We start from the raw sequence: 51,315 nt of genomic DNA, 5'->3' as shown, positions 1-51,315 counted from the left end.
GTAGCCATAATTAATGCCCCCACCCACCAGTAGCCATAATTAATGTCCCCACCCACCAGTAGCCATAATTAATGTCCCCCCCCTCACCGGTAGCCATAATTAATGTCCCCCCCTCACCGGTAGCCATCATTAATGTTCCCCCCTCACCAGTAGCCATAATTAATGTCCCCCCCTCACCAGTAGCCATAATTAAATGTACCCACCCCCAGCAGTAGCTATAATCAATGTCCCCACCCCCAGCAGTAGCCATGATTAATGTCCCCCCCACCAATAGCCATAATCAATGTCCCCCCAGCAGTAGCCGTGATTAATGTCCCCCATAGGTAATTTCCTCCCCAAATAGCCATTTCCTAACTTTCACCTATGCCCCCCCCCCCCCCAAATAGAAACAGGGCCCCATAGATTTAAGCAAAATGAAAAATAAAACTCTTACCTAGTTATTCCGCTCCTCTTTGCGCTCTCCCTCTCTTCTAAAGATCGGCGCAGGCGACGGCTGATGACGCGTCTGCCAGGTCAGGTGCCGGGTCATAGACCTCAGCAGACCCGGCGCAGGCAGGCGCGTCATTAAGCCTGTGCCGGCGTCGATGGATGAGGTGGGTGGGAAGGTGGGCGGATCGGGAGCCCGTTCAAATTTTAAATTGTGACAGCTCCGGGCCCTCCTGATCCAGCGCACGGACCAGATGCATAACAGTCCGTGCGCTGTAAGGGAAAGGCCCGCGGCTCTCACAATTTAAAAGATCTGCCCGCGGTGCTGCGCCGAGTTATCAGCGCAGCACAGGGGTCAGGTGCGGGCCTCGGTACCACGATCGGTACGCCACTGTTTGAGGCTGCCGGCAGCCAACGCTGTGAAAACACCCGCGATCGGTTCTAGCACCGATCGCGGGTGTTACAGGTAAGCCTTTGCTGCAATATGCAGCAAAGAATTACCGGCTATGGAAAGGGCTCAGCCCGTGAGCCCTCTCCATGAAGCGCGACACGACCACCGCCGTGAATACACGGCGGGCGGGCGGGATTACCGGCGTATAAGACGACCCCAGAGAAGACAGCAGATTTTTCTGTCTTCAAAAGTCGTCTTATACGCTGGAATATACGGTAGTCCAGTACTGTATTGCAGTATATAGCAATATAACTGATATCTGATGATATCTCAACCTGCCATCTGCTGGCTATTTGAGATCATTACACATGGCAAGCCTAAGAGTCTCAATGAGACTGTAATCTGCCATGTAATGGTAAGTTAGGTGCTGTGGTTGACCGCAGCACTTAACAGGTTAACTGCCACAATCTGTGCCAGGGCCAACTATAGCAGTTACAGGCGGGCGTCAGCTGTAATATACAGCCTACACCTGCTGTGTATGGAGAAGGCTCATCTTGTGGACTCTCTCCATGCAACCTTCGTAGCACAAGGATGTTATAGTTTGTCCTGGTGCGCGGAGGTGTTAAAGGAAATCTACCATCAAACTCCATCGTGATAAATCAGGGACACTTACTCATAGATCCAGGCACCGTGATTGTGGTAATCCCATTATATTTGTTATCCATGGCCTACTTCCTTCCAAAATATACTTTAAAATGATGCTTTATCTTAGTCTGATGTTTTTTTTGTTGTTGTATCTTTGTGTCTAATGTTTTGGAGCATTTACTAAATTTGGGACTTTTTCAAGCAGTGCACAGAAATTTTCTGGTGGAGCTGTAAACCCGGTTTGTGCCTAATTTTCTATGTATTTTTCCTGCATCCAGAAGTATGATTTGGAGAGACTAGCATATAATTACAGGTTACAAAATTTGGGATTATTCAGTTTAGAAAAAAAGATGATTGAGGGGAGACCTAATACAATGTACAAATACCTGAACGGACAGTACAAGGATCTCTACAAAGATCTTTTTATACCTAGGCCTGTGACCAGGACAAGGGGGCATCCTCTGCGCCTAGAGGAGAGGCGATTCTAACATCAACATAGACAGGGGGAATCCTCTACACCTAGAGGAGAGGAGGTTCTACCATCACCATAGACAGGGGGCATCCTCTACACCTAGAGGAGAGGAGGTTCTACCATCACCATAGACAGGGCACATCCTCTACACCTAGAGGAGAGGAGGTTCTACCATCACCATAGACAGGGGGCATCCTCTACGCCTAGAGGAGAGGCGGTTCTAACATCAACATAGACAGGGGGCATCCTCTACGCCTAGAGGAGAGGCGGTTCTACCATCACCATAGACAGGGGGCATCCTCTACACCTAGAGGAGAGGCGGTTCTACCATCACCATAGACAGGGGGCATTGTCTACACCTAGAGGAGAGGCAGTTCTACCATCACCATAGACAGAGGGCATCCTCTACACCTAGAGGAGAGGCGGTTCTACCATCACCATAGACAGAGGGCATCCTCTACACCTAGAGGAGAGGCGGTTCTAACATCAACATAGACAGGGGGCATCCTCTACACCTAGAGGAGAGGAGGTTCTACCATCACCATAGACAGGGGGAATCCTCTACACCTAGAGGAGAGGTGATTCTACCATCATCATAGACAGGGGGCATCCTCTACACCTATAGGAGAGGTGATTCTACCATCACCATAGACAGGGGGCAGCCTCTACACCTAGAGGAGAGGCGGTTCTACCATCACCATAGACAGGGGGCATCCTCTACACCTAGAGGAGAGGTGGTTCTACCATCACCATAGACAGGGGGCATCCTCTATATACCTAGAGGAGAGGAGGTTCTACCATCACCATAGACAGGGGGCATCCTCTATACCTAGAGGAGAGGCAGTTCTACCATCACCATAGACATGGGACATCCTCTACACCTAGAGGAGAGGCAGTTCTACCATCACCATAGACAGGGGACATCCTCTACACCTAGAGGAGAGGAGGTTCTACCATCACCATAGACATATACTGTAAGAGCAGTGAGACTATGGAACTCTCTGCTGCAGGAGGTTGTTATGGCAGACTCTATGTACATGTTCAGGAGAGGCCTGGATGACTTTCTGAAGAGCAAAACACATGCGTAAAATTGTGTTTTGTAAATACAAATGTTAACAGTAATGAAATAAGGCAAATTCACCTCTCCTCAGCTGTTGTAATTAGTTTCAAAATGCATTAAACATTCAAAATTACATTTTAAAAAAATGCAAAAATTTAAGAATTTTGACAAAAGAGGTTACTGTGCAAACTGTTAAATAGTTAAATCATCTGAAATAATTCCAATTTGCATGTTAAAATCAGGTCCATGAAAAAAAAACTTCCAACAAAAAAAATTGACAATTTGCCTAGCTGAAACTATGATACATGTGCCCCATACAGAATCAAAGAAAAGTAAAGGAACACAGAATTAAAGGGGTTTTCCCATAAAAGAAAACTTCAAATCCCTTTACTTCACAATTTTACTCAGTTTTATTGACGTTTTAGCTCCTATCACTCAGTCAGGGGTGTAACTACAGTGGTAGCAGCAATAGCAGCTGCTATGGGGCCCAGTGTGTCAGGGGGCCCAGTCATCCTACCTGACACACTAAAAGAGTGGAGGATGTGCACCATTCTATACATATTATGCTGTACATCATCTTTTCTTTATTATGTAAATGAGGCTGGTCACATTGTCAGAGGCAGTGATGTCACTCCTGTTACCCCTCCCCTCTCCTCCCCCTGCTCATGTCTGTGTGTAATGTATAGTAAAGCATTGCTAGTGTGTGTGCTGCATCTGCTGACATGCTGCATCCTCCTAATACACGGAGACACAGACATCAGCTACACAAGTTCTGCTATAACATGGCTGCCTGGGGCTGTTGTATCTCTCCTGTATACACACACAGGCTGCAGGGGGCGCCAGCACCAGGAAGCACATCATTATACAGCCTCACATCATTATACAGGCTGTCAGTCAAGCACTGGGGGTGTGTCTGTACCTCCCACTCATGAATAGAGTGGACAGCTTGAATATGCTAATGCTTCATTGGACATTTCACAGGTCATTTGCATACAGCTTTAGGACCTCATTGCTTAGGTTTACAGGCATGTAGAGGGACAATGAAGGGATAGAGGCAATGCTCTCTAATGGCAGTTTATGAAAATCTATTTAGATTAGGGGGTTAATTTGCCTGACGGGTTCTCTTTAAGCGTTTAGCAGATCATTAAAAATCTGATTTATGGAAGCATTATCAAATGTTGTAAAAGGTTTGTTGAGGTCTAAATGAAAGTGGTGAAGCTTTGAGTGTCCTGTAAATTTGTACATAACCCCCTATTAAACTGTAAAACTTGTTAATTGTTTACAATTTTTTTCATTTAGTCTCACACAACCTCTTGGATGATTGGCAGGATTAGCTGCTGCCATTTTAATGATACATGCAATGCTATTATAAGAGAATGGACAACGGTGGAAAGGTATAGAATAGACACAGACGTTGGACCCTAAAGTTAACCTCCCCCCCTTACCTAAATCACCCATCCTACCCTAAGCGGCAGTCCTTGTCTTAGCTTTGATGGACAGATGCCTCCTCCAATCACTTTCTAACTTAACTGTTTGCAGCCCAGAACAAGGTCAACAGGTGTGGTCGAAAATAAGTGAGACAGCAAGGAGTGGAATAGAGCAGAGTTCAGACTACTGCAGGACTGAATTAAACTAGATACAAAATTTTGTCACCAGGAGACCCATTTTTAGCACTCCCTCAGTCCCCACAGAGCATAGTACATACTCTGCCTAAGTGTTTTTGTATAAAAAAATAGGTTTTACAGAAAAAAAGATATGTTATATTGTACCTTTCATTAGCATCTGCTGTGTGACTAGGCAGTTGCCTTTTGGGAGGGGCTGGAAAGGAGCAGTTCCCCCCCACCCTTGGGAAATTGCTTCTACATGTGACCTTTTCAAATATATGAAAACACCCATCACTTGGCTTAGCGACGCCCCCTGCTCCTCTACAGCCAATCCCGAGTGTGGGGAGTTATTCATATATTTGAAAAGGTCACATGTTTCCCAAGGGTGGGGGGGGGGAACTGCTCCTTTCCAGCCCCTCCCATTAGGCAACTGCCTAGTAACACAGCAGATGCTAATGAAAGGTACAATATAACATATCTTTTTTTCTGTAAAACCTATTTTTTATACAAACACACTTTGGCAGTGTATGTACTATGCTCTGTGGGGACTGGGGGAGTGCTAAAATGGGTCTCCTGGTGACAGCTTCCCTTTAATTTTGATTCACTGCCTGAAAAATGCCAGATTCATACTAAAATCAACAAACCATAAAATAGATTTGCTCTTCTCAACAAGGATGTATTCTGTATTAACTTTTAATTGGAACTAAGTAGTCATGTGACTACTAATTCGTTTCTATTGATTACCTGGCACCCGATACTAACCTTTTAAACAAACTTTGCAAAAAAGTAAATAGAAGAAACTTTATAATAGATGTTATCAGAGCAAAGTGTTACGGCTATGAATAGAAGGAATGTGCTTTGTTAGGACCAGCCCTGAAAGATGCAAGAGGGCAAAAACAAAAGTTCAGTGTGGTGCAGGAGCGTTCAGAGGTGTCCATATACCATTATACTACTGGTAGTCTACTTTCTTCTACTTTGTCATGCAAGAAATAGTTAGGGACCAGCACCAGTCTACATTAGTAGAACATGACACAACATTTGAATGGAGGAAATAATAACAGTGTTTATGAAGTGAAGCTAAAAAACCTAGGACTTGCTCATATCACGGGCCATGAACGATGGTCTGTTATTTGCAGCCCACAGGACATCGATGTGCGAGGTCTGTTCACATGCCAAGACAAAGGAAAAGGACTGGTGGAGCTGCAGAATAGGACCTTTCCCAAATTTTCCGGCTTAGTGCAGTCACCAGTGACCGTGTAAACAACAGCCATTTACACAAGCCCATAGAATTAAATGGGGACATGTGCTAGCTGTTGAAGACTTACAAAATACACATACATGTGCCTAAGGTCTTATGTTAAAGAAATCTACCATCAAATTCAAGCAATATACACAAGGGGCACCCACCCCTGCTCCCTCAGCATTGAGAATGCAGCAGGAAATTCTCACTGCTCAAATGCCAAGGAAGCAGGGGAGAGGGGGAGTCAGTATAACAGTCTGTAAATCCAGATCACCAAGATAGTCTCTTGGGTTTATTAGCATAATTTTAAAAGTTGATTTTAAAGGGAAAGAGGTCATGGAAAACAAATATAAGATTACCACTTGTGAGAGGTGTTGTGTGGGAAAACCGCTATCTGTCTTACAGGCAGATGAAATGCATGTGGTAAAAGCCCTGGGTTTGTCTGCAGTAACCCAAGGCTTAATGCAGACATGATAAGCAGGAATAGTCTGTTTTGTCTGTGTTGGTCTAGCTAACACAGACACATTTGTAATGTCTGTACTGGGCCTGCTTATTATGGAGTAGGGGTAGGCTGGTAGTGGGACTCCTACTCCATCCAGGGTTCGGTATAGTCCACAGGTGCGGGTCATAGACCTCGTTAGAGCCCGATTTAGTCTGCAGGCCAGAAGCAGTAGGAGAGGCACTACCTGGAGAGCTGAAAGCGAGATTGTATTCTGACAGCAAAAGGTAACTGAGGGCCTCCTGTCTTGCTGCTGGCCAAGAGCGGGTGCCAGGCAGCCTGGTACCCGGATAGCTAGGGTCCTCAAATGTGTTAGACAGCGCCTAGCCGGGCAGGAATTACTTTTGTAACGTTTTTGCATGTGCCCAAGCCAAGGCTGAATTTGTGTTCTGTTTTGCAAGTGTGAATAAAACACTTAAGTTGGACTTTAAACCGGCGTGTGTCCCTGCTTCCTGCACTGCTACCAGTCAACTACCAGAGCAATTCCCCATACACTGTATAATTAGCATAATAGTTGATAGTTTGATTTTATTACCGGTGTCACAGTGCTTGAATCAGTAACTGCTCCGTTTTACAATTCTTGATTCTTTGATGGTGGATTTTCTTTAATATTTCCCACAAAGTTCATGTTTTTGTTTTTTTTAAGACTGTTTGATCAGGTTTAACAAGAATTACATTTGTACCTTGCATGCTGCAACATTTTTAATAAACTGGGTCCAAAAACAATCCAAAGTCAGATTCTTTAGGATGGCAATTGTTAGGGTACAGCTATATCAATCCCTTCAGTTATCAATGTTTGACCATCCATCAACAAAACCCATGGAGGGAGTCAAAAGTCCCAGGAAAATCCTATCTCAGAATCAAAAAAGGTAAAGTACCCCTGCAAGTAATGAGTGAAGCAAGGGTGGGGGCACTACCTTTTATGCCATGTCTGGACCATAGCCACCAGCACGAAAATTACTTACTAATTGGATTAAGGAACAGGATGGTCATTTCTCATATCAAGGGACAGCATTGACACAGAAATTGATTGTCTTTTTCACATTCAAGTGGGAGGTTTATTAAAGACTATAAAAATCATTAAAAATGTTCTATAAATACAACACATTCCTAGTCATCTGTACCAGATACAGACACTGGTTCCTTCTTCAGTTGCCATCTCCCTGGTATTTTAATTTTAGTCCAATAAAGATTTGACCTAATGCCAATAATAAGTCCATGTTAGGAATAGGTGTGACTTTCTATGGAGCTGCAACAAGGGCATTTTCCTTTGTTTTTGCACTTTGGTGGGATTTTAGAAGTGTAATAGAAAACAGCGGCTGCATGTCTAGTCACGTGGCAAGCGTGGCGTCATGGCTGCTGTGTGTCTTCGTCTTTACAACAACAGGTCATAATGCTAATATATAGCACATTTATAAAAATGGGATATGGTCTTTACAATCAAAATACAGTACAGACGGTCCCCTACTTAAGGACACCCGACTTACAGACGACCCATAGTTAAAGACGGACCCCTCTGCCCACTGTGACCTCTGGTGAAGTCTCTGGATGCTTTACTATAGTCCCAGACTGCAATGATCAGCTGTAAGGTGTCTGTAATGAAGCGTTATTGATAATCCTTCCCATTACAGCAAAAAATTTTGAAACTCCAAATTGTCACTGGTACAAAAAAAAAAAAGTCTAGAACTACAATTTTAAAATATATAGTTTCGACTTGCATACAAATTCAACTTTAGAACAAACCTATGGACCCTATCTTGTACGTAACCCGGGGACTGCCTGTATATTGAACCTAAGGAGCTCCTTGTACCTGACTTGGGTTTTTTCTGATGTCAAAATGTATAATATAAGATGTACAGTACATTTTCCATTATAAATAATACCTGTGCAAAAGATCACATTTTTAGTCTTGAACCTGACAGTCATGAACTCTTCTATATTAGCCTTCTCCATCAGCAGCCAAACGGAAGTCTACACCAAATGACCAGTGTGACCTACTATGGTGGGTGACCTGTCTTACCTTGTTATTCATACTACAGTGTGGTTTCTATACCCATCACACATGGCCTAAGCAAGCAATCCCTACTCCAGTGCCAACCACTGATTGACTCATATATAGTGCCCTGCCTTTTTTTTTTCTTTTTTTTAAAGGACACCTGTCATGTCACCACTACCTGATGCAACAGCTCACAAGGATCCCATCCCTTCCTTTATCTAGTTATTCCATACATTAATCATTATAAAATCATCATTTCTTTATTATGTAAATGAGGCTGGTCACATGGTCAGAGGAAGTGATGTCACCCGTTACCCCTCGCCTCTCCTCCTCCTGCTCATGTCTGTGTGTAATGTATAGTAAATCATTGCTAGTGTCTGTGCTGCATCTGTTGACATGCTCTGTCCTCCCATACACATGTGAGATACACAGACATCAGCTACACAGGTACCTGACATGTCCTTCCATAACATGGCTGCAGCCTGGAGCTCCTATACACACAGGGGGCGCCAGCACCAGCAAGCACATCATTATACAGCCTCACACCCATTATACAGGCTGTCAGTCATGCACTGGGGGGTGTGGCTGTGCCTCCCACTCATGAATAAGCTGGACATCTTGAATATCCTAATGACTCATTGGACATGTCACAGGTCATTTGCATACAGCTTTAGAAAATATATATGAAAATATATTTAGTTTAGGGGGGGTTATTTTGCCTGACGGGTTCTCTTTAATGACCAAGGGTTGTAGGACATTTTGGCATTGACACTCCAAACCAAAAGATTTCACTTTGCCCAAGTTATACTGAATTATACGTGAATATGGATAGTGAATGTGGTCACACAACAATCCCAAAAATTGAAATCCTACTTGATCTCTGCACTGTGGTCTCTCAGTAGCAACCCAACTTTTATTACTCTGCATTGAAGCATAATCAAAGTGCAATTTTTCGGCATGTGACAAGTGTTATATGCAAAAAGGTTATGCCACCCTTATTTAAAGAAAGACTGAAGCATATATAATAAATAGTAAATCACTTTAATTTTTATCTGAAATGAACATGGATTCCGTGACTGCTAAGGTGGACGTATACAGTAAACTATAGTCAGTTAAACCGCCTTCTGTATAGAGGCTTTTCCAATACGCCAAAAGATGATCGGAAGGGATATAAGGATTCACAGTTTTAATTTTTCATCTAAAGAGAAGGCACCAGGCGAGGAGACTTGTCCTATTCATCTAACAAGAGGAAAGCCACCAGGGAAGTGGCCAATTCTATTCAACTAAGAAAAGGTAAGCCACAAGGGTAGGTTACCAAACCTATATCTACATGGAGTTAAGTAGCAAAGGTAGGTGGCCAATCCAAGTACTCCAAGTAGAGGTAAGCCACCACTGTTATAAATTGATGGATGGCGTTTAGGAAAACTTGCCAAGTGCCTTCAATAGTTTTTCAGCCAACAGCTACCTGAAGACTCATCCAATTTACATGGAAGAGAGTGTTCAATAACCATATCTATTCTTTTTTATTACAATACAAAAATATAAAACAGTCCCTCCTATTTTTATCTGTACCAGGCACCAAGTTTTCCAATGACTTTGTTTGTCGGAGCCTCTTTTATGGCTTTACATACTCTGCAATAATGCGTTTGCCAGTTAGTATCTGCAAAGGGATGAAGCCTGGACCTCCATGAAAAATACTGTTGGTAAGCCTTCTCATCTTTGTCCAACTTTAGGATATGTTTAGCAAGCTGTTCAGCTGTGGAGAAGTCTTCTACATGTATAAAAGAGTCTTTAGGAATGAAACGCTCATAGTTTTGACGGGAGGGACCAAGAACAATTGGCACACATCCGGATGATAATGCATTCTTCCATAGTTTCTCTGTAATATAGTCTTCATGGATAGAGTTTTCAAAAGCAAAATAGAACTTATACTGGGACAATATTTTTGCATGCTCAGTTCTTGGCAGACCTAGATGCTGCCTTCCATAGACGTCCACAGATAGAAACTTCTTGATCTCCTCATAATAGCGCACTCTTTTAGAACTGGGGTTCCAGTTACTCACTATCCAGGCAACCAACTTGGTCTTTTGTGGCATAGTGAAATTGTCTCCTGGTTGATTCGGCTCTAGCCAACCATAAGGGGAGAAAATATCCGAGTCAGCTCTGTAGGACATTGTGAGGTTGATGAGATTGTCCATGAAATGTAAGTTTGGGCTGTGTGATGGAGACTCCAAGTTGAACCATACCCAATACTGGTTTGGTGATTTTGGTAACGGAGGTAACTGTTTCTTGGAATAACACACATCTCTGTGATGCATAACAACTGCAGCTGCAGAAGAATACAACGATCTGTTAGCTGTGTAATAACATCCAGAAAGATCGTTATAAGGTGGACATTTATTCAGTGGAAATACACCACCAAATGGCCAAGTCCAAACAAGGATAATCCTCGTTTCATTAACTGGCTCCTGATGGACACTTACACTTGAATAAGAATAAGAAAATTCTTCACTTAACACTGAGCGATTTGCATAGTTATACACAAAAAATAAAGCAAATGCCAGGCCAAACTGGGCAATAAATACAAAAATATAATTCCTGTACGTCTGGGCCTTCCCGTGGTGCTCCATTTGTTTAATGAGAAGCAACAGAACAGCTTGCAACTGGAGAGAAGAACCTTTTCACAAGTTTCATACCTATTAGAGAAAATAACAGAATATATTAATGTCAAATAGTTAACCCCTCTAAGGAGCACAAAAGATAACAAACAATAAAAGTTCGCTATTAAGAGAGACGATTTTGCTAACCACCCTGCCGAGAACAATGGGTGGTTGGGTTCCCATGTTGATCTCTTCCATACCAATGGAGCATTGTTACTTTGCCAAGTAGATACAGCTTTTTGACTACTACAGACAGGGTAGGGGGTAGAGGCTCCTGCTGCAGCCAGTTGTTCTACACCGCTGTGCACCCACTCTGCCAGAATCCACTCTAAGCTTACTATGCTCTTTTTTTTTTCTTAATAACGACTTTAAAAATTATGAAAATGAGCCTGAGGGTCCTTAGGCTCCATTAGCACCTATTGAGCCAAGAGCCCCTCAGTCTCATTTGCATAATTTTATAAGCTTTTTTTTTTGTAAAAAGGGAGAAGCATAAGAAACTAAAAAGAAGAACAGTCTCCATGTCAGTGTGCTGGGTTAACGATCCTTCATCCTGGTGGTAGATTTCCGTTACACAATTTTGTGCATGTAATGGTTTTGGCATGTAATCAGCTTTATTTGGTTGCCCACATATTTTTTGATTCATAGAGGTTTTTCAGTAGCTTTTTTTCAATATTTTTGTCTGGGGGAAAATTATGAAAATATGCCTTTTACATGTCTCATTCTTTAAAAACTTAATTTAGTATGAATTTGCAAATGTAGTCAGAAAATGCATATATTGAGGGACATTTATCACTCCTATTGCTTTTCTTTTTTTCCAACTTTTTAGGTACCATAATTAGCTGCCCCAAGGAATTAATGCAGTAGCCATAAACCCCGGATAGTAGCCCGGATGTTTGAACAATATGTGCAACTTTTGAGCTCTGAAATTGTCCCATTCTTGCCCCTCATAAGTCGCAAAACAGAGCATGCTAGACCTAGACATACTTTTGCAGCAACAATTTGGGACTAAAGAGTCGCACACAAAAACAAAATGTAGCAAAAAAAAAAAAAAGGGACTACACAGGCAACTCATCACATGGGGAAAAAGGGGAAAAAAAACTTGTATACATTGCAATAAGTAGACCAAGTTCAGGAAACTTGAAAAAGTGGCACCCGAGAAACTATGATACATGTGCCCCCCAGGCTTACTTTTGCAGCTACTATTTGGGACAACAAAAAAAGTATCGCAAAAATAAAAAATATATGTGCCCCATTCAATAGTTTCCAAACACAAGAGACATTCACCAAGTGAAGCAGCAGTATCAGAAAAGGTGGCCACATACTAATCTGAACACAGGTAAAACGCAAGACAATTTATGCGTTTGCTTGTGTTTGTGACTCTACAATATATTGTAGTTAAAGTGTCTCCAGACTTTTCCAAAGTCCACATGATTTCCGATATTTATGGGACTAAAAAGGGTAGGAGATTTGTAATCCTTTATCCCGTATCACTTTGCCCGTTAACGCTTTGTAATCCAATCAATTGCTCAATAAACCTAATGGATTCAGTAACCTCTTTTGTTGGATTTTAAGTTCCAACTAAACATTGTACCGGGGAGGTACGATTATACGCATTTATATCAAGTACATACAAAAATATTTAAAAAAAAAAAAAAAAAAAAAACACAGACTCAAAGGGAACCTCAAAAGGGATCCATAACCATTAACTGTTTACACAGACATCAGCAATGTATCTGGTCAGCTCCAAAGCATAGAGTAGTCATCTTACTTGCGCACTCATTGTGGCAGCAGGGACATTTACTATAGTGTCACGTATAACACTACATTTACAGGTTTATACTGACTATTCAAATTCATAAACATTTCCATCCTACCTTGGGTCCCAATCAGAAAAGTGAGAACTTCTTGCGTTGAAGGTGGCAACTCGTCCCACAAATGATAATTACTTCCAAAAGAAGAGAGATTTACCCTTTCCCAAAAAATCTCCACTCATCTGGTAAACCATCCACCCCCAGCAGAAGTAAATTCTACCAATATTATGGAGGACATCTGCTCCTCCATTTATGCTTGTTCCCCATCTAATGGCCTATGTTGGTCACGTCTTTGTATGAATTAATAACTCAACAAGTCAGCCCAAGGTCCATAGCTCTGAGCTGGAATACATCTCCCAAAGATAGTACAATGATAAGAATTTATTATCATAAAAGTAAGCCTGGCTCCCAACAACGGTAATAAAAGCCAGTGTTGTATACTTCCACAGGATTAAAGTCCAATCGCGATAATGTAGTGGAGGGGAGATGTACACTACTTCAGAAGTAGAAGTAGATTCCTCCTGCTTCCCTCTGCCCTAATCTGTAATCTAATAATCTTTGAACCTAACCTAACTTGTTAAAAACTTTATTTTAGTAATATGTAAATTAACTGCAGGGGCTACTGGGGCTTGGAGTAGCCTTAGCTCCCAGCACACAGCCAGGCTAGTACACGCCCCAGTAGCCTCCACAGTTACTATAATAAAGTTTTTTTTTTAACAAGTTAGGTTCCAGGATTAAATTACAGATTAGGGCAGACGCAGGAGGAATCTACCATCAGATCTACTTCGGATTGTAAATTTCTCATGGTTTCCTATAAAGCTGAGCCGCACATCTTAAGTGACAACCGAATCTGTAACATGCCCCTATAATGAAAAATAAATAAATAAAATTATATATATTTTGCAGACTTTTTTGCTATGACAATTGACGTTTAGATTTGGAGGTCTCCCATTTTACTTGATCATCTTTGAGATGTCTCTGCACCATGATTGGTGTCCACTTGTGATCAAATTTAAGAGGTTGTTCACAACCCCATCTATATATAGGGTCTCACAATTCACAGTGCACATCAGTGCAAAATATAAGGATATGGAGAAGGGTACAAAAAGATTTCTGCTGCTCTAAAAGTACCCAAGACCATGGTGGCCTTCATAATTCTTACAGTAGGAACTCTTCCTTTTTTTAGCTTTTGGTGGTCAATTATCTAAGCTTTATACTGCATGGGGCTGTTCTGACCACCTTCAGGAGGAAATGTTCCTTTAAATCCATAGTGGTGCCTTAAAATACATTGTTTGGGAAGGGAAACAACTAAACTGAAATGCAAGTGGTTGTGTGTAAACTATTGGCCTTCGAGTTGACCCAATTCCTTTTCATCCTCTATCACAGTGGGATGTCTATAGGGTCCTGCGAGTTCACTACTTAACTTTTTGGTGATGCCAGTTACACGCGTCTTCATTCTAGAACCACCTACATTATCACAAGGGATCGGCAGGGTCAATAATATAATACACATGGCTGACCAGCTTTCATACTTTATATTAATACACTAGCGATTTTAAATCTTAGGGTTAGCTGGAAGTAGAAGACAAGAGTTCTTTTCATTCGTTACATCCTTTTATCCACGAGAGCTTAACTAATCAGAAGGAATGACTAATCTATGAAATATAGTGCCGGATTACACATAATGGGCACAGCTACAAAGTACAGTACGAATAGAGTGACTGTGACTTATCACCAAGTTATTTGACCATCCAGGTGAGAAGACTGTGAAATCCTTGGCTGAACGTTATGAGTGGTCGTTGTGTAATAGCGATGTATATAATAAGGTATTGTGCATGAATACTTGTTCAATGTATATGGTGCATTATGACTAGAGATGAGCGAGCACTAAAATGCTCGGGTACTTGTTATTCGAGACAAACTTTTCCCGATGCTCGAGTGCTCGTCTCGAATAACGAGCCCCATTGAAGTCAATGGGAGACTCGAGCATTTTTCAAGGGGACCAAGGCTCTGCACAGGGAAGCTTGGCCAAACACCTGGGAACCTCAGAAAAGGATGGAAACACCACGGAAATGGACAGGAAACAGCAGGGGCAGCATGCATGGATGCCTCTGAGGCTGCTTAATCACACCATTATGCCAAAATTATGGGCAACAGCATGGCCATGACAGAGTGACCGAATGAGGCTAGATAGCATCTAAAACATGCAATAATTGACCCTGACACTATAGGGGACGGCATGCAGAGGCAGCGGCAGGCTAGAGAGTCTCATGGCGACATACCCTAAATGGACTCAGGTTTCACCAAAGGAGGTGAAATGATTTCCTATGTGAACAAAAGGTTGACGGTATATTTAGTCGATAACACAGCATGGTGGCGACATAGTGACCAAGTTCCATAACGTATCTGGTGAAACACCCGAAAAATGAGCCTGACACAGCTCTTTTGATAAGGGGACGACATGTGGAGGCAGCCATGGAGACGACTTCCATGATTAAGAGCGACCGTATGGGGCATTCATATTGCGCTGCTATGATTGCAACTTCAGGTCTCCAGCATGGCGGCGACAGATGGGCCGAGTTCCACTATGTATCTGGTGAAACACCTGAAAATTCTGCCTGACACAGCTCGTTTGATAAGGGGACGATGTATGGAGGCAGTGAACTAGTAGTAGATTAAAGGTGCTGCAGTTAAAACTATGTTAGTTGGATCTTGAGATGGAGCTGGCGCTCCGCTGCCAGACGAGCTTTCGCCAATCCAAGCCCCTGTCTCTAGGCTACTCCCCAAACAGCACTTCTAAGAACCTTTTGTATAAGATCAAGTGTAGTAGCGTTCTTATAAGTTTAGGATATGGCGGGTGAAGGGAATGTAAACAGATGCGCAAGAAGCGCTGAAATAATATCGGTAAATGATAAAAGTTTGCCAGTATATTTTGTGGATTACACAGCAGGGTGGCGACAAAGCTAACAAGTTTGATGTGGAATCCATGAAAACAACCCAAAATTCTGCCTGACACAGTTCGTTTGATAAGGAGACAATGTATGGAGGCAGCTATATGGACAACTTTTGGAGGCAGCTATGGCGATGACGTGTGGAGGCTGCTATGGAGACAATTTAATTTGGATAGTGCCTGTATGTGGCAGTCCAAAAAAGTTTTCAAACCAGAGGAGCAGGTAGGTGGTCCTCCAGAAAAATTAAATACATAGGAGTACTATAGCTAGAGCCAGTTGGCCCTGGCAAAAAATAGCCAGTTTCCTATGCTTTAGTGTACAAAGAGGAGGAGAAGGAGGACAATGAGGAGGAGGAGTGCATACATTATTCAGGTTGAGCTTCTTTCACCTGGTGGAGAATGAAAATCCGGAGAAATCCAGGCTTTATTTATCTTGATAAGCGTCAGCCTGTCAGCGCTATAAGTCGACAGGCGTGTACGCTTATCGGTGAAGATGCCACCAGCTCCACTGAAAACCCGCTCGGACAACACGCTAGCGGCAGGGCAGGCAAGAACCTCCAAGGCGTACAGCGCCAGTTCGTGCCACATGTCCAGCTTTGAAACCCAGTAGTTGTCGGGAGCTGTGTGATCATTTAGGACGATGGTATGGTCAGCTACGTACTCCCTCACCATCTTTCTGTAAAGATCAGCCCTACTCTGCCGAGACTGGGGACAGGTGACAGTGTCTTGCTGGGGTGACATAAAGCTGGCAAAAGCCTTGTAAAGCGTACCCTTGCCAGTGCTGGACAAGCTGCCTGCTCGCCTACTCTCCCTCGCTACTTGTCCCGCAGAACTACGCACTCTGCCGCTAGCGCTGTCAGAAGGGAAATACTGTTTCAGCTTGTGCACCAGGGCCTGCTGGTATTCATGCATTCTCACACTCCTTTCCTCTCCAGGGAAGAGAGTAGAAAGATTTTGCTTATACCGTGGGTCCAGGAGAGTGAATACCCAGTAATCGGTGCTGGAATAAATTCTTTGAACGCGAGGGTCACGGGATAGGCAGCCTAGCATGAAATCTGCCATATGTGCCAGAGTCCCAACGCGCAAGAATTCACTCCCCTCACTGGCCTGACTGCCCATTTCCTCCTCCTCCAACTCCTCTTCTTCTGCCCATACACGCTGAACAGTGAAGGACTGAACAATGGTCCCCTCTTCTGTCTCGCCAACATTCTCCTCATCTTCCTCCTCATCCACCTCCTCCGATATGCACTGAGAAACAGACCTGAGGGTGCTTTGGCTATCAACAAGGGAATCTTCTTCCCCCGTCTCTTGTGACGAGCGCAAAGCTTCCGACCTCATGCTGACCAGAGAGTTTTTCAACAGGCCAAGCAGCGGGATGGTGAGGCTGATGATGGCGGCATCGCCACTGACCATCTGTGTTGACTCCTCAAAGTTACTCAGCACCTGACAGATATCAGACATCCACCTCCACTCCTCATTGTAGACTTGAGGAAGCTGACTGACCTGACTACCAGTTCTGGTGGAAGTTGACATCTGGCAGTCTACAATCGCTCTGCGCTGCTGGTAAACTCTGGATAACATGGTTAATGTTGAATTCCACCTCGTGGGCACATCGCACAACAGTCGGTGAGCGGGCAGTTGGAGGCGGCGCTGCGCTGCCCTGAGAGTGGCAGCATCTGTGCTGGACTTCCTGAAATGCGCACAGATGCGTGAGCAAATCAGACAGATTGGGGTATGTCTTGAGGAAACGCTGAACTATGAGATTTAACACATGGGCCAGGCATGGCACATGTGTCAGTCTGCCGAGTTGCAAAGCCGCCACCAGGTTACGGCCGTTGTCACACACAACCATGCCTGGCTTCAGGTTCAGCGGTGCCAGCCACAGATCAGTCTGCGCCGTGATGCCCTGTAATAACTCTTGGGCGGTGTGCCTTTTATCGCCTAGGCTCAGCAGTTTGAGCACCGCCTGCTGTCGCTTAGCGATGGCACTGCTGCTGTGCCTAGAGCTACCGACTGATGGCGCCATGCCCACGGATGGTAATTCGGAGGAGGAGGAGGCATAGTAGGCCTGAAACACCTGGACCGAGGTAGGCCCCGCAATCCTCGGCGTCGGCAGTATATGAGTAGCCCCAGGGTCAGACTCGGTCCCAGCCTCCACCAAGTTAACCCAATGTGCCGTCAGCGATATATAGTGGCCCTGCCCGGCAGCACTCGTCCACGTGTCCGTGGTCAGGTGGACCTTGTCAGAAACGGCGTTGGTCAGGGCACGGATGATGTTGTCTGACACGTGCTTGTGCAGGGCTGGGACGGCACATCGGGAAAAGTAGTGGCGGCTGGGGACCGAATACCGAGGGGCGGCCGCCGCCATGAGGTTTCGAAAGGCCTCGGTCTCTACCAGCCTATAGGGCAGCATCTCCAGGCTAAGCAACTTGGAGATGTGGACGTTGAGGGCTTGGGCGTGTGGGTGGGTTGCGCTATACTTCCTTTTGCGCTCCAGCGTCTGGGGTATGGAGAGCTGAACGCTGGTGGATGCTGTGGAGGATCGTGGAGGCGAAGATGGGGTTTTCGCACGGGAGGTGTTTGGGCCGTGGTCCTGGGCAGGGGGCTGACTAGCAGATGACACAGGGGAAGGAGCAGTGGTGTGCCTGGCCGGAGGTGAACGGGCTTGGTGCCATTGAGTGGGGTGTTTAGCATTCATATGCCTGCGCATACTGGTGGTAGTTAAGCTAGTAGTGGTGGAACCCCTGCTGATCCTGGTTTGGCAAAGATAGCACACCACAGTCCGTCGGTCATCCGGTGTTTCTTTAAAGAACCTCCAGACTTCTGAAAATCTAGCCCTCGCCACGGGAGCTTGACTACGGGCAACATTTGGTCTACGGCCTATCAACCCAGCTTGGGTCTGTCACCTCATCATCCTCCGATCCCTCAGTCTGCTCCCCCCTCGGACTTCCTGCCCTGACAACAACTTCACCACTGTCTGACAACCGTGTCTCCTCATCGTCCGACACCTCTTTACACACTTCTTCCACTACGTCAAAAAGGTCATCATCACCCACAGACTGCGACTGGTGGAAAACCTGGGCATCGGAAAATTGCTCAGCAGCAACCGGACAAGTGGTTTGTGACTGTGGGAAGGGTCCAGAAAACAGTTCCTCAGAGTATGCCAGTTCAAATGCCAAATTTTGCTGGGAGGGGGCAGACTGGGGGGAAGGAGGCTGAGGTGGAGGAGTTGGAGGAGTGCTGATTTCGGTGACATGGGTGGACTGCGTGGAAGACTGACTGGTGGACAAATGGCTAGAAGCATTGTCCGCAATCCACGACATCACCTCTTCGCACTGTTCTGGCCTCAACAGTGCTCTACCACGAGTCCCAGTAACTTGAGACATGATGAACCTAGGGAGTGTAGCTCTGCGGCGTTCCCCTGCTCCCTCATCAGCAGGTGGTGTCTCACCCCGCCCAGGACCACGGCCTCTGACCCCTGCAGTAGTTGGACGCCCTCGTTCTCTACCCCTAGCCCTCGGGTTAAACATTTTCCAAATTAAAGTGTAAACTTTTAATTTTTTTTTTTGTGTTTATTTTTTTTATTTTTTTTTTTAACAAAACGATGCTATCCTATTGCTATGGCTAGTTTCTAACCTACACTGACAGCACACAACTGGATTTTGTGCTGTGCCTGATGACTTTGAGCTATAAAATTAAATAAAGGTAAAAAAAAATAAATCAGCAGACTCTGCCTAATTCTAATCAAACCCCTAATAAATTGTCCCACTTCGGTGTTTGAGGTGGATATGCGTGTCACTAAGAGCTAAACACAACGGTCGCAGGTCTCCCAGCAAATTCCTCACAATATGGTACTAGCTGCACTACTAATGCCAGCAAGCCCAGCCACAAGAAAATAAAAAAAAAAAAAAAAAAAAAAAAAAGGACTGTTGGGTTCTTGTAGAATCACTCCTGCCTAACACTATTCTAATAGAACACCTTAACGCAGTGATGGCGAACCTTTTGGAGACAGAGTGCCCAAACTACAACCAAAACCCACTTTTATGTCGCAAAGTGCCAACATAACAGTTTGAGTTGTAACCTATTGATCTCTGCTGTATCACAAGTTTCAATCGTATTGGCGTCCTGAGGACACCAATACAATAGAAAGCAGGAGACATTTGGATTGTAGCTTCCCTCTAGTCTCCCCTGAACAGGAAGAATCAGGGGACCCAAAGCAGGAGCTCCAAAGATAATCCATCTCTGCCCACACCTTCTCGCTCCTCCTGTAGTCCTGGCAGCCAAGTAGGTGTCATTTTAAAATAGCACTGCGCATGACCTGGGCTGTCTTGGACTGCAGGAGGAAGCCTTGAGTCCTATCTGGTAAATTCTGTGCTGAGTGCCCCCAGAAAGGGCTCGGAGTGCCACCTCTGGCACCCGTGCCATAGGTTCGCCACCACTGCCCTAACGCTTTCCCTGACCAGCAGCAGCTCTCTCCCTAGCGGCATCCAGACAGAGAATGATCCGAGCAGCGCGGGCAGGGGCTAGTCTATTCCAGGGTCACCTGATCTGGCCAGCCAACCACTGCTATCGACGTGTAAGGGTACCACGTCATGCTGGGTGGAGTGCAGAGTCTCCTGGCTTGTGATTGGCTCTGTTTCTGGCCGCCAAAAAGCAAAACGGCGATGTTCGCTCATCTCTAATTATGACTAAGCCAATTGGTCCATTTACAAATCAATTTAACCATTGGATTGTGCAGCATGAATATGCAGCTAGAAGAAGAGCTATGCCTAAGTGGTTAGATACACAACTTCTGTCCTGACGGTTTGTCACATTTAGTGCTCAGTAATACTAACTTGGCTTCTGTACACATCTGCATTGAAAGTCCTGTTCATCACAGATTATAACACCCTGATAGAACATAAGATTTAGGTCAGAAGGACACTGTTCAAATACATTGTGAGATAGATCTGGGACCTGAAACAGATGGAGAACAGGGGGATGACTAAAAGACTTGGTGGGTAGAAATTGGTTAGAAAAGGTTAATGATTTCCCAAGCAGTCCAAAATCTCAAGGTTAAAGGATTTATGATCTATAAATTGTGAGACTTTAAAGGAGATCAAAGTTGTGGCACAGGTGTTTGTGGTTCTGGCTTATGGGTCAAGTAGCCATTAAATCAACTGTGGCTTCTATAGTTACACCACTGGTTGTAATATGGGTTTCACGACATCCCCTATCAGTCTTTGCCTTTGCAAAGATAAGATCTGCCAGGACTCCCGTTTACTGCTAAGCTGGTCAGACTGTTAACATCTCCATGATTTGTAAAGTGCTATGGACAGGGGTATAACTTCAGGAGTAGCAGCCATGGGGGCTGCAGTGTCAGCGGATCCTGGCTTCTGGGGTATTGGGAGTGTATATGCTATATGTGTAATATATACAGTATATATACATACACACACTCTGTATGGCTGTATATGGTATTGTATGTATATGCTGCGTGTGTGTATAAAAGTATAAAAATGTGTGTGATTGTAACTCACGTGCGGGTGTAGAAAAATGTGATTTTTTTTTTGGAGGGGTAAGGAGGGCCCCATTTTGAAGTCTGCTATGAAACCTTGTCTCTCATCGTTACACTCATGGCTATAGAATATTATGGGGTTATATAAAAACTATTATTGTATTTGAGAAAAGAATTGACTAAATATAGGAACCAAATAGATAAGGAAGCCCTCATTTGTTGCTTTCAATAAATTTCAGATGATCTTGCAAGAGGATATCACGTGTGTATGTAAAAAAATCCGTTACGAAAGTGACTTGTAGTTGCAGTGCCTCTTTAGATGCAGAAGTGACCCAAGGCGTTAGGGTCCTTGCACACAAGCGAGTGTAATGCATCCAGCTCACATCACACTCGCAGACAACCAAAACTGAACTGATATACTGAGTTCAGTTCTGGTTCCACCACGTTTGGGCTGGATGTTCTGCACGGCACATGTTGTGTGTGTGATGTGAATTGGATGCATCACTCTTGCTCATTTGTAAGGGCGAATGCACATGTCCGCAAGTAGAGGCAATGAGGTAGCCACAAAGACATGCATTATGCACGGATACCATGCGATGAGCACATTGGGGCTCATTTACTAAGGGTCCATCGGACGCATTTCTGTAGGGTTTCGCATTTTTTTCCGATTTGCTCTAAAGTGCACTGGGTTTTTGGCGCATGCGATCGGATTGTGGCACACCGGCTTGCATGCGACACAGATCGGGGGCATGGATGTCGGACAACCGGACTGATTCGGACAAAACGCTGAGTTTAAAAACCAAATTGTGTCGCAAGACCAGCACTCACATACACCAGGAAGAAGAAGGTGAACTATGGCAGACCTCAACGAGAGGCAACACATGCAGGAAATTGGACGCACAATCTTAGTGAATTGTGGCAGATCCGAATCTTCGTCAGACATTCCGGATCAGCGGCATCAACGGTACGGGTAAGTAAATGTGCCCCATGGTGTCTTTCCACAAAGCCGTGGTCTCGATTCCCTATGGGGAGGGGCGGTGACCATTCACTTGTCTTATCTCTACCCAACTTTCGGCTCACGTCTGCTTCTGAGGACATGTGCATGTAGCCTAAGGAGCCTTGGAGTGGTTTCTCCTTTCATGGATGAGCACAGGAATACAATGGAGGAGGTAGTAGCAGAGTAATGGTGGAATTCTATTTACAAGGAGACTATTATCTTTATCATGACTCCTCATTTGAGGCAACTACAATACAGGTTACACAGCCTCATTAAAGGACCCAAGAAATAGTAGAACAGGAGGCGCTGCACCAGGTTGCCCTTGGCATTCACTACTAGAGTGGACATTAAACAGATATTTGTGTTTCGCTATACAATGGAGGGCACAGCACTATACAAACAAGCCCCCGGGAACAGTAACCAATGGGGGACTTGGGTCCTTTGTTCTGACCTCAGTGATATTCACAGCAGGTTGTTGGTACAATAGGGTCTTGTTGCACTTCTTTTACGTCAATAGGCAAACAGGTTTCTGTAACAAGTATATACAAGTCTCTTGACTGGTAGGAAACTGATGACACGGTCACATTAGTCTCAACCCCTTTGGTCAATCACCTATTCAGTGTTGTCGTGGAGATAATCTGATCTTCTCCCAAATGTACATCCGGGCAACACGTGTCACTATGGAGATGAGAAAGGTGATCAGCACTCTCCTCTTCAGTCAAACATATGCTATGCTCAGGTCTCGGCCTTCATGTGAAATGTGATTTAGGAAAAGTGATCAGTATTAAATCAGAGACAGTGCCAGATCGATTGGCAAGACTGTAAGTGGACCAGAATACAGTTTAAAATGACCTCATTTTGCATCACGACCCAACCAATACCTTTCTGCCGCCCCAGTGTATAAATAACAGATTGCTTAAATATTCCTTCATTTGTTATAACTAGGCATCATCATCGCAGCAACAATAGTAACAGCAATGAACCAAGACAATTTTAGTGGGTGTCCATAAGGGTAATGCCTCAGCATTTTAAAGAACAGAAGAAGCTAAGTAGATTGTGCATAGTAACCTACTTGCAGGCAGGATGTTATAGAGCAGGAGAAGCTGAGCGCTCATAATGTATCTCTAGATGGAATGCTATAGAGCAGAGCTGAGCAGTGTAATATTGCATATAATTGTGCTCAAACACACACACACCTTTAATAGGGGCATCATTGGGCATTAAGAAGCAGGGCAACAAATTGGAAGCATACCGCACATAACTTGTGTCCTGAAAAAAAGACTTTCTTTCAAGAACTCAATGCCCCAAGGTTTGACCTAGATTTCAATCACTGGCTTTAATGGGGCCTGTCCTCATCATGTCCCCCCAGCTATCATGTGTGGGTGTGATGTGAACCCTTGCAATGCACACAAAAGGATGGATTTTGTGGGTTATAATAATCTGATCACAACTCCGGAGAAACTATAATACAGGGTGTGTGGCCTACACCAGCTACCAGCACTAGGTAATAGCACCCAAGATACTGCTCAGCCCGCAGGCTGTATAAGCTGGGGGGCTGCAGGACTGGCCGTGTTCTTTTCCTTTAAGGGGCACGGTCCCTCCTGCTCTCCCCCTCCCCTTTCCTCCTCTGTTTAAGCTCCCATTGGTGGCCAGTGAGTTCCGCTGGGCACCTGGGGGGCAGCGGGCCAGGATATTTATTCTTGAGCGCGGAGCTAGCCCAGCCTCTTTGACTGCTCCGCGCTCAAGAGATCCCACCCACCCTCCCTATGTTACTATTGTATATTATTGGCTTGTTAATATTTTATTCTTTGCTGTTTTTTTATTGCGTTATTCATGTTGTTGTTGGTAGTCACAGCTTGGCCTGTGGTGGAATCTTGACCCTCTCGGCTGGTAGTTAAATCACCTGACGGAACAACTAGAACATGCCCCCGCGGAGGCGGGGCCAGGCATGCAAGGTGAAGTTAGGGTAAGGGTCAGGGTTCTTCCCACAGGTCGCTTATTTGTTATTGTAAATAATAAAGCTGTGGCCGACCCCCAGTTTTTTATCCCAAAAATTGTATTTGTGTTGGTTTCTTGGAAAGGGGGAGCGGGGTACATTTTTGATGGGTTAAAACGTTAATACGGTCAGTCTTGTCTATGGGTGCGTTCACACCTTTCTGAGGCAGTTTTTGAAGCCATAAACAGAGGTTGATCATAACGAGTGAGAATATGTAACAAAGTGAAGCTTTACTCTTTTTTTTTTCATTCCACTCCTGGTTTGGACATCAAAACCACATTGCTTTGTATGCTGTTGCTACAATACGAGCAAAAGATAGTTAAAGGGGTATTGCGGGAATATGAACGTCTGACACAAAAACCATGATGCTATAAATAAATGAATACAACAAAACTCAATGTCATTAGTTACAAAATGGAGCTTAAATAGTTTGATTTTATGATTTACAAAATTTATGGCCTCTGTAAAGTAGGTGGAGTTATGACCAAAATGGCCGCCACTGGAAACTACAAGTCCCATGATCCTTTAGTTCTCATGCTCTGCTCCCAGTGATGATCTAACAGACTTTCTTGCTCTGTTACCATAGTAATGGTGTGTAACTGCCATTACCAAAACACTTACCATACTGGATGCACTGTAACCAACCGACTACAGCCAAACATAGTGATGATCACATGACCCTGCCCAGGCAGGTGCAGGACATGTGATGTGGACATGTGACCAGCGGCCATCTTCTGTCCTGTGTATGCTCTGCAACGGACCGCGCGGAGGAAATTAACGGACTGATTAAAGGGCCAGTAGCATTTTATTTCTTCATTGCAGTCTATGTCATCAGCATTTTCTGCTAAGGGGAGCAAAATTTTAAATAACTAATTACACAGCTTATATATTTTGAGTAACCAAATGTATATGAATTATGCTTATTCCTGGAATACCCCTTTAATGATCTTCAGTGGAGTGAAAGTCCCAGCAAATTCACCCCCAAGCCAGATTAATAAACCTGCTCACCCTCTCTATTCTGGCTGAGGTGATTTTCAAAATAAACACTTCAGACAGAGCATGTGAACACAGCCATAGAGGAAAGTGTTACTGTAACTAATGTTGTGGTGGTTCATCCTGGAAGGTTGCTTGTGTTTTTGAATGTGTTTTTAGACAGTTTTTAAGCATTCCGTCAAAAACCGCATCCGATTTTTGAAAACGCATCAGTTTTTGACAGACTGCTTAAAAAACGGTCCAAAAACGCCATGTGTGCCATCACCCATAGACAGGTTGATGGGGAAGGCCTTCTAGCCTTGTATCCCCACTATACTACTCCAACCAACTATTAATATGTGTAGAATATAAAAGTAATCACTGGTTTTAGCCCAAATGAAGGTGCAAAGGAAGGTTTTAACGTTCCTCCACTTGAACCAAAATTAAACTTTCTACCTTAAGCTTGAAAACGTACATCAAATCAGTTCTTTCCTCAAGTACAAAAAAAAAAGACAAAGGAACAACCTCACCAGGTCAGCGGTGTAGGGCTCCACAGCACATGGAGGACACCAGCTCGATCACACACAACCCCCCCTGACTTGTCACAGCTGCCTCTTAAAATAAGTGGCAAAACGTGGGCTGGAGTATGGGAGCGACCTTCCCACCAGACTCTATAGTTACTCCATCAAAAGCCCAAAACCTGAACTACAGCAGGAACAACTTATAGGACATCTGTCACCAGTCTACTGGTGATAGAGTGTCCTAATTAGATGCTTGTTCAGTCTAGGGGATGGGGGGAGTGTTTTTTAGACGTTTTCATAAAACTTTATTAACAAAATCTAAACTTTGTAAAAGGGGCGGAAGAGCTCAGTTGCACATTTTGCCTTGTCGGACACAAAACCGGCGCAGCCACAAGCAGATTGCACGTTCATTTCAGTGCAGTGTCAGGCTGAGGTCACACGTACACGTCCGTCATAACGCGACGCTAGCGCACAGGGGGAGGTCCCCAGCCCGAACGCACATGCATTTCCAGGGAAACGCATGCGATTGTTAAGCCGATCACATGCGTTTCTCTGGAAACGCATGTGCGTTTGGCCCGAGGACCTCCCCCTGTGCACTAGCGTCGCGTTATGAACGGACGCCTAGCGGTATGTGTGACCTTTGCACGTGTGACTTTGCACGTTCTTTTCAGGGCAAACTACTTGCACAGGTATTTAAGAAGTGTCTAAGTCACATTTCTGGCGCATGCAACACAATTAAGCCGCACACAACACTTTGTGGCGCACGCTGCACTATACACGATGTGACACAAATTTCTGCACTGAAGGAGGCTTTCCGGTGCTCAGCCAGATCGTGCGCCAGATTTATCATGCAAAGGGTGATGGGACACGTGGCGTTTTGGGCCCGGTTTTTTGGCCATTTTTAAGCAGTCCGTCACAAAACGCATGCGTTAAAAATTGCATGCGTTTTTTGAAAACTGCATGCGTTTTTTGAAAATGCATCCATTTTTGACCAGTTTTAGTTAAGATAATTGGTCAAAGCTGTTAAAAACGGATGCGTTTTCAAAAGACTGCTTAAAAGCTGCCCAAAAACGCGTTCAAAATGCCACGTGTGCCATCACCCAAAGTATGACAGAAATGTAAGCAAAAGGAAAGGTGGGATGGCACTACTTCATATGATTAAATGTCCATATTTTATAAATATCGGATTATATACGGGATACGGGACTCAGTGGATCAACAGGTGGTGCTCTTATTCAACAAAAACTGTAAATTCTTCAAAATGGGAACAACAGTAGAATGGCACTCACCACAGTTCTTCCTTATTTCATTCCGGTTTATTGATAATACTCACAAAAAACATGGCGTGTAGATACATGCAAAGGGACTCACAAATATACAGGGTACATGCCAGCTATTTCGCGCAGCAGCCCTTAGTCTGACTTGCCCGTTCCACAACACATGAAAGTATGGCTTTTTAAACCTCCCAAGTGACCGCCCCCACTGTTTATGAACTTCCTATTGGTGTTTAGAGGACTCATTCGTAGTCCACTACACTTCAACATTATGTCTCATGTCCTACTGTATAATGTGCCATCATACATAAAGGATACACACCACTTCCTTGATTTAGTACACCAACTGTCGTGGCAACCAGGATATCGTCTAATGTCAATAGATATGGAAAGTTTATACACTCGAATCCCACATAACATAGGGATACAAGCGATTGAAAGCATATTGACACAGGCAAATAAACATGCAGACTATACGGTTTGTCTGCGACGCTTTATATTTAATCTTAACACACAATATGTTCCTGCACATGTGGTATGGCCAGAAAGAAGGAACAGCTACGGGGACACCTGTCTCCTGCACCTACGCCAACCTCTTTCTGGCCATATTTGAAGATAAATATATATTTTTGGGAAAAAAAACCATTCCTAACATATTTACAAGTCTATAAACTCTATGTGGATGACGTTTTTATTGTGTGGACCGGCTCTGATGAACAGTTTAAAAACATGGTAGAGTATTTAAATACGCATAATACGATGAACATGCAGTTTACATACAATATAGGAGGCACACGCCACAAATTCTTGGACGTTTTAGTGGAGGTGAAAGAGACTAACCTAGAAACACGTGTTTTCAGGAAAAAAAACAGCTAAGAATGCCCTCCTCCACTATCATAGCTATCATCCATACAGCCAGTTCGTCAGGATGTCACGCATCAATAATACAGAGGAAGGCTTTTATACACAGTCACAAGAATTACAAATGAGACTTCTTACTATGAGGGACCCAGAAATCCTCATAGATGAAGCTTTCCAGAGAGCCAGAAAATCCAGGGAAAGAATACAGAAGAACAAAACCAAGACCACGAATAGGGATAGGTCCAAAGATGAAAGATTTGTGTTTTCTTTTAATTTTACACCCCAAGCCGATATAATAAAATCTGCTATTAGGTCCAATTGGCATATAATTGAAGCTGACAAAGAATTGAATGAAATAGCAGCCAGAGGACCATTAGTAACGTTTCGCAGAGGTAGAACAATAAAGTCTGAATTAGTGAAGAGTGGTTTCAACCCCATAAAAGAAAATTGGTTAGATACCGCCGTACCTAAAGGTAACCACCCGTGTGGACACTGTAACCATTGTTTGCAGTTCATAAAAACTAAACAAAAATAACTTGTGGTGACCAAAAAATCAGGATCAACCAGTTTATAACTGGTAAAGCGGATTTTGTTGTGTATGGAATTTTTTGTACATGTTCTAAATTCTATATAGGTAAAACTATAAGGAAACTTAAAGAGAACCCGTCATGCAAAATAACCCCCCTAATCTAAATAGATTTTTATAAACTTCCATTAGAGAGCATTGCCTCTATCCCTTCATTGTCCCTCTACATGCCTGTAAACCTAAGCAATGAGGTCCTAAAGCAGTATGCAAATGACCTGTGAGATGTCCAATGAGTCATTAGCATATTCAAGCTGTCCAGCTTATTCATGAGTGGGAGGTTCAGCCACACCCCCAGTGCTTGACTGACAGTCTGTAAAATGATGTGAGGCTGTATAATGATGTGCTTCCTGGTGCTGGTGGCCACACCCCCTGCAGCCTGTGTGTGCATGTGTGTGTGTGCATAGGAGAGATACAGCAGCTCCGGGCAGCCATATTACAGCAGAACATGTCAGATTCATGTGTAGCTGATGTCTGTGTCTCTCACCTGTATATTAGGAGGATGCAGCATGTCAGCAGATGCAGCACTAACACTAGCAATGCTTTACTATACATTACACACAGACATGAGCAGGGGGAAGAGAGGGGAGGGGTAACAGGGGTGACATCACTGCCTCTGACCATGTGACCAGCCTCATTTATATGATAAAGAATAGATGATTTTATAATGAATAATGTATGAAATGACTAGATAATGGCTGGGATGGGATCATTGTGAGCTGCTCCAACAGGTAGTAGTGACAGGACTAGTGACACAGACCTGATGACAGGTGTCCTTTAACACGCGTTTTTCTGAACATATAAGGTCATTAAGAACAGGCCACGGAGCCCCAAGGCTGATAGAGCATATTAGATCACATCATAACTCTGACCCTAAATCTTTACGATTTGCAGGCATAGAACGAATCCCAGTGTTACGAGGAGGAGGTGATAGACAGCGCCTCCTATTACAAAAAGAAGGGAGATGGATCTTACAGACAGAGGCTCTAGGACCTTTAGGGCTCAATGATAGAATAGACATGAGTGTCTTTCTTTAAATCACCCCCTTTGATGTTTCAGCCCACCCCTAATCATACCATAATCCCTTAGAGATATATATTTATACCTCCCAGACTCACACGATTTATCGTGACATCTTAAAAATATACAAACTGTTACGTTGTACTTTTGTTCCCTTAGACTTATTGTTATATCTTAACACACGTAATCGTCCACTACTTACCTTTGTCACTAAGATTATGTGATATTTTAATGTTGTATATGGCCTTACCATCCCACTTATATCCGTTCCCACATGTTTTGCTTCTCACTATTATCCCCCTCTTTGGTTAGAGTGTGAATACAGTCCTCCCTGGCTGCGTCAGGTTTCTATAGCAACCATATAACTAAAGTCTTACCAGGTACTCTCATCGTGAACTATCGCGACGCAGCGGTCCCACCTCTGCAGCGTCAGCTGGTTTGGAGGGTGGTAAGGCTTGGGCTACGCCCCCGGGGGTGCGACTTAGCTGCGTATGCCGCAAGGCCAGCGCCATCTTGGGATTGGCGCCATCCCGCCACTCGTCCTCTCAGGCGGGCGCTAGCAGTGAGGCAAAAGTACTATATACATGTATATTTCAGCGTTTGAGTGTAGGACATGAGACAAAGGGGGTCATTTACTAAGGGCCTGATTCGCGTTTTCCCGACGTGTTACCCGAATATTTCCGATTTGCGCCGATTTCCCCTGAATTGGCCCGGGATTTTGGCGCACGCGATCGGATTGTGGCGCATCGGGACCGGCATGCACGCGGCGGGAATAGGGGGGGGGCGTGGTCGAACGAAAACCCGACTGATTCGGAAAAACCGCCGCATTTAAAAAAAAAAAAAAAAAAAATCGGTTGCGGAGCTTGCACTGTATATTTGTGAGTCCCTGCGTTCATCCCTCCCTTTGCATGTATCTACACGCCATGTTTTTTGTGAGTATTATCAATAAACCGGAATGAAATAAGGAACAACTGTGGTGAGTGCCATTCTACTGTTGTTCCCATTCAGCCACAATCCCTTACAGCCACAACGTTGTATGTACTTTGTGGGACAATGGGCCATTATAATAATGTGAGATTGACAAAGTGGCAGGCGATGGAGCAGTTGTGGCGAATCTATGGCACGGGTGCCAGAGGTGGCACTTGGAGCCTTTTATTTGGGCAGCCAGGCCATCACCCTAGCACAGAATTTGCTAGGCATGACTCATGGTTTCCTTCTGCAGTCCAAAATTATTTTCAAGAAACACCTCCTTGGCTGCCAGGACTTCAGGAGAAGCGAGAAGTTATGGACAGAGATGTATTATGGTTGGAGCTCCTGCTCAGGGTCCCCTGATTCTTCCCCTTCAGGGGACCCTGGAAGGAAACTACAATCCAAATTGTCTTTCTATTGTATTGGTGTCCTCAGGATGCCAATACGATTGAGACTTGTGATACAGTTGGGATCAATAGGTTACTGCTTAAATTGTCATATATACAAACAAATATAGAAACAAATGGGGCTCTATCTATAAATTCGGTATAGCGCCCCATTTGCTTCTTTTTTACCTTAGTTTTGGAGCTGTGCAGGGAGCACCAGATTCATGCAGAACCCTCCTCCTGCTTTATAACATGCTACTTGCAGATAGGACACAGTGGGGGACATTTACTATGGCGTTTCCGCCAGTTTTGTGGCGCTCTTACCACATGTTCTGCTCTCAGACCTATTTATTAGCTGGCGGCGCCAGAAAAAATGACTCTTTCCGTCTGCTCCGACTCTTCTCCGAAAAGGGGCGTGGCTTTGGCGAAGTGGAAACTCAGACACAATTAATATGTGTCGCAGCCCTTTTTGGGCGCTGAAAACTGGCGGAAAGTAGACCAAAAGAAAACTGGTCTAGCAGGGACTGTTGGACACATTTCTGGTGCTAGGGACAGATTTTGGTCCCAGGGACAGAAAATGGTCTCGGCGTCAGAAATGTCTCTGCACAGCTCTACAATATTAAATGTGTATCTTCTTTCCCAGAGCAGGTCGGTAACAAAGCCAATGCAGACACCGACACTAAGTAAATGTCCCCCTATGTACAATCTGCTCAGCTCCTCCTGTTCTATAACATGCTACTTGCAGATAGGACACTATATACAATCTGCTCAGCTCCTCCTGTTCTATAACATGCTACTTGCAGATAGGACACTATGTACAATCTGCTCAGCTCCTCCTGTTCTTTAACATGCTACTTGCGGATAGGACACTATGTACAATCTGCTCAGCTCCCCCTGCTCTATAACACACTGCCTGCAGATAGGTCACTATGTACAATCTGGTCAGCTCCTCCTGCTCTATAAAATGCTCCCGGCAGCTGGGACATTGGGGGTCATTTACTAAGGGCCCGATTCGCGTTTTCCCGACGTGTTACCCGAATATTTCCGATTTGCGCCGATTGTACCTGAATTGCCCCGGGATTGTGGCGCACGCGATCAGATTGTGGCGCATCGGCGCCAGCATGCGCGCGACGGAAATCGGGGGGCGTGGCCGAACGAAAACCCGACGTATTCAAAAAAAACGCCGCATTTAAAAACCGAAAAAGTGTCGCTTGGGGAGCGCTTACCTTCACCTGGTCCGAGGCGGTGCATTCCGGCGCGATGAGATAACTTTCAGCGCAGCAACGCCACCTGGTGGACGGCGGAAGAACTACCTTCATAAATCCCGGCCGGACCCGAATCCAGAGCAGAGAAGGCGCCGCTGGATCGCGAATGGACCGGGTAAGTAAATCTGCCCCATTATGTACAAACTGCGCAGCTCCCCCTCCTCTATAACACGCTGCCTGCAGATAGGACACTATGTACAAACTGCGCAGCTCCTCCTGCTCTATTACATGCTGCCTGCAGATAGGACACTATGTACAAACTGCGCAGCTCCTCCTGTTATATAACATGCTGCCTGCAGATAGGGCACTATTTACAATCTGCTCAGCCCCTGCTGCTCTATAACATGCTGCCGGCAGATCAGTCTGTTTTCAGTGTGGCAAGCTTCATAGTTTACTTCCTGTGAATAAAATCCCTGGTCATGTAATGTCACACAGGTGCACGGCTCATTACGACACACAGCTCTGATTACTCTGTGATATAAAGAGCCGTGCACCTGTGTGACATCACATGACCAGGGATTTTATTCACAGGAAATAAACTATGAAGCTTCATATGACAGCAAGCAGAGATGTAGAAAAAGGATTGATACAGAAAGTCTTTTGAAGTGAGAAATTTATTACAATCAACAAGAAGAGGAAAGTATGAGGCAGTCCCCGGGTTATGTACAAGATAGGTTCTATAGGTTTGTTCTTAAGTTGAGTTTGTATGTAAGTCGGAACTGTATATTTTATAATTGTAACCCAAGCCAAATTTTTTTTTGCTCTCTGTGACAATTGGATTTTACCCCATGCCCCAGTAGCCTGTGAAGTTTATTTACATAAAATAAAGTTTTTTTGTTTTTAGTTAGGTAGCAAAAATTAGATAAACACAGTGTAGGGCTTAGAAGGAGGAAGGACTCAGTTAGTGTATTCATCATGGTAGGTTTCCTTTAAGTTATCTCCTATCCACAGGATAAGGAATAATAAGCTGATCCTTGACAATCCGATTGCTGGAACCCCCACTGATCACGAGAAAAGAACCACCAGCTCTCCAGATATCGGGTATCCTGTTCTCACTAATGGGGGGAGCGGCAGGATGAGCATGAGCCGTACAGCTCCATTCACTGTCTATGGGAGGAGTTGGGGATAGCCAAGGGCTGTGCTTACATGTTAGGGTACCAGCAGTCAGACCCTCAGCTATTAATCTAGGAACTAATCTTATAAATTGGAACAACCCCTGAGGGCGCGTTCACACGTTCTGCTAGCGCCGCGTTCATAACGCGACGCTAGCGCACAGGGGGCGGAGTTTGTGGCGATCGCATATGCGTTTACAGAGAAACGCATGCGATCGGGTTATTAATCGCATGCGTTTCCCGGGAAACGCATATGCGATCGGCCCGAGCCCCGCCCACTGTGCGCTAGCGTCCCATTATGAACGCGACGATAGCGGAATGTGTGAACGCGCCCTTAAGGAAAGCAGCAGCAAAACTAGCACTGGGGATCCTGGGTTCAAGTCTCAGGTCATCATCTGCAAAGAGTTTGTATGTTCACTCCGTGTTTGCATGGGTTTCCTCCGCGTCCTCCGGTTTCCTCCCACACTCCAAAACGCAGTAGGGTGATGAGATGATGAGCCCCATTGGGGACAAGGACTGATTTGACATGCTTTGTGAAGCGCTGCGTAATCTGTGTGCACTATATAAATAAAGAATTATTATTTTATTATTATTACGGTAATATTATTTCACTAGTCTAACTTGTCATACTGTATAAAGGTTTCACATATAGCGTGACCAGACGACCATCAGACCAGTACTTACTTATATGTGTGTGTAGATAAGGCACCTTTTATGACTGACACTGGTATTTATACATTATGTATTGCTTCTCTGGAATGGTTGATTTATATATATGTATGTATGTATATATATTTTTTACTATCGTATATTTATGGCATTTCTGCTTAGTGAGTCTGATAACACTGATGGTTCCTCTTAAACCTTGTACACACTGTGGTCAATTCTGACATCACCTTCTAATGGGTATCTAAAGGGGAATGGTCCCTCCTGTACCATAATCAGTAGGGGTGCTGTCATACGTGGTGTTTAACACAAGCGATTAAAAACACATTGCAACAGGTGAAGAGAGATCTGCCTAAAAAACAGCTGTTAATATTTGTGTTCACTAACACTGTGTTAGCAAACACATCTGTTAACACATACGTTAACACTGCGTTAAGTGTTGCATTTTGTAAACACAAATGTTAACAGCTGTTTAATTAGGCAAATCTCTCTTCTGTTGTTGCAGAAGCCAGAAGTGCTCTGGGGGTGTTATTAGAGCTCCTTTGTGCTGCAGTTTCACAGGCTGTTACACTGTGCAGTGAGATAACAGCAGGCAAAAGGAGGAGGGAAGTGCTGTGCGAGAGTGAGACAGTGTAACAGTCTGTGAAGCTGCAGCATGGAGTCGCTTTGGTAATAGCCCCAGAAGCCCTTTTGGCTCATTAGCACATCTATAAAAGTTCCTTTGAGAAGGAAGGAGGCCATGGATAACACATATAAGAAGATTACCACAGCCACGGTGCCTGGATCTATGAGTAAGTGTCCCTGGATTATCATGTTTGATCGTAGATTTCTTATAAGGAAATGTAAAGAGGGCTTATAGGCTGAGCCTTCTCTATACAGAGTGTATTATACAGCAGACACGCGCCACTAGCATCTGCCCTCTGATGACACCACAGGGACTATCCAACTCATGAGATAAAGAATAACCAATCACAAGCCAGGAGACTCTGCACTCCACCCAGCATGACGTGGTACCCTTACACGTCGATAGCAGTGGTTGGCTGGCCAGATCAGGTGACCCTGGGATAGACTAGCCGCTGGCCGCGCTGCTCGGATCATTCTCTGTCTGGATGCCGCTAGGGAGAGAGCTGCTGATGGTCAGGGAAAGCGTTAGGCCTCTTGCACACTAGCGTTGCGTTTCACGTCAGGGTGCAATGCGTGAAAAACTGACGTTTTGGCTGCGTTTTTGTTCCATTTTTCCTTGGAGTAATTTGCGTTTTTTTTTGCGTTTTCGGCGCATTTTTGACGCGCGATTCAATGGGAGACTCGAGCATATTTCAAAGGGACCATGGTTTGGGATTAAAATGTGTTATTTAATTGAAAAATAATGTCTTCTGATAATTTGCAAACATCTGCAATCTATTCTTCACTGTTCCGCGCGTATATTATCTCCCGACAATTTAGCAGATGTGAAGAACAGTGAAGAATAGAATAAAATCATTGTACACAGTGAACACAGTGAACACAGGATCATTTAAGATAAAAACACAGTGCAGAACACAGTGCAGAATAGATTACAGATGTTCGGCACATCTGCTTACTTGTCGGGAGATGCGCGCGGAACGGCGCGAACAAAATAGCATGTGAAGAACAATATATATGTGTGTGAAGAACCCATTGCAGATGTTTAAATACATCTGCAATGTGTTCTTCACACATATATATTGTTCTTCTCCCCGCGGTGTAGACAGGGCACGGCGTGAGCGCGCACAAAGTTTCCCAGGTGTCGCCCACCCTCCCTTTACTCGTAGCTGTACACACAGGCGCGGGGTAACGTCTGCTGAGCGGTGCCAGTGACATAGGAAACCTTCACACACCGCCAGGTTCCCCTTCTCTGTACGGGATAGCAGCCGCAGGTGTCGGGCTGCGTGCTCCCGTGTACAGCAGGTGCCTGCTGCCGTCCTCCTTGCGGCGCTGCAGGACTTTGAGTGAGGGAACAGCTGCATACTACACAGTCTCCGAGCCCTCGTGTCCCCTCTTCTCCTGCGACAATGGGACAGCCCCAGCAGTGACACGGCACCTGTGCAGCACACATTAAGGGGGTGGCGGCTGCTTACTATTGTCATACGTCCCTGACGTGTATGAACGCTGTGCTACATGACTGAGGGAAAGCTTCAGTTACATGGAGGGCAGGCAGTGCCGCATACAGTACACACGGGAGTGTTATCTGATAACACCCTGCGGGAATGTCCTGCGGGGGAGAGGAGGCGCTGCCAGCCGCGGTGTAACCGATGTTATCCACTACAAGGATGGGCACATTGTTGTTCAAAATAGCATGTGAAGAACAATATATATGTGTGTGAAGAACACATTGCAGATGTTTAAATACATCTGCAATGTGTTCTTCACACATATATATTGTTCTTCACATGCTATTTTGTTCGCACCGTTCCGCGCGTATCTCCCGACAAGTAAGCAGATGTGCCGAACATCTGTAATCTATTCTGCACTGTGTTCTGCACTGTGTTTTTATCTTAAATGATCCTGTGGTCACTGTGTTCACTGTGTACAATGATTTTATTCTATTCTTCACTGTTCTTCATTGTGTTTTTTTAATTAAATGCTCGATCGCGAGCAGGGGAAATACTGTTATTCTGGTCACCTAGCAACCCTTACGTTTAAAACGCATTGCACTCGCATTGCACTTGCAATGATTGCGAGTGCAATGCGTTCTTGATGCATCTCCATAGACTTGAATGGGGCGTGAAAAACGCGCGTGACCCGCAAAAATAGAGCATGCTGCGATTTTGACGCGCGTGCAAACGAACGCAAGCACGCGCGTTAAAAACCACGCTAATGGAGAAAGACCCATTGAATACAATGGGACAGAGTGCAATGCGAGTTCTGAGCGTCAAATGCACGCGCAGAACTCGCGCGTGAAAAACGCCAGTGGAGAAGGGGCCTTAGGGTGTTCTATTAGAATAGTGTTAGGCAGGAGTGATTCTACAAGAACCCAACAGTCCTTCTTAGGGCTACAATAACGTTTTATTTTCCTTTTTTTTGGTTTGCTTGTGGCTGGGCTTGCTGGCATTCGTAGTGCAGCTAGTACCTTATTGTGAGGAATTTGCAGGGGGACTTGCTACCGTTGTGTTTAGCTCTTAGTGACACACATATCCACCTCAAACACCAAAGTGGGAAAATTTATTAGGGGTTTGATTTGAATTACGCCGAGTCTGCTGATTTATTTTTTCTTACGTTTATTTCTTTTTAGAACTCACAGTGATCTGCCAAAGCAGTGTGCTTTCAGTGTAGGCTAGAAAATAGCCATAGGAGAATCCCAACGGCTTCACCAGGTGTTTCACCAGATACGTTATGGAACTTGGTCACTATGTCGCCACCATGCTGTGTTATCGACTAAATATACCGTCAACCTTTTGTTCACATAGGAAATCATTTCACCTCCTTTGGTGAAGCCCGAGTCCATTTAGGGTATGTCGCCATGACACTCTCTAGCCTGCCGCTGCTGCCGCTGCCTCTGCATGCCGTCCCTTATAGTGTCAGGGTCAATTATTGGATGTTTTAGATGCTATCTAGCTTCATTCTGTCACTCTGTCATGGCCATGCTGTTGCCCATAATTTTGGCATAATGGTGCGATTAGGCAGCCTCAGAGGCATCCATGCATGCTGCCCCTGCTGTTTCCTGTCCATTTCCGTGGTGTTTCCATCCTTTTCTGAGGTTCCCAGGTGTTTGGCCAAGCTTCCCTGTGCAGAGCCTTGGTCCCCTTGAAAAATGCTCGAGTCTCCCATTGACTTCAATGGGGTTCGTTATTCGAGACGAGCACTCGAGCATCGGGAAAAGTTCGTCTCGAATAACGAGTACCCGAGCATTTTAGTGCTCGCTCATCTCTAATGGAGATGAGTCACAATACAGGTCCAAACCATGACCTGGTGTGGAGCGGAAATTGGAAGAAAGCCGCCATGTCTTTCAACCTCCAGACAACCCCTTTAAATGCTGAACCGTTGCTGAACAGCCAAGAACCTTTCTGAGTCTTTCATGGTTGTCTTATAATACAACCATGGTATTATATATTATAAGTAGGTTCCCTACTTAAGAACACCTGACTTACATACGACCCCTAGTTACAGACGGACCTCTGGATATTGGTAATTTATTGTACTTTAGTCCTAGGCTACAATAAACAGCTATAACAGTTATCACAGGTGTCTGTAATGAAGCTTTATTGTTAATCCTGGTTCTTATGACAACCCAACATTTTTAAAATCCAATTGTCACAGAGACCAAAAAAGTTCTGGCTGTGGTTACAATTATAAAATATAGAGTTCTGACTTACATACAAATTAAACTTAAGAACAAACATACAGAACCGATCTTGTACGTAACCCGGGGACTGTCTGAGGTAGTCCTCGGGTTACGTACAAGATAGGGTCCATAGGTTTGTTCTTAAGTTGAATTTGTATGTAAGTCAGAACTGTATATTTTATAATTGTAGATCCAGACAAAAAATTTTTTTTTGCCCCAGTGACAATTGGAGTTTCAAAATTTTTTGCTGTAATGTGACCAGGGATTATCAATAAAGCTTCATTACAGACACTTTACAGCTGATCATTACAGTCTGGGACTATAGTAACATCCAGAGAGCTTCACCAGAGGTCACAGTGAGTAGAGGAGTCCATCTTTAACTAGGGGTCATCTGTAAGTCGGGTGTTCTTAAGTACGGCACGCCCAGTACATTACATGGAATATTAAATAGTGATAATAGGAAGTACAAATTGTTACATAGAAAAAAAGTCCTACAACTCAAACAGAGCCTAGCCCAAATTTAAAAAAAGTTCTGGCGTTTGGTGGGAGGGGAGAAAAAAACGGAAAAATAAATACGGTAAAGGACATTATAGAAAATAATTATAGTGTATAATAGAGTATAGTGTTCAATATTAATTAAAAAGCAATCAAAAGAACCAACGAAAAGTCCACAAGTATCTGCAGCAAAGAAAATAAGTTACTTAATAAATGTTTTATCATAAGGTGCTAAAGCTAAAAAAATAACGTGATAGGTTGGATGGCTGATAAGATATGAAAAATACACAGCGTATAGCATAAAAAATATAAGGTCTATGGAGTGAGCAGTTATCCCTACTCCATAGTGAGGATAGTTTGTATATTGGAAACCACATGGTAATATTTTCTCCTTTGTCATGAAAGTGCTTTTCTTTGTGGTAAATATAAAGGAATCTGTGACGGAGACTCCATATGAAGTCACCAACTCAGATGTGAACACTGTCTACTTTACATGGTATGCTGGGGGGTCACATAAAAACGCAGGTCCCTAGAGGTGAGTTTGCACCCAATCTATAGGGATACACACGTGAAAGCCTGTTTTTAATCCACAGTTTCCCAGTAAGAAAAAAATTACAATTTAATATTAAAAAAATCATGCAACAAAAATACACAAAACAACAAAAAATCAACTGAAAATACTTGACTTTTACCACTAAAGAAACAGCAAAACCTCTCTGAGTTAATGTACATGATCTAAAAAAAATTATATATAATCCAAAAAAACTAAAAAAATGAACACTACAACGTAGAAAATCCTCCCAACAAGTCGAAATCCAATGTATTAGTCCAGGTGTACAGGCGGTCCTCTACTTAAGAACACTCGACTTACATACGACCCCTAGTTACAAACGGACCTCTGGATATTGGTAATTTATTGTACTCTAGTCCTAGGCTACAATCATCAGCTGTAACAGTTATCACAGGTGTCTGTAATGAAGCTTTATTGTTAATCCTGGTTCTTATGACAACCCAACATTTTTAAAATCCAATTGTCACAGAGACCAAAAAAGTTCTGGCTGGGGTTACAATGATAAAATATACAGTTCCGACTTACATACAAATTCGACTTAAGAACAAACCTACAGACCCTATCTTGTATGTAACCCGGGGACTGCCTGTATTAGATACCAGCAATGCTAATATTGTCCCACATCTCATGATTGATATAGGCAGTCCCCGGGTTACATACAAGATAGGCTCTGTAGGTTTGTTCTTAAGTTGAATTTGTATGTAAGTCAGAACTGTATATTTTATAACTGTAACTCCAGACAAATTTTTTTTTGGTCTCTGTGACAATTGGATGTTAAAAATGTTGGGTTGTCATCAGACCCAGGATTAATAATAAATCTTTATTACAGACACCATGGATAACTGTTATAGCTGATTATTGTAGCCTGGGGGTAAAGTACAGGAAATTACCAACATCCAGAAGTCCGTTTGTAACTAGGGGTTGTCTGTAAGTCAGGTGTTCTTAAGTAGGGAACCGCCTGTATATAACATAATTCAAACTCAACATAAACGGAAAAGTAAAACTAATAATGAGAAAAAAAATGAGAATTCCAGAGCAGCAGATTATAATCCGGATAGGAGCACATACCTGCATGTCTGGAGCCGGAGCTGTATGACCAGGACAAACTAGCTGAACAAGACCAAGGAAACTGTAGGATAGGATTTGTTTAATCATGCAAGCCAAGCCTGCAAGTACCTGCCTATTCAAATGGCCACACAATTTTCCTGTTTGGGTGTTTTCCAGAAATGTTCTCATCACTGTTGCTTCACAGGTAATTGCACTTGTCTCACAGCCGTGTGATTATAAAAGGAGCGAATGAATGGAGTGAAACTCAGATGTATTTGCTTGCTAGGAGACATCAGTCACATTACCCTTAGTCCTGTTCAGAGGTGAATGAATCTATTTGTCGATTCGTAGTTTCAGTACAAATCCGGGAATTTTCAGGCACCAAATCATAATTAAAATATTTTCTGATTGTCTTGGTACAGATTATAATTGTACGAATTATATAATTTTCAGTTTTCTCTTCAATTATGGATGATAAGGGAAACAATCAAAAGTTTCTTTGACCTCACTGGACATTTTAAGGATCGGTTAGACTTCCGCTGTCTAATATACTTATTGTCCGTTTGTACCACGTCCATTAGGCTCCTGTTATTATCGTAGAGAAAACTGAATATCGTATAATTCGGAAAAATTTTAATGAGTTTCCATAGAATTAAACTTCATTTTAGAGGACAAGAAACCACAATGTTGCAGGTTTGGGTACCTGAACCCAGACTACAGCTAGAAGTTCAGTGTTCAAGCTCGATCCTACGAGTAGGTTTAGCATCCTCTATTCGGCAGCTCTGCGATGGGTTGCAGAGCAGCTAATCGGCCAGCGTCACGTAACAAGGCATGGCTGTGATTGGGCAGGTGGACACCTGGTCGACACACCTGGCCAATCACAGTGATGCCCAGTTACTAGAAGCGTAAAGCTCCCTGATTGCCCATGTCCAGGTTAGGTGGAGCTGCCGAACAGGGGGACGCCATTCTGGTCTGTTTATCTTTAGGGCGCGTTCACACGTTCCGCTAGCGTCGCGTTATGAACAGGGGCTGGAATTTGGGGCGATCGCATATGCGTTTCCAGAGAAACGCATGCGATCGGGTTATTAATCGCATGCGTTTCCCGGGAAACGCCTATGCGATCGGCCCGAGCCCTGTCCACTGTGCGCTAGTGTCGCGTTATGAACGCAACGATAGTGGAACGTGTGAACGCGCCCTTAGTGTTAATCCTTTAAAGGGGTTTTCCCACTTACTGATCGCCCCACAGAACCCCACAGATAACGAGTACTGGGGGTCCGATGGGGTCCAATGTACCCTAGTCGGACCCGTTACCACTGACTGAGATGAGCGAAGCAACAGGATGCTCATGTCTGGGCTGCGCTGTTCGTTTCTATGGAGCTGCATGTGTCGCTTTCCCACTGAGGTCCGCCAGAGTTCACCTTCTTCTTCCCGTTGTATCTGAGTGTTGATCTTGCGACACAATTTGAATTTTAAATCCTGCGCTTAGTCCAAATCAGTCGGGTTGTGCGACAGCCACGCCCCCCGATTTGTGTCGCATGAAAGTCCAATCGCCTGTGCCAAAAACCCCTGTTAAATGCGGTGCAAAGTGGAAATAGTTGGGAAACCTGACAGAAATGCGTTCCGCAGACCCTTAGTAAATGTGCCCCAATGTGGCATTTAAATTAATTTTAAAGAGTTAACATTGTCGGTTCGTCTCAGGTTTGAGTACCGGAACAGTACCTTTTTTCAAGGTATCGGTTCGAACTGCCAAACCTGATTGGGTTTGCACATGCTTACTAGAGAGCTCAAATAGCAATTTCCAAAACAATTAAAGCAACATTGATCCCGACCTAATAGATTCATACCCAATTTTGGTGCATTTTTCTGCCATAAATGAAACCAACTAATAAGAGTTGCAAAGTAAGAGTATACAGTGGTCCACAATGTCATGTCAATCACCCAGTATCAGAGTCTTGGTAAAGCATAGGACATAAGTATATATCTAGTCTAACCTAGACACTTTTGATAAATCTTTCCCCATGAATGCTATCAGTGCTAGTGGCAACTGTGTTTCTTGGGTAACAATGTGCTCCAAACACAAACTACCCTTTCTTGTGTATTCAGTGAGAACAACAATAGGAAAGCAATTATTATGCTACAGAATCAATATATTTTTCTATCCACTGTGTATAAAATAGCAGGATGACCAGTATTGTGACCGTTGAAAAACCGGCAAAACCTGTAATTTAAAATTCTTTGAATAGATGAACCATTGGTTGCGAACAACGACAAGGCAGCAAAACACAACCAAGCCCAGTGTCACTATATGTCTGCTCAGTGTCAATATTCAGGGGTAGTGGAGCCACTGCACCACCACCAACGATGACGTAAGCCAACACCTAGTAGTGCCATCCAGTTTTCAACAGAGCCCGCCGCAAAGCGGGTTGGTCTTGCTGCGGCATGGTACCACTTGGTTGCACCACAGGCTCAACTTTGTCCACAGTTGCGGCCAAGGCGAGGTACAGAGTTGCGAGGCAGAGATGGAGTCAGGGACAGGTAGGAAGTCAGGACTGGCAACATAGAAGCGAAGTCAGGAACAGAAACAAGGTTACAACGGTCAAAACGCAGAGGACATACGCCAAAAGCTTTCTCTAACGCCCCTTCCACACTTGCGTTGCAGATCACGTCAGAGTCTGATCAGTGGGCAATCAGGGTTTGGTCAGTGAAAAACGCACATTTTGCATCAGAGTGCAATCAGTTTTCAGTCAGAGTTTGTTCAGTGTCTCAGTTTTTCACGCGCGTTTTCAATGCAATTTCAATGCGTTTTTCATGCGCATTTTCTGGATGGACTCAGGACTAAGCTCTATCTTTTCTATGGCAATTGATGCGTGAAAAACGCATTGCACTTGCATTGGACTTGCATGTGTCTCAGAGTGCGATGCATTTTTGATGCATCTCCATAGACATGTATGGTGCGTTTTTCACGCGCGTGACTTGCAAAAGTAGAGCATGTCGAGATTTAAACGCGCGTTAAAAAAAAACACGTGTGTGTGCGTGAAAAAAACCGCAAGTCTGAAAAGACCCATTGATTACAATGAGTCAGAGTGCAATGCAAGTTCTGCGTGTCAAAAGCATGCGCAGAAAATGCGCGTAAAAACCAAAGTGTGAAAGGGGCCCAAGGCACGGAGATCCAGCCAGGGTTATAGGAAGAGGCTGGCTATTTAACAGGCTGGCAAGCGCCAATTAGTGGAGCACTGGGCCTTTAAATTTTACAGAGCTAGCAAGCGCGCACCCTAGGAGGTGGGGACGCACACAGCGAGCCATAGGAGACGCCGCTGGAACCCGGAGAGGTATCTGCTGTGGACCTTTTCAGAAAAGGAAAAATTAAACTCACGTACCACTACAAACTATCAGGAATAGACCCTAATATAGGTCTTTATAATAAATGAAACCCTTCTAGTAACAACTGAATCAATTCCACACAAATATTGGGTTTTTAAATCTTTATTTACACAGAAAAAATTATTTTATTAATGATGCATTAAAGGTTATGTTTTATCAAGTACTTGAAAAAGGAAATGGGATGATTCGTATTTGCCTTTGGCAATATTCTGTAAAATCTACTGTGGACATTTCATTAAAGTGGGGGGCTCTTGTGTGGACTTTTCAGTAAAGGGGGGCATCTGTGGTGGACATTTCATTAAAGGGAGGCTCTGCTGTAGAAGTTTCTGTAAAGAGGGGGCTCTTTTGTGGACTGAGTAATGAGGTGTGGCTGCTTCCTGACATTTTATCGCAGTAGCGGATGCATTTCCTATCCTGGGGCTTATACTCCAGTTAATAACTTTATCCAGTTTTTTTTTTTTGTGGCTTATACATGAGTATTCACACTATGAGGGGGAGTTCAGCTGCAGAGTGCACAGAGATCGGGCCAGCCACAGGTAGCATCCACATCTTAAACACTGTCTGGGGGATCTCATCTGGACAGTAGTCGGGGTGGTGGGTTTCATGCAGTTAGGGAATGTGATCGGCTTTCCTAAATAGATGGGTTATAAGAGCATGAACAGTACAATATTAAGGATATAGAGTATATTGTAGTAATTAAGTCCTAACATCTAGGCACATGTTGATTTGGACGCTGGAGGGGCCCTAGTCATGTGAACAGCCTGGGGTCCATGGGACACTTAATCCGCCACTGAATATACCGTGCTGCGTAACAGTACCAGTGGTCATACTGTTTGAGGTATACATACATTCCATTATACTTATATATACCGTTATACTTCATACCAACATCATACCGCACTGTGCTACAGTACCAGTGATCGTACAGACCCGAGGTGGGCACCACCCAACACCTGCTTTGCGTTGCTTCATCAGGGTCCCTAACAAAGTGAGGTGAAACATGTGTCGGGGGGTATCCACCTCTGCTCTGTATACACCTGTGTATGTGTCCCTTGTCCTCTGTTATTCCTCTGGGTAATGTGCAATACTTGTATGTAAGAAAATACCTTGACTTGTTCTGAGGACTAGACCTGCTATACCTCTATACCAGCTTACTGTGATTTATTTATTACTAGCTGTACCACCCTGCATTGTCCCGGATAGTAAATAACTGCTCTTAGCTATAACAAAATAAAATGGGTTAACAAAAAATATTTTATTTGTATCTATCTCTCTCTCTCTGACTGTCTCTGAACGTTTCTGTCTCTGACTGTCTCTGTGTCTATCTGTTTCCGTCTCTGACTGTCTCTGTCTCTGCCTGTCTCTAGCCGTGTTTGAAATTGACAAAATAAAAGCGTTATCTTATGTTTAATGTATTCTAGTTATTGTTTCCCTTTATTTGGTGTGATTTGAGTTTGGGAACAATTTAAAAAATGTCTACCAACAGGATCAAGGATTGTAAGCCAAGCACACTGACATACTGGTGTCTGCTCCCTCGTGCAGCATCTGCTCTTCTTTTAGCTTCTTATGCCCTGGTTCTTACCAAAAAAAGGCTTTTAAAATTATGCAATGAGCCTGAGGGGCTTCAGGCTCTACAGATGTTAATGGAACCTGGAGCCCCTCAGGATCATTTGCATTATTTTTTAAAGACTTGTTATAAAAAAGGGCATAAGAAGCTTAAAGAAGAGTGGATCTTGCCAGATGGGACACACACCAGTATGTCAGTGTTCTTGGTTTACAATCCTTCATCCTGGTGGTAGATGTCCTTCATTAATTCAGTGGGTGGGGGCATTGTATCTGTGCCCCTTGTTATTTGTATTGAGTGTTCATTATATCATACTATGGTACCAGTGTTATTGAGATCTGCATCATATTATTATTTACAGTGTTATTAATATTTTCATCCTACTGTACTATATGACCAGTGATCACACTGTTTGAGCAATACATACATACAGCAACATATTAAAGGTGCAGTGTTAGCACTATTTGTATTTCTAGCATCATGCAGTAATATCTTACGGTTCTATTCTTAGTACTATTTGCATCATACAGGGATACCTTAAAGCACCAGTCCATGTATTACTTTGTTCACCGGATCTGTTTATTATTAAAGTGACACTAGTAATTACATCTATATCCCCATGTGGTCAGGACAGGATGCTACTGGACATAGGATCAGTCAGGGATGATTAATAATTACGCTTTTTTGGGGGTAAGACAGTAGGTGTTCTCTTTATGGAGAGATTGCCAATTAAGGCCACCTTAAAGGCATGTGTAGACTTAAAGCCATAGATGCCCCACTAGGGAATTCTGGGAAGTATGTAAATACGTTTTCCAAGGTGTTAAATGGAAAACAATGCCTCCTTTTGCTACCTTGAAAGGCAGCCCCCTTAACTCCAAGTATGACCTACAAGAAGTACCGTATATTCCGGCGTATAAGACGATCTGGTGTATAAGACGACCCCCCCTACTTTCCTGTTAAAATATAGAGTTTAAGATATATTTGCCGTATAAGACTACCCCTTTTCCATACATACAGCACATACTGTAAGCAAATACACACATATAGCATACATTCATTAACTATACATACATATATAGGGACTTACATATCTTGCAGTGGGGTGGGTCGGTTAGGAGGCATACTGCGAGCCTTGGAAGTGTGCTGGCCGGGCAGCAACTTGGTGAGTGGCCTTGGGAGCAGTGTGGAGAGCCGGAGGCCGAGGGACCAGGAAGCCTACCGGGCGGCCGCGGGACCGCAGAGCGCACCGGGAGGCCGCGGGAGCAGCGTTGAGGGGTCCAAGGTAACGGCCAGGCGGCCACGTTGTATTACAACAGCTTCTCACCTTTCCCGCGATCCACCGAAGCTCCACTGCTACACTCCGGCCGGCGGTGACAGCTCATTGAGCGCTGGCGGCTCACAGAATATGACATCAGCCGCATGCTGATGTCATATTCTCTGCGACGCCGGCACCCACGGAGCTGTCACCGGCGGCCAGAGTGTAGCAGCAGAGCTTCAGTGGATCGCGGGAAAGGTGAGAAGAAACATTACCGGCGTATAAGACGACCCCAGACCAGACAGAAGATTTTTCAGTCTTCAAAAGTCGTCTTATACGCCGGAATATACGGTACCCTTTTTTGTGCAGTTACAGCACCAACATTCATATACTGATAGCATCCAATAGAGCAGTGACAATACCTACATTCATATACTGATACTATCCAATAGAGCAGTGACAGTAACTACATTCATATACTGATACCATCCAATAGAGCGGTGACAGTAGCTACATTCATATACTGATACCATCCAATAGAGCAAAGACAGTACCTAAATTCCTATACTGATACCATCCAATAGAGCAGTGACAGTACCTAAATTCATATACTGATACTATCCAATAGAACAGTGACAATACCTACATTCATATACTGATACCATCCAATAGAGCAGTGACAGTAGCTACATTCATATAATGATAGCATCCAATAGAGCAGTGACAGTAGCTACATTCATATACTGATACCATCCAATAGAGCAGTGACAATACCTACATTCATATACTGCTATCATCCAATAGAGTAGTGACAGTACCTACATTCATATACTGATAGTATCCATTAGAGCAGTGACAATACCTACATTCCTATACTGATAGTATCCAATCGAGCAGTGACAGTACCTACATTCCTATACTGATAGCAACCAATAGAGCAGTGACAGTACCTACATTCATATACTGATACCATCCAATAGAGCAGTGACAGTACCTACATTCATATACTGATACCATCCAATAGAGCAGTGACAGTAGCTACATTCATATACTGATACCATCCAATAGAGCAGTGACAGTACCTACATTCATATACTGATACCATCCAATAGAGCAGTGACAGTACCTACATTCATATACTGATACCATCCAATAGAGCAGTGACAGTACCTACATTCATATACTGCTATCATCCAATAGAGTAGTGACAGTACCTACATTCATATACTGATAGCATCCATTAGAGCAGTGACAATACCTACATTCCTATACTGATAGTATCCAATCGAGCAGTGACAGTACCTACATTCCTATACTGATAGCAACCAATAGAGCAGTGACAGTACCTACATTCCTATACTGATAGCATCCAATAGAGCAGTGACAGTACCTACAATCATATACTGATACCATCCAATAGAGCAGTGACAATACCTACATTCATATGCTGATACCATCCAATGGAGCAGTGACAGTACCTACATTCATATGCTGATACCATCCAATGGAGCAGTGACAGTACCTACATTCATATACTGATACCATCCAATAGAGCAGTGACAGTACCTACATTCATATACTGATACCATCCAATAGAGCAGTGACAGTACCTACATTCATATACTAATATTATCGGGGCAGCGCAAGACCGCCTATACACTCTTCTCTCAGACACTCCAAATTATTTGAGCATGCGTGCACGTTTTTAGTAAGAAAAGACAGACACAGATTCTGTTTAGTCTTAGCCCATACTCTTAACTCGCCATGCAGAAAAGAGAACTGAACTGTGTCTTTATTTCCTGATACATAACTTTTTATATTCATACAAAGAGGGGTGGTTACATACATTAGAATCATTATAATTGGTTATAGCTAAGTATATAGGTGTGGCCTCCGACCCTTGCTGATTGGTCCTCAAAACTAGGCCTTGGTTGCTATGCCAGGGGAATTTCCAGTCACCGTTGTCTACAGTAAATCAACCACTAGTCTGGATGCTGATGCTATTCTTAACAAACATCTGCTTTTTGATCATTAGACTTGAGTTTCGCTGACAGTTGCATGTCTGGTTAAAACTGATGTAAGGGAAAAGCTCTGTATTTCATAACAGACAGAGTACAAAAATATAGGGCAAAGGGCACATGTATACAATCATAAAGAATATAATTATTATGGACATATAATCATTATCTTGACCCTCACAATTCCCCCCTAAATATTGAGCTTTTCCCTACACTTCGCTAAAGTTCATCTTTCCTGTAGGCTGTCCATGTGGTGGGAAAGGGGAGTGGATTGCTTTACTGAGTCGTCAACCCGACAGGCCCTTGCGGCACTCAGGTTAATTTCCCAACACTAACCTAACTAACCTAATCAAAAAGCGATCCTGGAAACTACAGACCCGTGAGTCTAACTGCTGTGGTGGGGAAAATATTTGAGGGGTTTGTTAGAGATGCTATCCTGGAGTATCTCACTGTGCACAACTTTATAACCCAGCGTCAGCATCGGGTTTATGAGAGATCGGTCCTGTCAGACTAATCTGATTGGTTTCTACGAGAAAATAAGTTTAAGATTGGATCTGGGGGACGCTGTAGATGTTGTATATCTGGATTTTTCAATGGTATTTGTCACATAAAATGAGATTGTTGGGAATAGGGGAAAATCTGTGTATTTGGGTAAGTAATTGGCTTAGTGATAGAAGACAGAGGGTCGTCATTAATGGCACATTCTCAGATTGGGGTGACGTTACCAGTGGAGTGCCACAGGGGTCAGTATTGGGTCCACTTCTTTTTAATATTTTTATGAATGACTCTGTAGTGGTTTTACACAGTCAAGTTTCAATATGTGCAGATGATACTAAGCCGTGTAAAGTAATAAATACTGAGGCTGATAGTTTAGCATTATAGAGGGATTTGTGGAAACTTGAGGAGTGGGAAGAGAAATGGTTGATGAGTAGAGATGAGCGAACACTAAAATGCTCGGGTACTCGTTATTCGAGACGAACTTTTCCCGATGCTCGAGTGCTCGTCTCGAATAACGAACCCCATTGAAGTCAATGGGAGACTCGAGCATTTTTCAAGGGGACCAAGGCTCTGCACAGGGAAGCTTGGCCAAACACCTGGGAACCTCAGAAAAGGATGGAAACACCACGGAAATGGACAGGAAACAGCAGGCTGCCCCTGCATGGATGCCTCTGAGGCTGCATAATCGCACCATTATGCCAAAATTATGGGCAACAGCATGGCCATGACAGAGTGACAGAATGAAGCTAGATAGCATCTAAAACATCCAATAATTGACCCTGACACTATAGGGGACGGCATGCAGAGGCAGCGGCAGCAGGCTAGAGAGTGTCATGGCGACATACCCTAAATGGACTCAGGCTTCAAACCAATGGGTGGCAGAGAGGAACCAAAGGAGGTGAGCAAGAAGCGCTCAAATAATATCGGTACATGATAAAAGTTTGCCAGTATATTTTGTGGATTACACAGCAGGGTGGCGACAAAGTTAACATGGAAGCCATGAAAACAACCCAAAATTCTGCCTGACACAGCTCGTTTGATAAGGGGACCATGTATGGAGGCAGTGAACTAGTAGTAGATTAAAGGTGCTGCAGTTAAAACTATGTTAGTTGGATCTTGGCATGGAGCTGGCGCTCCGCTGCCAGGCGAGCTTTCGCCAATCCAAGCCCCTGTCTATAGGCTACTCCCCAAACAGCACTTCTAAGAACCTTTTGTATAAGATCAAGTGTAGTAGCGTTCTTATAAGTTTAGGATATGGCGGGTGAGGGGAATGTAAACAGCTGCGCAAGAAGCGCTGAAATAATATCGGTAAATGATAAAAGTTTGCCAGTATTTTTTGTGGATTACACAGCAGGGTGGCGACAAAGTTAACAAGTTTGTTGTGGAAGCCATGAAAACAACCCAAAATTCTGCCTGACACAGCTCGTTTGATAAGGGGACCATGTATGCTTACAGTTCATGCCAGTCGCTGCACTGGCTGCCAGTCTCCTTTCGAATACAGTTTAAAATAATAATAACCCTCATCTATAAAGCTCTGTATAATGCTGCACCCCCCTACCTCTCCTCTCTTATCTCACTCTATCGCCCAACCCGTGCTCTTAGATCCGCCAGTGATCTTAGATTAACCTCTACCCTAGTGCGGACCTCCCACTCGCGTCTCCAAGACTTCTCTAGAGCTGCACCAATTCTATGGAATGCTCTGCCCCGGACTATCAGACTAATACCTAACCTCCAAAGTTTCAAACGTGCTCTTAAAACCCATTTCTTTAGGCAAGCCTATAACACTCATTAACTGCATGAAGTTTTAACTCTTCTACTAACCCGTCCTGTGTCGTCCTCCCATCTGTTATCCAGCAACCAACAGGCACCAGACTTCTCTGCAGTCCCATTCACCCTGGACCTGGTATATAAGATGACGGCTGAGTGGTTCAAGCGACAGCAATTCCATTTATTATATTTTTTTCTATTCCCTAAGAAGAATGGCTTGACCATTAAATATTCTTTTACCTCGTGTTACCCCATCATCTTCATAAACCGTAAGCTCTGGCGAGCAGGGACCTCACTCCTGTTGTTCCATACAAATGTTGTGCTCTGTTACATTACATTTGTATTTGTTTCCTATGATTTGTAAAGCGCTACAGAATATGATGACGCTATATAAATAAAGATTATTATTATTATTATTATGGAGGCAGTGAACTAGTAGTAGATTAAAGGTGCTGCAACTATGTTAGTTGGATCTTGGGATGGAGCTGGCGCTCTGCAGCCAGGCGAGCTTTCGCCAATCCAAGCCCCTGTCTCTAGGCTACTCCC

General features: G+C 43.9%; 1 protein-coding gene across 10 annotated transcripts; it reads right to left on the bottom strand.

Annotated features, from left to right (window-relative positions):
• Positions 1-9,355: 9,355 nt before the first annotated feature.
• On the bottom strand, positions 9,356-40,447 carry LOC140071018 (3-galactosyl-N-acetylglucosaminide 4-alpha-L-fucosyltransferase FUT3-like). 10 transcript variants are annotated; one of them, XM_072118227.1, is made up of 3 exons: positions 25,747-25,874; positions 22,861-22,926; positions 9,356-11,029 (listed from the first exon to the last, which is right to left on the bottom strand). In XM_072118227.1, exon 3 carries the CDS (start codon positions 10,961-10,963, stop codon positions 9,896-9,898), a length of 1,068 nt encoding a protein of 355 aa, XP_071974328.1. In that variant the 5' UTR covers positions 10,964-11,029; positions 22,861-22,926; positions 25,747-25,874; the 3' UTR covers positions 9,356-9,895. The 10 variants fall into 10 exon arrangements, with proteins under 10 accessions (XP_071974328.1, XP_071974330.1, XP_071974329.1 ...); XM_072118229.1 differs by having other exon boundaries at positions 25,742-25,799; XM_072118228.1 differs by lacking the exons at positions 22,861-22,926; positions 25,747-25,874 and adding an exon at positions 40,308-40,447.
• Between the last annotated feature and the right edge of the window lie 10,868 nt (positions 40,448-51,315).

The sequence above is a fragment of the Engystomops pustulosus genome, chromosome 7 (assembly GCF_040894005.1).
Source record: "Engystomops pustulosus chromosome 7, aEngPut4.maternal, whole genome shotgun sequence".
In the NCBI taxonomy this organism is placed as follows: Eukaryota; Metazoa; Chordata; class Amphibia; order Anura; family Leptodactylidae; genus Engystomops; species Engystomops pustulosus.
Note: the sequence above shows the minus strand (reverse complement) of the source record. Positions and strands in the feature narration are given on the sequence as shown.

Bases quoted from the DNA above. Each gene is read 5' to 3' on its own strand.
- LOC140071018 (XM_072118228.1), bottom strand. From the start codon at position 10,963: ATGGAGCACCACGGGAAGGCCCAGACGTACAGGAATTATATTTTTGTA.